Raw genomic sequence first — 72,089 nt, forward strand, 5'->3', positions numbered from 1 at the left:
AAAATTGCAAACTAAAATTGTGGCTTTATTCCCAAATAATAAATTACATAAGAGTAAATAATAGTAAATATTCCCATAATAGTAAATTACATAAGATATCACAAGGAAATAGCTTTACGACAATATTCAGTATATCAGATGTAGAAAAGGATGTATATTAGTTTCGAAACTATTCTTTTCGAACCTAAGGGGATAGGCACAAACTTTTCGGCTCCAATGCTATTTAAATGCATTCATTTTTTCGAATCCTGAGAAAACTAATAAGTATTTTTGAAAATTTAAACGCAGATTGAACGATTACATCATTACCGAGTGTAGAAAGTCCCTAAAAACTTCTATAATGTTTATTTTAATAAGTTACAGGGGTGAAAAGGAAGATAAAATTGAGTGTGATTTTTAATTTCAAATATCTCGTTCAAAAGAAACTTTTTGTTTATTCTAAGGGATTTGCTTCCCTCGGTAGTGATGTAATCTTTCATTCTGCGTTTAAATTTTTCAAAAATATTTATTAGATTTTTCAGGATTCGAAAAAAAAAAATAAACACCATGTCTGTGGTGATATTTTCCTAATCGAACATTCGCTATCTTTGTCATACAATACAACGCACTCTGTTGAACAGAATGAGGTTACAAGACAGCAGTGGCGTAACTAGTCTGACCTGCGCCCCAATGCAAGTATTCCTCGTGCGCCCCTATTCCCAGACTTTTTCTCCACCCCTCCAACGAAACTAACAACGACATTTCTCCAGAGAAAGATTATACATAGAAATATAACAGTAACTTTAAAGTTAATTATTAAAAAGTTATTATTCAAAAAATTAATTGAAAGTAAAATTAAGGGGCTATCCTAGTGTAAAAGTACGAAATTCACATACTTTTTTTTAATTTCTAAAATAAAAAGAACTGTGCCAATATGAATTACCAACTGAACCAAAATGAAGTATGTTATATGAATTTCGTACTTTTACACTAGGATAGCCCCTTAAGTTACTGAACATTTCCAAATACCAATAATATAACTGAAGTAAGGATCACATTATATACTTGCAATTAATTAATGTACTTTTTAGGACGATAAAATATACACTACTCACTTTACTCAACATTTTTTATTTATTCAGTGTCCTATACAGTATAGTATACATGATATCGCAAGCAACAATGTAATGTTTATGTTCCGTTTCTCAAACTTTGATTAATTTTACTAGATGATGCATTCTTAGGCAGGCCGCACATCAAAGAAACATGAAACGTAAATTACGTTTCATGGAAATAAACCAGTGCTAAACAAATAAACGTCCGCCCATTTATGAAACTCTCAGAAAATAAAAATGTGTCATTAGCATGAATCACACTCGTTTCATTGGTAGGCGGACTTTGGAGATTCGTTTAGCAGTGTTTTAGGTTCATGAAACATGTTTTTCGTTTCATGTTTCATGTTTTTCGTTTCATGTTTCTTTGGTGTGCGGCTTGGCTTACAGTCAAACCTACCTACAGCTCATAGGAACAACACTGTACATTAATTCCTATTCCCTGACAAAGCCCCTGCGGCTCTTTGTTTCTAGGAACAGTCTTGCTAACTTTTTTACATCTAGAGACCGAGCTCTTTCATGTTCAATACTAATTACACTAAGATCGCACAGTCTAGTATTGGACATAGAGTTCCTTAAGTAGTTATTTATTATTTTTAGTTTAGAAAAAGATCTTTCACTACTTGCAACAGTTACGGGTAATGTAAGAAACATTATTAATGCTGTACTTACGTTTGGGACACTTGATGCAATAAATTTATTCCTAATCAATATATAATGAGCCAAGATTTTGCTTATTTTATTACTTTTGATATCGTCTTTGACTACATTTCTAAAGCAAATTACATCATTGGTCAAAGCATGAGTCACATCAGATTCATATTTTTTACAAAACTCAGAGGCTGACTTAACAAGTTGTTCGTCAGAAAAATGTAATAAATTATCTGGGTTTAAAAAACTGAACGTGTCAGTTATACATACCATAGATTTAAACCTTTCGTTTAACTGTGAAATAAGAATATCAACAGCTCTCAAAAATACATTAAATTTAAAGCAATGCACAGGATCACTAAACTCATAGTCACTAGAAAGTTCGTCAAAAAAAGTCTTTACTTTTCTTTTGCGTTTGGAAGTCATTGAGGAATCAATATTCCACTTCGCAGCTAACTTTCTGGCTTGATCCAGGACATCGTCGAATTCTCCTCGCAGTTCGCTCACAGTCTTTAAACACTTCTGAAGGAGATTCTTTGCATCATCTAGATTAACATCGGATCTCTGTAGTTTTGCTTCAACATATTTTTTTGCTAAAATTTTTCCAGAATATCAGTTTTTTGCGCCCCCCTAAGGCCTGCGCCCCAATGCACCGCATTGGTTGCATTGGCGTTAGTTACGCCACTGCAAGACAGTGACAATCTAGGCCGGTGACACGGCTTCATGAATATTTTGAGTTGTTTATTAAATAATATTGATAGTGTATTTGATAAATAATTGATTTGACATGAAGTTAAAAAGTTTTTTTATTGTTTATTATTTATGGAAGATCCAAGCACATAATACATCAGGATATACAGGGTGTTTCATTAATAATTGTCCATATAGTAACTGGAGAAACCTTAGCACAAAATACGAAGATTTAACCTAAAACACCTAAATAAAATGTGGTTCCTTACTGAGTTACAGGGTGTTTTATCTAAAAATTTAAAAACTATTTTTGCTCAGCATTTTAAAACTATTCGATGTATCCTTTTCATACTTGGCAAAAAGTGCGACTACTAGACACCCTACTAAATTACGATAAACAAACGTTTCTAGCTACTACCAGAGGCGTACGACAGGGGAGAGTGAATGGTTGACCCTTCTCAAATTCTACGCCACTGGAGGAATTACTATTTTAGTGAGTGCCATTTTTAGATTCACCAATACTTTCTACGTAAATAATGTAGTCTTCATTGGTAACGATAAAGTCATTAGTTTTCGAGATATTTGAAGTTAAATATGAAACGGCACAGTTATTTTGATTAATTTATGATATGATTCATATAATTAAAATTTAAAAATTATTTGTACCCAGTACTTTAAACTATTTGGCGTATCCTTATCATACTTGGCAGAAAATGTAGGTACTGTAAACCCTACTAAATTAAGATAAATAAACTTTTCTAGCTACTACCAGAGGCGTACGACAGGGGATAGTGGCTGGTTGACCCTTCATAAATTCTACGCCACTGACAAAATTGCTATTTTAGTGTACATTTTTGATTTTGCAATACTTTTTATGTAAATAATATACTCTTCATTCGTAACGATAAAATGATTAGTTTTCGAGATATTTGAAATTAAAAATTAAGCGACACAATACATTAATCAAAATAACCGTGTCGTTTCATTTTTAACTTCAAAGATCTCGAAAATTAATGACTTTATCGTTACGAATGAAGAGTATATTATTTTCATAGAAAGTATTGGAGAATCCAAAAATTTAACTAAAATAGCAATTTCGCCAGTGGCGTGGAATTTGAGAAGGGTCAACCATTCACTTTCCCCCGTCGTACGCCTCTGGTAAAAGCCAGAAACGTTTGTTTAACATAATTTAGTAGTGTGTACAGTACCTATACTCCCTGCCAAGTATGAACAGGATACGTCGAATAGTTTTAAAATGCTGAGCAAAAATAGTTTTTAAATTTTTAGTTAAAACACCCTGTAACTCAGTAAGCAACCACATTTTATTTAGATGTTTTAGGTTAAATCTTCGTATTTTGTGCTAAGGTTTCTCCAGTTACTATATGGACAATTATTAATGAAACACCCTGTATTCTGTGATCCAAGTATTTTGTTGTTAAAGATGTTCAAAATGTAACTAAGCGTTCCATAGTAAAAATATATTATTAAAAAAAAATCACTCCACTTTTCTTCTTTTCTCGATTAAGTTGGTATTATTTTTTATTATAAATTTATAGCGGGTGATTCCATTTCAAATCACTCAATTTTGGAGCAGAAAAAAGTTTGGATCTCCGATTTGTCTGAAAATTGGTATATAGCTTCTGCGGGACGTAAAAATAAGATATTTAGGTCAAAAAATCTTCTTCTTTTTTTCTCAAAATGTTATTTTATGCGATTTTAAAGTGATTTGGTGTTTATTTAAACAAATTTGCATTTTCTATCGTGAAGTATCAATGGAAAACATCGTATTTTAATAGAAGGGACTCAAAAATGTCATTATAAACAAGCATTATAAACATAAATGGCATTATAACAAGTTACTTTGATTCAAAACAAGTTTTTGATCAAATTTTATAGTGTAGAAAACGTTAAAATACCGTTTTTTACATTTTTCTCCATTTCCAAAATTCATCATAATCGATTTGGCTGAAAATTTGCCCACAGATAGCCAAAACATGGGAATAAGTGGTGAGCAGGATTTGAATTATATTACAATACCAAAAAAGTTACATGCAATATCATAGTCAAAAATATAGGCGTCTACTGCAAGTACAATTAACTCGAAAATATCGACCTCACGACAAAAATTGTTAAAAAGAAATTGTAATAATTGTAAATACGATTTATTTAGAACAATTTCAGTTCCTACCATTTTTGTCGAAAAGTTAAAAATGGCGGAGATATTGAGAAAAACAGGTTCTCCTTTAAAATCAAGATGGCGACTAACATAACGGAGGAATTCATTCGTGATTTTAAATTTAGGCTACTATTGACTCCCCTAAAGATTAGAAAAATAGCTCGGCATGCAAGGTCAAATGCTATCCCGACTCGACTAATATACTTTTGAGTCTGATATTACTGTATGTAACTTTTTTGATATTGTAATATAATTCAAATCCTACTAACCACTTAAAGTCCTATGTTTTGGCTATCTGTGGGCAAATTTTCAGCCAAATCGATGATGATGTATTTTGGGGATGGAGGAAAATGTAAAAAACGGTGTTTTAACGTTTTCTACACTATAAAATTTGATCAAAAACTTGTTCTGAATCAAAATAACCTGTTATAATGCCATATAATGACATTTTAAGTCCTTTCTATTAAAATATTGGTTTTAATTGATACTTTACGATAGAAAATGCAAATTTGTTTAAATAAACACCAAATCACTGCAAAATCGCATAAAATAATTTTGAGAAAAAAAGAAGATTTTTTTATCTTAAATATCTTATTTTTACGTCCCGCAGAAGCTATATACCAATTTTCAGACAAATCGGGGATCAAAAATTTTTTGCCTAAGTGATTTGACATGGAATGTACCTAGCATATAAATTAACTATTCTAATTGTGGCTTCTTTCCCAATTAGAATAGTTAATTATAAAAATGCCACAAAGAAACAGCTTCAGAACAATAGCAAGTACATATACAGCGTGTCTACTTAAGTTGGAAACATATGGGAAACTTTTTTGTTATTCATTTTACGAAAAAAAGTTATTCTTTATAAAAAGTTCTGCATGCTCTAAAATCTAAGATTAAATCATCAGATATCAAATTTTGTCAATATTATACGAGGTATGTCAAAAAATATGAACTTCGTTCAAGAGTCAAGTACCTTTATTTCTCTCAATATCAAAAATTTTTATTATGAAAAGGTGTTTGAAAATAGAAACTAAGATCAAATATGCAATTACATGCTTCTAATTGGAAAAAATATTTTCCAAATTTTTCTCAAATTTATTGATACTAACTTCGTTTTTATTTATTACACATACGATAATTCTTTTATTATTACTTTTACGAAAAAAAGTTTTCTTTATAAAAAGCTCTCTATGTCCTAAGACCGAAGATGCAACCATCAGATATCACATTTTATTAATTTTATACGAGGTATGTCAAAAAATATGAATTTCACTCAAGAGTAAAGTACCTTTATTTTTCACAATATTGAAAACGGTTATTAAAAAAGTTGTTTAGAATTAAAAATTATGTTTCAATATGCAATTACATCCTTCTAATTGAAATATTGTGAAATATAAAGGTACTATAATCTTGAGCGAATTTCATATTTTTTGACACACCTCGTATAAAATTAATAAAAGTTGATATATCGTAGTTGTGCCTTAGATTTTAGACCATGCAAAGCTTTTTATAAAGAATAACTTTTTTTCGTAAAATAAATAATAAACGAGTTATCATATTTGTAATAATTAAAAACGATGATGGGTATCCATAAATTTCAGAAAAAAAATTTTTTTTTTCAATTAGAAGCATGTAATTGCATATTTGATCTTAGTTTTTAATTCCAAACAACTTTTTATCATAAGAATTTTCGATATTGAGAGAAATAAAGGTACTTTACCCTTGACCGAAATTCATATTTTTTGACATACCTCGTATAATATTGAGAAAACTTGATATCTGATTATTGAATCTTAGGTTTTGGGGCATGCAGAACTTTTTATAAAGAATAACTTTTTTTCGTAAAATTAATAATAAAAATAGTTTCCCATATGTTTCCAACTTAAGTAGACACGCTGTATAAATTATTGTAATCACTGAATACATAGTGAAAGAATAATCATATTAATTAACTGAATTAATAATTTAAGCAATTATACAAATACCGGTTATCCAAGAACATTCAAAAGCCATCTCTAAGTTAATGATGACAATGTCATTGTCAAATAATGTTGACATTTCCATACCAGTGAGAATTTTACTACACATAATTTGCCGTGTAAAGAAAGAAAAAGTAGGGATAGCCGTAAAATATTTGCGCCTACGCTCTTAAAAGGTTACTATGATAGAAGCAGAAGGGGACTAGAAGAATTAGAAGAGAACCTATAGGTTTGTTCCAACCAGAGACATGTAAAGAGAATAGACTTGGCTAGGGATATGCCACTCAATACATCGGGCTGTAACGTCGATATCAAGTACGGTGGTCTAGCTATCTTTGTTTGTCGTGCGAGTGTGAGCGTATCTACCAAGAGGTGGGAGTAACGGAACGACAGTGACACACAGGCGGCGGCCATCATATGCTAGAGAGAGAAAGTTAAGCGCCGGTAGAGAGAGATAGATAGACCACCGACCAGAACTGCTCCGCGTTACACTATTTTTCGGTGTTGTCCAAATCTATGTATATAAGATCTTTGGTTCCAACACGACGAAGAACCTTAATGTAACAATCACGTTACTACAGGGTGTTTCATTAATAATTGTCCATATAGTAACTGGAGAAACCTTAGCACAAAATACGAAGATTTAACCTAAAACACTTAAATAAAATGTGGTTCCTTACTGAGTTACAGGGTGTTTTATCTAAAAAATTAAAAACTATTTTTGCTCAGCATTTTAAAACTATTCGACATATCCTTTTCATACTTAGCAGGAAGTATAAGTACTGTACAAACTACTAAATTATGTTAAACAAACGTTTCTGTCTATTACCAGATGCGTACTACGGGGGAAAGTGAGTGGTTGACCCTTTACAAATTCTACGCCACTGGCGGAATTGCTATTTTAGTTCAATTTTTTGATTCTCCAATACTTTCTATGAAAATAATTTACTCTTGATTCGTAACGATAAAGTCATTAGTTTTCGAGATCTTTGAAGTTAAAAATGAAACGACACGGTTATTTTGATTAATGTATTGTGTCGCTTCATTTTTAATTTCAAATATCTCGAAAACTAATCATTTTATCGTTACGAATGAAGAGTATATTATTTACATAAAAAGTATTGAAAAATCAAAAATTACACTAAAATAGCAATTTCGTCAGTGGCGTAGAATTTGGGAAGGGTCAACCAGCCACTATACCCTGTCGTACGCCTCTGGTAGTAGCTAGAACCGTTTATTTATCTTAATTTAGTAGGGTGTACAGTACCTACACTTTCTGCCAAGTATGATAAGGATACGCCAAATAGTTTAAAAGTACTGGGTACAAATAATTTTTAAATTTTAATCATATGAATCACATCATAAATTAATCAAAATAACTGTGCCGTTTCATATTTAACTTCAAATATCTCGAAAAGTAATGACTTTATCGTTACCAATGAGGAGTATATTATTTACGTAGAAAGTATTGAAAAATCTAAAAATGGCAATAAAATAGTAATTCCACCAGTGCCGTAGAATTTGAGAAGGGTCAACCATTCACTACCCCCTGTCGTACGCCCCTGGTAGTAGCTAGATACGTTTGTTTATCATAATTTAGTAGGGTGTATAGTAGTCTCACTTTGTGCCAAGTATGAAAACGATACGTCGGATAGTTTTAAAATTCTGAGCAAAAATAGTTTTTAAATTTTTAGATAAAACACCCTGTAACTCAGTAAGAAACCACATTTTATTTAAGTATTTTAGGTTAAATCTTCGTATTTTGTGCTAAGGTTTCTCCAGTTACTATATGGACAATTATTAATGAAGCACCCTGTATAAAATGAAAAATGAACGTTCCATGGGAACGAATTAATACGTTCCATGGTAATGCGCAGGACGGTGATCTTTACATAAATGGTTTCTAGTTGTGTTGGAACAAACCTTATATTACATGTTTCAAATTAAAACACGAAGTTGTATAAATAATTTTATAGACATCTAAAACGAGGTACGAAGAAGAATTTTACATTTTCCAGGACGATAACATCCTTGTAGGATTCCACGTAAGGATCAAATAGCGATGGGCTCTTAGCCACTAACTCTATTTAGTCCAGAAAGCCACTGCGCATCCGCTAGGAAAAATATTCCGATTCGGATTTTTTGTACAATCTTACTCAAAAAAACCCCTTTTAACAAATTTGCATGTTGCCAGGACCAAAAGTGGGTCAAAAATTTTTTAAACGTTTTTTTTTTTGTTTTTTTCCTAAACTTATTTTTCTTGCATGGAACAAAGTTTTTTTAGGTTTTTTGGATCATTCCAAACAGAAAAGGTCTTTAGTGACTTTTCTAAAGTTGATAGTTTTTGACATGTAAACGATTAAAAATTGAAAAATTGCGAAATCGGCGTTTTAACCTTCAAAAACTATGTGAAAAACTGAAATTTTTAATTTTTGCCAAGGTAGGTAGATATTCTTTAACATCGATTGATGAAATCCCGAAGAGTTTTTTGCAATACAATATTCAAAATTCCTTTGTTTTTTAATTGCTAATCAAGCGTGCGCGACACTATTTTCCACCGTTACATTTGTTTTTCTCATGATCATGATGATCATCTTTCAGTGCGTCACAGTTTTTCGATTTATTTCTAACGTATTAAATTGTATATGACAGAAAAAATGCACGTCGGTGATTACTTTGGTAATTATTTTTAGTTCGGTGATTATTCTAGTTGTCGATAGATGGCGCCATAATAAAAAAATATTTTTTTTAATTAGATAATAATATTATTTACAAATATAATCTGTATAATTTATAAGACTATACAAATCAAAGAAAATACCATTTTATAAATGCAAGAAACACATTTGATTTGTTTTTATTCCAAATTGAAAATAAAATGTGACAACTGTCAGATTTAACTAAAATGTCATAAATGTGTAGGGGAGAGTAGGGTAAAGTGGAATAGCTAAACTTTGAAATTAAATAAATTTTACAATTTTCGAAATGAAATTTTGTAAAAAACACATCTTATTACAGTATAGTTTAAGATCATTATGTCGAAACAAATTAAATTAAGTTAATAAATTTTTTGTTATGCGTGAGTTTGTCAGACATTGTCTTTTTTTCACTTTGCCCCGTATGGTTGGGTAAAGTGAAATAGGCTAGAGTACAGTTTGAAATCGGCCTAGCTTCTTACTTGGCGCTTTTTCCTTATTTTTTCCGGATTTAGCCTTCCAATTTAACGTAGCAACAGAAATTCCTTGTTGCATAGCAGCTTGATTTTGGCAAAGTACCCCGTTCGCAAAGGTTTGATTCCAGATGTCATTGGCTCCACAGACTATTGTTGTTAAGTCGTTTTTCGTTTAACGTTTCGCATTTTACACCTGGAAATACACGTATTCTTTTTTAATGGTAGCAATCAAGTATAATTACAAGTGCGGCGAAGTGAAACGATATTTCACTTTGCCCCATCTATTAACATTTCACATTGCCCCAAATGGATTTAAAAGAAAACTTGCCCAGTAAAAATTTTTAACCCTAGCCTAACAATCTATATTTTATATAAAAGATAGTTAAGTATGATTGCTTTTGTGTGTTGCTTTCAAAAATATGTTTAGTTAAATAAAATAGAAGAACTAGCAATTACACTCACCTGTAGATTTTACAAATAGTCGTCCAAAAATGTATATACAGTGATATTTTAAATAACATCGACAGACGACCGTTACAAATTAATCGATAAGCACGTACTACTTCTAAACATTGATTGGATTGTAAACAGTAATGGCTCCGTTTGCGGAAGAATTTGAAAACGAGCTATTTCGCTTTACCCCACTATTTCACTTTGCCCTTCCCTCCCCTATTATCACGGACTTACCCTTTTTCCTATTATTTGTTACGCACTGAAAAATGATCATGAAAAGGACAATATACAGTATGGTGCAAATGAAAGGAATAAATTCGTTATTTCGTAAACCGGCGACTTTAAGGAAAAATCCCGAAACAGGTCGATTTTTATTTTTAAGTTATGATATTGTGGCATATATGGTATACTAGTGACGTCATCCATCTGGGCGTGATGACGTAATCGATGATTTTTTTTAAATGAGAATAGGGGTCGTGTGCTAGCTCATTTGAAAGATTCTTCAATTCTGTATTTAGTAATATAAACATTTAGGGTAACTGACCCAGTAATGGACACTCTTAAGCAAATTTTAAGTTTAATAATGTTTTACTGAGGCACAGCTTCATATAATATATTTGACACTAATGAATTTAAAAGCTTATTTTATGTACTTTCTGGATATTATGAGGATTTTTGAAAATAAGGACAACAAATTTTAGAAAATCTCTTATTTAAAAAAAGGTAGCACATGAGCTAGTAATGGTCACAAAACATGGGTAATGGACATATTATGGACTTAGTAATGGACACCATTATATTTTGCCATTTCAGGCACACTAAAATGACCCCTATTGTTCTTTACTTCAGGTTCTTTTATATTACAAACTATGTCTTCAATAAAGTAATATAATACGTCTTCTTTAACTGGCCATTTCCAGGAATTTATGCCAGCACTAACCATAGTTCGGATATCTGCCCCGAATTCATCATGTTTCAGAACTATTCCTACAAGCAAGAAATAAAAACAGGTAAGTTATAAGGTATTTTACAGTTATTTTTCATTTACCTGGATAATGTGTATCCATGTACTTGACAATAACATGTTGATTTGTCTTTAGTATGATGTTTTCATTTTCACTAAGATCAAGATCTTCGTCGAGATAAGTAACGTCCATATCTGAATTAGAGCTGCTTTCTTCGTTGACTGTATTTGTTTTTTGTTGTTTTCTTTTTGTTATTTTCGGACCATTCTTCTTCTTTACTTCATTCTCGTAAAATTCTCGATATTTCGCACTTGAAACTACTGCAGGAAATATTTTTCTTTTGTGTTTTGGTGTTTTTAAAGTTCCATCAGGCGTTTGAGGAAATACTAAACATTTTTTAAATGGAGTTGGAATTTTAAACCCTTCTGATTCTTTTTCTTCATAGTAGCGAATGTTTTTTTGGGGAGGTGTTTCCCATTGACGTCTCGATGGTCCAGCGACTGGTGATGTAATACCTATATTTTTGGGGTGTATTTCTTTCTGTTGAGGATTTTCATATTCCAATTTTTGGGGAGGTGTTTCCCATTGACGTCTCGATGGTCCAGCGACTGGTGACGTAATACTTATATTTTTGGGGTGTATTTCTTTCTGTTGAGGATTTTCATTTTCATAATCCATTTTAATTTCGGCCCAGACACTATAAAGCTTTGAATAAGATATGTCTCCAGACCAGGTTTCTCTTTTTGAATATGTTTGTATAAATTCTGTAAGGTATTTTTTTTCAATTTTATTTTCTAGTACATCTAAGGCATTTTTAGGTGTTTCTTTATCAGAAATCTGTGCAGCAACTATTCTGTTTGGTATGCATTTTGTGTAATCAACATTATTTTTATTAAAGGGATACAACCCACTTCTTCTAAATCCATTTTTAATTGTTTCCTCAGAAGCATATTTACTAAAAACAGATTCTAAAATAGTACCAAAAGTAGAACGTGTCACATCTTTTGGAAAGTTTTGAAATTTCCAGTTTCTCACTTCTGCTGACCAACCAGCTTTAAGAGGTTTAAAAACAGATACGTCAGCTGGTTGCATAATATGGGTAGTGTTGGGAAAAAGTGATACCAAAATAATTCCATTATCATCGCATAGCTGGCTAACATGTTTTGTTGAATGTGATCGATGCCCATCGACGAATAAAATTACTGGCCTTTGGATATTGTTGGATTTTAAATATGGCAGGAAATGGTTCGAAATGTATTCATAAAATACTTGGGATGTCATCCACCCTGAATCAGATCTACCAAGACCCCAATTTTCTGGCACTGATTTAGCTATAGCTTCTGGGATTCTCTTGTAAGGAAAGATCAACATTGGAGGAACATGCTTGCCATCTGCTGAAAAAGTGGCCATTACGGTTATCTGCTCTTTTTCCGATGATACCCTAATATAAAAATCTTCTTTGTAGCCTACAGGGCCTAGAACTTTTTCACTCTTCGGACATAGGCAAAATCCTGCCTCATCTGCATTGAATACCCGAGTTGGATCTAATAATATTTCATCATATCTATCTTCCTCTAAAAAAAGTTGAATTTCATCAAACCATGCTTCAATTCGGTCTTGTGTTACTGCTGCCCGAGCTTTGCTGACAGCTTCAGGATATCTCTCTTTAATTTTAGGGTGACGTTTTGAAAATCCTTGAAACCAAGAACGCCCAGGAGTTTTATTTAATAAATATTTAGTTTCTCGGCCAGTTTCCTCAAGAAATTTTTTCACTGATAACATAAGGTTTTGTCTATGAATAGGAAAACCCTTGCGAGCCATTGCTAGTACCCAGTTTTCAAAAACATTTTCTTCTGCTTCAGAAAGCTCTGTTGCTGGACCCATTTTCCGAGGAGTAGTAGCAGGCGAGTATAATTTACGGATCAGTGTGGTTCGAGGAACATTAAACTGACGTGCTGCAGCTTTTCTACTAATTCCATTTTGTGTTACAGCTTCAATAGCTTTTTTCAAGTCGTCTTCGCTATATGAAAAAAACTGGCGAGTGCCAATTTTTTTAGTTTTCAGCATTTGCTGAAAATTATTGCACAAATTATTAAACTGTGAAACATAGTAGCTGGTAAGTAGTAAATTTGAGGTGTGTCCATTACTAAAAACTGACTGTTTATAAATGGACACCCCCGGTGTCCAAAACTAGCCCTCTCGGTTTATTGTGTATTAGTAATGGTCACCCCCCTAAATTTCAAACTAGATAATTAAAAATATCTAATTTGACGAAAATTACAGTTAATATCATCAATAACAATTAAAACTAAGCCTGTTCCATTTGCAAAAAAATATTAAAACTTAAATTAATGAAGTAAATTGTAAAAAACGGTACCTTAAATAAACACTTTACATCAGCTGACTCACACAAACTTCATTTGATTTTTAATCTGACTTTTGACAGATGAGTGAAGTTAGCTATTTAATCATTGAAAATATGATGGCCAATACTGCAGAGAACATTTAGCTAGCCCGATGTGGGGGTTACATAAGACATTTTCCTTATTTTCTGGTAATTTATCAAATTAGTGTCCATTACTGGTACAGTGTCCATTACTGGGTCAGTTACCCTACATAATTATTTATACAGGGTGTCCAAAAAAACTTTATTAAATTAAATTATTTGTCAAAAAAAGAAGTAGAAGGACACCCTGTATAAATAATTATGTAAATGTTTATATTACTGAATAGAGAATTGAAGTAACTTTCAAATGAGCTAGCACACGACCTCTATTCTCATTTAAAAAAATCATCGATTACGTCATCACGCCCAGATGGATGACGTCATTAGTATACCATATATGCCACAATATCATAACTTAAAAATAAAAATTGACCTGTTTCGGGATTTTTCTTTAAAGTCGCCGGTTTACGAAATAACGAATTTATTCCTTTCATTTGCACCATACTGTCGGTATAAAATAGTGTCGCGCACGCTTGATTAGCAATTAAAAAACAAAGGAGTTTTGAATATTGTATTGCAAAATCTCTTCGGGATTTCATCAATCGATGTTTAAAGAAATCTACCTACCTTGGCAACATTCAAATTTTCAGTTTTTCACATAGTTTTTGAGGGTTAAAAATGGCCGATTTCGCAATTTTTAAATTTTTAATCGCTTATATGTCAAAAACTATCAACTTCAGAGAAATGGCACTAAAGACCTTTTCTGTTTGGAATAATCCAAAAAACCTAAAAAAACTTTGTTCCATGCAAAAAAAATAATTTTAGAAAAAAAAAACAAAAAAAAAACGTTTAAAAAATTTTTGACCCACTTTTGGTCCTGGCAGCATGCAAATTTGTTAAAAGGGGTCCTTTTTGAGTAAGATTGTGCAAAAAATCCGAATCGGAATATTTTTCCTAGCGGATGCGCAGTGGCTTTCTGGACTAATTAGCAATTGGTCTTTCTCAGCAGTAAATTTTATTTCGGACGTTATTAGCAAATTTAAAACATATTTAAAAGCGGAACGATTATTGGCAGTAGGTAACTCATATAAACGTTTAAAATGCGTAGCTTTTCATTTATCGTTACAGAAAAAAGGAAATACTTCAAATATGTATGTATTTTTTGTTTGGTGGTAACCCTAGAAAATAGTACCACCGAACAACCCGAAGGTGCACTTCAATAAATTTCATTGTTTAGCTGTCAGACAGATTCTGTGACCTTGCGCCATTTTATCGGTCCAAGTGGTCAGATCCGGCTTTGCTTAAATAGATGTTGCAGCACCGGTGTTGATTTTTCAAATAAGTGTATCAAATAAAATTTATTTACTTTAAACTTATTTAACATATAATTTTAATTAAAAAATATATCGTGACCTAATAGCGATCTAATAAGAGCTTCTCTGTATTCTATGTATTTTATCTCTATTTCTGTAATTTTTTTGTACAAAAAATAGGAGTTCCAAGCTCTACAATAACAAAGTATGTATAAGTACGTTTTCAACAATATTTTATATACAGGGTGTCCAAAAACTCTACCGACAAACGAAGACAGGAGATTCCTTAGATAAATTTAAGACATTTTAACCTAATTCTTCTAGTCCGAAAATGCTTCCTAAGAGGGCTAGAGCTCTTTAAATATGGCGTCTTGTATTAGTTTTTCTTAAATAACGCCAGAACGCTCTCATTTAGAAACATGAGAATTGGTACGCATATTTATCTTTCAGAGATAAATCGATTACATTTATTGTGAACTTTTAGTACCGGTCATAGGCGTCCGTTTTGGGTAGGGCAACGGTTATTTTATCGGATAACTTTTATGTCTTTAACTTTTAAGCATTTTTGACACTGGATTATTAAATTATGAGGTATCCTAGTACTAAAAGGTACTCTTCCTTTAAGTCGGTAGAACACACGGTTTTCTAAAAAAATCGATTTCAAAATTTTTCGTTTCTTGAATTTCCAAAAAAAATAAAAAAAAAAAACAGTTAGAAAAACGAAAATTGGTACGTTTATTTATATTCCAGAGATGAATCGATTTCATTCATTGCGAATTTGTAGTACCGGTCATATGCGTCCGTTTTGGGTAGGTCAAGAGTTATTTTATCGCATAACTTTTTTGCCTTTAATTTTTAAGAATTTGTGACTTTAGATTATTAAATTATGAGCTATTCTAGTACTAAAAGTTGCTCTTGGTATAAGTTAGTAAAATACACTGTTTTTTTTTGAAAACTTTTTTGCAGTTTTTTTTTCAAATTTAAAAGACGAAAAATTTTCAAATCGATTTTTCTAGAAAACGGCGTGTCCTACGGACTTAAATCAAGAGCACCTTTTAGTACTAGAATATCTCACAGTATAATAATCCAATATCAAAAATGCTTAAAAGTTAAAGATAAAAAAGTTATGCGATAAAATAACCGTTGCCCTACCCATAACGGACGCCTATGACCGGTACTAGAAATTCACGATGAATGAAATCGATGCATCTTTGGAAGATAAATGTGTGTACCAATTTTTGTTTTTCTAAATACAAGGGTTCTGGAGGTATCTAAGAAAAACTAATTACAAGACGCCATCTTCAAAGAGCTCTAGCTCCCTTAAGACCGCGTCCCACCATCAAATAAAATTTGATCAAACTGGTTTGAGCAAACTGAAAGTGACAGTTAGTGACGTCACATCCTGAGTGTTCATTATGGATAATAATGAAAAATTTTAATTTTAAATAAAGTAGGTACAAACAAGTTAGACAACTCAATACAAAAAATTTGATCAAACTAGACTGATAGTGAGAGCACAGATTGTTAGAATTTCAAAAAAACTGCAATTGTGACGTCACTTTGACGTACTTCCTCAAGTACGTCAAGTTTGCTCAAACTGTTTGATCAAATTATTTGATGGTGAGACGCGGCCTTTAGGAAGCATTTTCGGACTAGATGAATTGGGTTTAAATATCTTAAAATTATATGAGGACTCTCCTGTCTTCGTTTGTCGGTAGAGTTTCTGGACACCCTGTATACATAATATAGGTAAAGTTTTGTTCTGAAGCTATTTCCTTGTGGCATTTTTATAATCAACTATTTTCAATGATTGAATACAAGAATTATTTTGTATTTTGACAATAACACCTGACTTGGGCGTCGAAACGTTAATAAAATCATTTTTTTGGTAAAATTGTGGCTTATTTCCCATTGAAAATAATTGATTAGGTAAAGTTTCATAGTTAACACCAAATTTTCAAGTACCTACCCATTTAAGTACATACACATTTATAAAAACATTGTGAATTTAAAAATGCTTACCTTGATTCGTCTTTTGGAAAACGGAAAAAAACTATAGCTGAAATTTGATACCGTGTTTTTACAGTTGATCGCTGCACAGATTAAATTCGAACTGCCTTTCTTTTTGTCCATATCCATAATTATTATTGCACAATGCACAAAAACAAAATCACCGAACAGAACAACACAAAATCAAACTAACCCCGAAACAAGCGTGATCTGACAACAACAATCACAAATTGATCGTGTCAGCAGCGGACCTGTGGACCGAAAAAATGGCCGCCGGCCGTGCGCAAACCAGATGCGCGAACTTTTCCCGCCGAATCGACTGTGCCTTCGGGTTGTTCGGTGATAGTACACCAAAATAGACAATAGTAGCACACAGAAATGAAGAAAACACCTTAAATTGAAAAATGTACTGTACATGCACTTAACGTAATCAACTTAGTCACAGGACGAACCGAATTTTTATGATAACTTTGCAAGGAGTGAATATTTCTCATTCTAAATCACGCGACTGCTAAACAACCAATATTAGGAATATATGAAGCGGGATGCCGATCGATGGAGTTTTTCGCAATAATCTTTAGAATATTTTTATAGCTACAATCTATCAGACGGTACGTCTCCGGTTAGGGTTAACTCAGTTATTAACTTTAATAAATGTGTTGTATTGTTGGTTGCCTAATATGTGGATCATATAATTTTATAGAAAATATTAAAATTGACCAAATAAATAAACTGTGAAATTCACGACAGTGTGGATTATAGTTTTTCGTGGCTATTTTAAACTTTACCGAATTTTAAATACATCAAGAAATTCATAATTTTTATTCAATTTTCACTATCATGTCATTTGTCACATTTCCAAACTGTCAATTTTTGTGTCTTACGAGTACAAACGTGAATTTTGTTTGGTCTTAAATCAAAAACATTAATGTTTTTTTAGCAATAAAATTTTATTCTCCGTCACCTATGCGTTTTGAATATATCACCAAAAAACATGTCCGTGGAAGAGGAAATCGAATTGAAAGATTTAATCGCTCAAACATTGAACACAAATGGAACATTGGCCAAAATAAAGGTATATAAATACAACATTTCATTTGAATTCAATATTTATTACGTAGCCCATTTAGTAAGTAGTAGATTGCAATTTTTGTTCTAAATATTGGTTGTTATTTTGATTCATACTATATAAAATGAAGGGTTTTAATTCAGATGTTGTTATATGTAATAGAAATTATTTTTGGGGCTAAACTACACTAATGTAACTTGTAAAGTTGGAATAATACATTGAATTGTAGGCCTGAAATGCTAATTGGTCTAAGTGTCATTTTGTACAAATATCCCCTTATTACTGCTAAGTGATCTATGTCCCTATGCCAATACACTGATGTACCAAACACTCTCTAAATGATTACACAAAATTCTAACAGAATGCACTATGGGTAGCTCCACAAGTGGTGGAAATGCTATTGGATCTATGTGCCAAAATGTAATCGAACAATATTCTAGCATAGCATCTCTAAATCAGAAAAGAGTGTTTAAGCTCAGATTTAAATATGAGCAGACTCTTTACATTATTGTTATCGTAGATTTTAGAATAGCTTTATCTTAAAGTATTTCTTAAAGACTTTCCTAAATTGTCTTTCAGAAGACCTAGAGTAGATACATGCAAAAAATGTGATTACCTGCATATGCAAGTAAAAGTGAGAGGTAGTATTTCGGCAAACAAAGCCAAAAAACTATTACAGTTACACCTAGTCCCAGAGGGCACAGTTTCTCTGCTGCAGACAAGGATTTTGTCAGGAACTTCAAGGCCCTTTCAAGTTCTCAGCATGAACAGGTTTTTTTGGCTTTGAGGAAGCTCCTCAAAGTACATCAATACAAAAACTATACTCTCAGCGGCACAAAATTCCACCACTAAAAATTTTTTATTTAGTTTGACAATTTATAACTTTATTATTTGTACTCCGATTTTCAAGATTCTTGTATTGTTTGTAGGTACATGTATTGATATCGTTTGTTATTATTCCGGTAATAGAAATTTTTTGCTTAGATGGCATTATACGGGGGTGAATGCAAGCATTGTATTTTCTCCTAAATTTAAATAAAGAATGTGTGTGTACTTTGTATGCACGTAAGAAGTTATACTTCTATTATATGATTTAAACGAAATTAATATACTTTTTATTTATATTTTATTTAAATATTAAACTAATTTATACTTACTACTTCTCAAACATGTTTATTAAAACAGTGCCAAAAATTAAAATAATAAAAGAATAAAACACACACAAACACATTAAAAATGCCACAAATGATTTCTGAACATTAATTATCGGAAAAATTGTTAACTAAATACATATTTTCTGAAAATAAAATTATATAATAAATATACTTACAATCATAAAATGTATAAAAAAAATAAAAAAAAAGTTTCTATTGGGATTCGAACCAGCTTATCAGCGCGGTTGGTATTGGGGTTCATTCGCCTTAAACGCTTCTCCACGGAGACAATGTGTCATTATGTGCGAAGATCAACTAACTAAACGGATTAAACTTTTGACATTTTTGAATTAAATTAAATTATTTTGATTTTGAATTGAAATGATTTAGAATTGAAAAGATACAACAAAACATAGAGTAAGAAAACAATATATTAGGTGAATATTGATAGAAATTTTGATGGTAATCAAATTATGTAAATAAAAGTATTACATACTATGTATTTTGGTAGGTTCAAATAGGTAGGTACCTATGATACATTTACAATTATTATGTACCTGTTGCTTTTAAAAACTATTTAAAAGTCACTACAATTATAAACTTTTTTGTTTCTGTCCTCACAACAATAAAACTAATATATTATACATTTCTTTACCTTCATTTTGAACAATTATTTATAATTGACAGATCATTTCAACACCTAATCAGAGCCCATATATCGACTAATACCATACTGTCGGTGTGCGCATGCGCGCAGATTAATATAAATTCACCCTCAATCTCAAACGCGCCTAAAGAAGTATAACTTCAAAAATTCTGTGGAAAAATTGAAGACCTGAACTTGTTTCATACTCCTTTCGTATTATGTTGGAGGCATCCCTAAGATTTTGTTTTTTGTATTATCCGAATATCTCTTTTCTTATAAAAGCTGTAAATAAAAACACTGCTTTGAATGTTTATTTAATTAAAAATATCAAACGTACTAAAATTAACAACACGAAACAAAATTAATAACAAAACAAAACAATTCAATAGCGGGTGTCATTCTCTCATAGCAACGAATGCTTGCAATCTGTTTGGCATCAAATAAATAAGATGTGTTATCCTTGCCTGGAGAATAGTTCGATATTCCTCTACCAGGGCCATAACTGTATCAAATATTCTGGAGGCCTCGGATGATGGCAAATAGCTATTTTTAATTCATCCCATAAATGCTTGATAGGATTGAGATCTAGGCTGCATGGGAGCCATTCTAATCTTATCACTCCAACCTCTATTTAAGATATTAAATTTATGTTTAGGAGTCAATCAGAATTGCGCAGCTCTTACAAGAAAAGAGATATAAGGATAATTCCAAAAACAAAAACTTAATGATGCCTCCAGGATAATACTTACGAAAGGACTATGAAATAAAATCAGCTCTTCAATTTTTCCACAGAATTTTTTAAAGTTGGGAGAAAATACAACGCATCCTTTCAGCCGCTTATAATGCCATCTAACCAAAATTTTTGTTACTTATTTATTTATTTATTAACGGGATACCACCCAATTTTTTTTATTTTATTTATTAATTAATTAATTTATTTATTTATTTATATATACACAAAATATTATAATTATCTAGTGATGCAATAAATATAAAGATATAGTAAATATGTATGACAAAAATAGGAGATGCAGCTATATAGAAAAAACAAATATTAAATTAATACAAAGTAAATAACAAATATAAATCACATAAGATTACAAATTTTTTTTAAACACTGTCTACAAACATTTTCCGAAGCGCACAGCAACAAATCAAGGTCTATTCTGTTTCCATTTAGAATGATTCTACTCAGCAGAGAATGCCTACCAAAGTTGCAGCGATGAAATTTAATTGCAAAATTTTGGGATGTTCTAGTAACTCTAGAGGAAACATTAAAGTCAATTAGAGACAGTAGATCATTGCAATTAATTTTTGAATTCAGTAGTTTATGAAGAAACAAAACATCAGCATACATCCGTCTGGAAGATAGCCTAGGAAGGTTTAATTTATTTCTAATTTCTGAGTAGGAATGGTCACTTAAAGGTTTGTGTAATTTAAAACTTAAGTACCTAATGAATTTATTTTGGACTTTTTCAAGCTTGGCTATATGGACTTCATAAGTGGGTGACCAAACAACTGAGCAATACTCAAGAACAGATCTAACTAGGGAAAAATAAATCAGTCTGATGGAATTAATGTTATGCAAACATCTAGAAGTTCTAATAATGAAGCCTAACATTTTAAATGCCTGGTTTTTCACATAATCAAAATGAGCGCAAAAATTTAGTTTGGAATCTAATTGAACACCTAGATCTCTTACAGTTGATACAGCCTTCAGTGGTTCTTCAGCTAATTTGTAATTATAAAAGAGGTTGTTAATTCTTCTACAGAAACTAATAAAGTGACATTCCAACATTAATGCTCATTTGGTTCCAATTGCACCATGCCATAATTTTGTTAATATCATTTTGAAGTTTTTCACAATCTGAGACGGATTCGATAATTCTATAGATTTTTAAATCATTAGCAAATAGCAGAAATTTAGAGTTAATTTGAGATTTAATGTCATTAACAAATATATTAAAAAGGAAAGGCCCTAAGTGGCTTCCTTGTGGAACACCAGGTGTTACGGAAATTTCACTAGATTGAAAGTGTTTAATTTTAACAAGTTGTATTCTACTAGTTAGGTAACTACATAACCAGTTATACAGATTGCCCGTAAATCCAATAGCTTTAAGCTTGTTACACAACAATTTATGATTTACAGTATCAAATGCTTTGGAGAAATCTGTATAAATAGCATCCACCTGTAGTCTCCTTTCCAAAGCATCAGATATATATTGCGTGAAAAGTAAAAGATTTGTAGAAGTTGATCTACCTGAAAGAAAACCATGTTGATCCTCAATTAGTACATTGCATAAAGGTGTTTTAATAGAGTCGCATATTATACTCTCTAGAATTTTAGGAATAGAAGAAAGAATGCTTATTGGTCTGTAGTTAGCTATATTACTCCTGTCACCTGATTTATGAATAGGAACAATAAAACTAGATTTCCACAAACTTGGACAAATACCTGAATCAAGTGAATGAGAAAACAGAAAATATAAGGGACGGGTTAAAGTACATCTACATTTTTTTAATAGTATGGGTGGAATTCCATCTGGTCCAGAGTCTTTAAAAATGTCTAAATTGGCTAATTTTTCAAATATGATTTCAATAGATACATTACAAGAATTTAGACTCACTGTTTTTTCATATTCTAAGGTGGGCTGTATTAAATCATCATCATTTGCTCTGTAAATATTTTGAAAGCATTGCGCAAAATTATTAACGATATCCGCACCATTATTAAGCACTGTGTTTTCAAGAAACATAGTGTTTGGTAGACCATTATTTTACAATTACCAGAATACCTACAGCTGTTACCAGAATAATAACATACGATATCAATACCTGTACCTACAAACTGCAAGAATCTTGAAAATTGGAGTATAAAAAGTTATAAGCTGTCAAACTTATTCAAAATTTTTAGTGGCAGAAATTTGTGCCAGTGAGTGTATGAATTTCTTATCCTTATCCCTTATTTCGTTCCTTAAGATTGATATAAAAACAACCGTTAATTTGTGCTATGCAAGCAAAATTTTAATGAATTATGCAAGTGGGAGAAATTCTATGTTCTCAAAAAAAATTTCCATCACAGACATAGATAGCTCCCTTACAGCTTAACACCTTACGGAGAGGTTCCATTGGCAGAGAAAAAGAAAAAGGATCTCCAGAACATGCTAGAGTTTATTGATGAACCTAACAGGGAGTTCTATGGACAACTGTGTGGAGGCACTTAGATTAAAAGAGACTGTATTGGTGGACTTAGATCTGTTCATAAAATAGAAAGTAATAAATTTCATAATGTTATTAAGAATTATTGAAACATGACATAAGCATTTGTACTTAGTGTTATATTTTAAAACATTTTTTGTAATAGTATAATGAATTCTGTGTAAACTGTTGTTTTGCTCGTTTAGCAAAAATTTTGTGTTTTACACTTAGATCAATTAGCATTTCACCTACCTCATAATAAGTAAAAGAAGAGAGGATTTCATTCAATGTGTAGCATGACCTGGTGGAACTAATCTATATAACAGCTCCTTAAAATTATTTTGCAGAAATTCTTTTCAGTACAGTAAATGGATATATTCAATTGTATAATTTTAAACGAAATCTGTGTTTTATTCCATAGTATATGTATAACAGGCTAAATAAAACACTAATATAGAAGCAAAACAAAGATTTAGTTAAGGATTTATAGTGAGATTAAGAAAAATATTCTTTTTTTAGGCTCAACTACGTGCTAGCATATTTCTTGCCCTAGATGAAGACGAAAAAGTAAGTTCTATTTCAGATTTATGTATTTTATATATTACATGTCCTGTTCTAAACCCTAGCAACTATATTAATTGTATATTAAAATTTTACAATAGAGCGAAATCAAGATATTAGCTTTGATTATTTCCTAATATTTTTTTATTTTAGTTAGTAGACATTTAATTTTGGTATCAATATTTTACCTGTTACGACTGGGCTAGAAAAGATAGGCAAATATTTGTTAGAAGAAAATAACAACTAAAAACAACATTTTGATTTGAAATAATACAGTTTTCCTCAAAAATTTGATACACGAGATTTTTTCCCGAAATAAACTTTAAAACATGTTGGTGTTATATGGTAGCTTTTGATACTGTTTTTACCAGACCATGAGCTTTAATTTTTAATTGTGACATCAGTTCACTCCATCTACTGAAATATTTTTAAGGTTACGATATCATAGTTTTCTGAGAAGATAAACACAAAAATAAAATTTTTCGAGTTAATACACCTTTGAATGGGATGTGGGATAAAAGTAACACACAGTGATTAACATTAATTTTGTATTTCTCCCATAGAAGAATATAAAAAAAATTAAATATACAGAATAATGATATTCTCCAAGTTGATGCCAGAATCTCATTATTGTAAAACACGGGAGGGACAAAACAATATTGGAACTGGTATAGATAGTGCGAACAACTGCACACAAAGATAATATCACTTACAATGTAAATAATTCATGTTTGATGCATACAGTATGGTGCAAAAAATGTAAGGAGTAGATTCAATATAATGTCTTAAGTCAGTGAGCCTCCTTTTTTAACCTTTCCCAGTCGATGGTCTTAAACTTTCACTTTAGCCGAATGGGATACAAATGTATCCCAGTTCGAAGTTGTGTGTCACATGTGGATTTTAAGGGATTTCTATAGTTTGTTTTTTAACCAAGAGGAGTGATTCAAATTTACTGCGCTGTAATGCTTGTTTGTAATTGGTCCAATCTCAGGCAAGTTTACTCCACTGTTATAAAATTTTGACACTAATGACATTTATCAAGTTTTGACACTTTTGGCATTTCATAAGTTAATTCAGTTATATCGGCGATTTTTTGCGTTTTCTGTGTTATTTCTTTAATTTTTAGATTGCTAGTCGGATTTGATATAAAAAGCAGTTGTTTTTAGAACTCTTCAGCGATGTATTAATATAATATAATATTTATGGTTTACCGTTGAGAGCCGACATGATTAACCAAAAAAGAAGATGTATTTGGTTATTTTTCTAGTGACTTTCTTGGGTGTGAATCTGTCTTTTTAGTTTACTACTCTTGGTTAAAAAATCAACTATAGTGACCTTCTAAAAGTGATTGTTAAATGAATAAAAAATCATTGTTATCAAACTCTATTTAAGTATTAAAAAATAGTAAAAAAATATAATACAGTAGAGCGTCGATTATCCGAACGTCGATCAACCGAACGACCGGTTATCCGAACTCCCGACTCCCGCGCCCCGCACTCGAGTACTGAGCAGCGTTATGTAGTCATTAACGCTTAAAATATCTTCAATTTTCTTCAATTGTGTATCCAAAAATATGTTGTTGCAAAGACTGCACTTTTTTGTTTAATTGCTATTTGTCATTATCAAGGTATAAACAAATATACAGTTATATAAATATGGTTTTTCTTCACTTATGGATAAATATGTATGACAATCTCAATATAGTTCGATTATCCGAACAAATCGGTTTTCCGAACACCCATGTCCCCCAATTAGTTCGGATAATCGAAGCTCTACTGTAGTATTATCCTCCTTACAAAGAATGCATACAACAGTTGTACATGGTAGCTTTGTTATTTTTCAAATCTTACTGTTATTGTTTATGATATTGTATTATCAAAAATTACTGTTATTGTGGCAAAGCTATGATTTGAACAAACTGGTTTAGTACAATTTTGACACATTTTTCTTATCCTCTTCTTATTCTTTCTGGGACATAGGTACATCTAATACGAAACATATAATAGAAAAAATGTGCAATAGGAAATGTGAACCACATATCGACGGCGGAAAGGCAGGACCTCTTAACTGAGAAATTTGTATAAAATGAGTTACTTCGGTTTTCGCTTTAGAATAAGTGTATCGGCACCTATTAAGCAGCGGTTACAGCTGGGAAAATTTCCGGAAGGCTTCCAGAAGGCTTTCCCAGCTGTAACCGCTGTTTAATAGGTGCCGATACACTTATTCTAAAGCGAAAAACGAAGTAACTCATTTTATACAAATTATTCAGTTAGGAGGTGCTGACTTTCCGACGTCGATATTATATGGCGTAGGATACAAACGTATCCCACAAGAAGGTTTTTATTAAGAGGCAACAGAAGCGCACGGAAAACGCGGTCCAAGATTGCGGCTGTAATTTTGAATATTTTGTCGAGATATTTGGCACACATACTCTTCATAACTGCAAATTCCTGTGTCAACGTTATCTTCTCTGAGTTATATAATATTTCTAGGTCACACAATAAGGTTCCCCTTGTATATACAGTTTTTCCGGTAACGCCTCGCAAGCTAATACGTCGGGTTTTGTTTATGTCGGTGTAGTTATTATCTAAACATTCTTCAAATAAAACGCTGACTGTTGCGCCAGTGTCAATTAATAGTTTTTTGCGTTTTCCTCTGTAATAAACATTAATATAATTTAATCCACTTGCTGTGGAATTATCTGCCTCCATTCGATGGGCCACGAAAAAAAATCTACTTCTTGTATTGTGCTTGTGTGTGGCTGCTCTTGGCGGGGCTGCTCCTTTGTTGCTAAATATGCTCCTGGTGAATTTCTGTTGCTGGGGTTTCTACCTTGCGACCAATTATTATTTCTCCCTCGTCGACCATGTCCTGCTCCTCTGTTTCTTTGAGACCTACCTCTGTTATGATATTGTGTTACTTCGTTTCCATTTGTATTCCTATTATTATATGTCTTGTTACCTTCTTTTCTTCTATCAAAACTATTTTTGTATCCGTTTGTTGTATTTCTTCTTCCGCCTCTATATGTTTTATTCATGTGGTACATTCCTGCAGTTTCCGTTCGAGTTAGCGATTCTTCGTTCTTTGCGCTTGTGATCGCTTCCGCTAGGGTGCTAAAGTTCTTGGCTTTCAAAATTGTCTTTATCTCGTCATTTTTTAAACCGTTAGTAAACACGCTTATTGCAATTTTTTCGTTTACTTTGGCCAGCACTTCTTCTGCATCTCTGTTTCCCTCTGCTTGTGCTATTGTTAATTTCGCCATGAGCTCCTCTTAACTTCTTCCAAATTTTTTCCAAAATATCGGTTATTAGTGCCGCGTTTGAGTTGTAAGTAGTTTTCAGTCGTAATTTTGCTGCTTGCGTTAGTTTCACCTTCAACAGGTACTTTGTTAGTTGCGGTTTTCCCTCATTATCTAAAAATTCATCGTACAGTTCAATTGCGTCTATGAATGCTCTAATTGATTCTTCGGTGTTTCCTATGTGAGGGATCAGGTTCCCTGCTGTTTTCAGTTCGAATTTCTCTCCCATCTTGTCGTTGTTATGTTCAACTTGTCTTTTCCGTAGTTCTGTTTGGACTTTTTCGATTTTTTCTCCAATTTTTGCAATAATATCTGCAATGAATTTGTCTTCTGCTGCCTTACAGCTGTCAACTTTGTATATTTTATGCACCGTCCTAAACTGTTCCGTGATAGTCCTGAGTTTTTCCACCCATTTATCTGTGATTAGCTTATTTTTCCTTCGTTCTATAGTGTCTTTTGTGAGATTCCTATTTAATATAGTTATATCTTCCAGAATACGTTGAAATATTTCTTCCAGCATAAATTCGGCTTGGCCTGACTACGTTACTCAATAGTATATGGCCTAGTGTCTCTAAGTCTCAATTACTTCGTAAAGCTTATCATTGCCGTTAAGTTTATCAAATATAACAAAATATAACATAAAATATTATAATAAAACATAAATGTAAGTAAAATAAAAGGATCAATAATATTGGATAACCGTCAATATTTAAAGTGTCAGTAAATTAGTAAGCGAGTAATTATATAATAAAAAAAAATCAAAATTTCAATATGAAAATTAAAAAAAAATAGTCATCAAACTTACTTCATAAGCAGTTAAACTGTATTGTATTAAAAAGAAAAATTACTCACGAATATGGGTACATGTGTATATGCATTTGGTCCTGGATTCTGGGCGTCTAACCTCAGCATCTCCATTGATTTAGATATTTCCTGTCGGATGTGGCGTCGAAGCTGCTTCTTCCATCGTCGATACAGTATCCATCCCACGATGATTATGGCCAGGCTGAACGATACAATTCCCAAAACTCCAGGGATTGATAGCTTCTCGTTTTCGCCGGTTTCAGCTGTCACACCTCCGCTGCTGCCTGCTTGGTTTATGAAGATCTGTTCCTCTTTTTCTTTGTTCTGGTTGTTTCCCATCTTACGTGTAGAGCTGCATACCTCAATCTATATGCGAACCAGAAAACTTCATTCTTTAACTTAAGACCGGGTCGCCATGTGAAGTTGGGGGTTGCTGGACGAAGACACTACCCCGAACAAACAAACTTAAACTTTTTTCATAAACTTTATTCTTATAAGGTTAAAGGTACAATTACAATTACGTCGACCGACATTATCGTTATGATAGGTCAAGGTGACCCATATCTCGGTAACTATATCCCCTGACTATGCGCGACAGAGTGCAACGAACACAAAAGATGTCTCAGGTACTCGAACTTCCTATTTATATCTATTATATTAAAAACAATGCCCATATGTATCACCATATATGGTTATACTATACGTATTTCAATAATGACGTGTGCTTTGTTTGCAGTCTTTCGAATGAGTTGAATACTTTGAACTTTGCTACTGTCGTAATAAATTATACCAATTGCAACTATAATATTGACCTTATTTTTATAACAAATAAATTAGGAAAATTCCGTGAGGGTTGTCGTGTACCATCACAATATTCGTAATATAATAAAGAATGGCGGTACAGAGCCCAATTTGAGAAATATGTTAGTATGTGGAAATTACTCTATAACTAAATAAAATATTGCAAAATGGAGCCTGTACCGCCATTAAGAAGAACAAAAAAGTACACGTTGTTCAAATAAAGTTTTTTTATCTTATGCCTAGATTTTGTGTCACATTGGATCTACTAAAAATTGATTTTCTATAACAAGAAATCGAACGTGACTGACTCTGCAACATTTAGCGCGCCTATGAGTATAAACATTATTTGTTTTTTTGATAAGACAAAACAATTGGAGACAGAAATAGTAGAAATGGAAGACGTGGTATTTTTTAAAAGCGGCGGAGAAACCAGAAGGTTAGGAACAGGTTTTATAATACAGCGAAAATGGAAGGAAAGAGTAATGGCATTCCAACCAATATCAGATAGATTATGCACAATAAGATTAAAAGGGGACAAACGAAACATAAGTATAATAAATGTACACGCACCGATTGAAAATGCCACAGAAGAAGAAAAAGATGAATTCTACGAGCGATTGGAAAGAGAATATGATAAATTACCAGAGTTTGACATCAAAAGAATAATGGGAGACTGCAACGCCAAAGTCGGAAGAGAGAATATATACGAGCACATAATAGGGAAATATAGTAAGCATGAGGTGTCGAACGATAATGGCCAAATAATAATAGGCTTTGCAACAGAAAGGCAAATGGTGATAAGAAGCACACAATTACGCCGAAAAGATATATATTGTAACGAAAAAGCTGATGGACTACCCAGCTAATTGAAACAATATTCGAAAATATTACCTCAACTAACCAAGATAGCCATCGTTACACCCTTAGCTTAGCTCAGTCACTCAGGTGTGTGTTCGTCTTGTCCTAACCTCAGAATGAACTATGAAAATTGGAATGGAATCAAACAAAACATAGTTTTTAACTAATCATGTTTATTGTTCATAAAGATATAATAAATAAAATGACTTAGTAAATTGCATTAACAAATGTATTCAAATTCTTGCCAAAAACTAACAATTCTGGATTATACTTATGGCTTTTGGTAGCTGATGGTATCTTCTTGATGTCGTATGGTACTGCTGCTGGTTCTGCAACGGGCTCTGGGGTTGTAGGTGTTGTATTCCACCAGGCCTACGGATGTTGGTCGTTGCAGTCTTGGTTATGTGGTTGCAGCCCTGATGACATGGTCCTCGTTGTTGTATCGCCGGCGATTTGAGGGTTGCTGAAACTCCCGGAGGGAGAAAAGTGGTTTCTTTCCAAAAAACCCAGGAGATGATTTGTTGAAATAGAAATGATTTATTTTTCGAATTACATGCCTTTTTAAGGATTAATTTTTCCCTTCCAGTGTATGTCAGGGAGTAGGGGGTCAAGTCGATGAAGTGACACTGTCATTGAAAACGACATTTAAAATGACAACCAAGCACTATGAAGTAGCGGCATGTTCCGTATTGAAAATACAGATATTTACGGAGTGAGAATGTATACGAGGTACGTTCAGTATGTTCAGATGATGATTTAAATAAAAAGAGATATATTAAATAGAAGATAATAAAAGAAGGTAATAAAAGAGAGCGCCAACCGATTTTTAAAGGGGAAAATGGGTAAACCAATTAGAAGAAGATAATTATTAATGAAATATTAAAGAAAATAAGGTAAAATAATTATTTAAAAATAAAATATCAAAGATGTGACGTTTGTAACGTTACAATATAAAGGAACATGGATTTCCCCTGATAAAAAGACAGTAAATCAGATAGACCATATTTTAATAGAGAAGAAACATGCAAACAATGTAAAGAGCATGAGAGGAGCGGACTGTAACTCGGACCACTACTTGGTGAGAGCAGAATACAAAATCGAGCATAACATAAAGAAAAACAATAAAACAAAAGAAAAAATTGGAAAACAATTCAACATAGGACTATTAAAAGATAACAACACACAGAAGAAGTATGAACAGGGAATAACTAACAGACTACCTAATCAGGGAACAAGAAACGTCAAACCCAGACAAACAATGGGAAAATATAAAAGAAGCAATCTTGAACACAAGTAAAGCAATCCTAGCGAAAACCAAAAGAACACACAAAACAAAAGATTGGTATGATGAAAAATGTCAAGAAGTAGCAGAAGCAATAAGAAAGGTAAGACTCAAAAATCTCACAAATGACGAAGAAAGCACTAGAGAAGAATACAGAGAATTGAGAAAAATCATGAAAAGAAAATGTAGAAGCAAAAAGAGAAAATACAACGAGAACAAACTGAAAGAAATAGAAGAAAAATTTCAAAAAAAATAAGATCATTCTACCAGGAAACAAAAAAATATGGAAAGAGGATATCAAAAAAACAACCCATATATGAGAGATGATAAAGGGATGTTGCTAAATGAGCCGGAATAAATAATGGGAAACTGGCAAAACTATTTCACAGAACTGCTAAATAAGAGCGAAGTACAAAAGGCAACAAACCATGAAATTGAAGATGATCAGATAGCAATAGAAATATCCACAGAACAAGAAATAATGAACGAAATAAAGAGCTTGAAAAATAACAAAAGCCCACGAATAACAGAAATATCGGCCGAAATGATAAAATCAGGAGGGAAAAGACTACAGAAAGAGATATATGACCTGATAAAAAGAATATGGGAAGTAGAAAAAATGCCAGAAGAGTGGACCATAGCAAGGATATGCCCTATACATAAAAAATGTGATAGAATGCTATGCGAAAACTACAGAGGCATCGCACTATTAGAAATAGTTTACAAAATCTTGGCACAAAGTATAAGAAAAAGGCTAAGTCAATTTTCGGAAAAAATACTGTGAGAATACCAGGCAGGTTTTAGAAACAACAGATCAACGACTGACCAAATATTTGCCTTAAAAGAAATACAGACTACCTGTTACGAACATAAAACAGTACTATATGCTTTGTTCATAGACTTTAAGCAGGCTTAAGACACAGTAAGTAGACAGCAGATGTACGAACTGATAAAAGAATTGGGGATACCAAGTAAAATTGTCAGGATGATAAAGATGACGATGGACAACACAACAAACGAAATAGCTTGGAAAGGGTATAGTATACATCCAAAAAGTTTGAAACCAAGGAAGGATTACGACAAGGAGACCCACTATCAACAACGGCATTCAATCTAACATTGGAAGGAATAATCAGGAAAAGCAGAATAAACATGCAAGAAACGATATTTAAAAACGGCCACCAATGCATAGCATTTGCAGATGATCTGACGCTATTAGCAACAAGCAAAAAAGAACTACAAAAGTTAATGAAAAACATAATAACAGAAGCCGAAAAATTCGGACTTAAAATAAATGAAGAAAAGACAAAGTATATGATAATGGGAGAGATCCAAAAAGAAAAAGAGAATAACATCATAGTACAAATAGATGGAGAAAAAACATACTCGTTCAATACAGCCAAAGAAATTATGTACCTGGGAGCCAAAATAGATGAAAATGGTCATGAAGAAGGGGAGATAAAGCCAAGAATAGCTAAAGGAAATAAAAAATATGGAGCATTACGCACATTATTGAAATCCCAATACGTATCAAGAAAAACAAAAATAAGAATTTATAAGACTGTTATCAGACCTACAGTAACATACGCATGCGAAACATGGGTGCTCAAAAAGTCAGAAACAGACAACCTTTTAGAAAGATGGGAGAGAAAAATGGAAAGAGCAATATATGGAGGTGTGAAAATAGAAGGTCAGTGGAGAAGAAGAACCAATAAAGAATTGGAAGAACTATATCAAGCGTGTTTGATATGTTCGTTCATGGGTATTCTTTCATTTTTCCTACTGTACTTGGCTTGGTATTTGTCATTATGCCACTATGTCTGTGCAAATTTTGTAATTCATTTTAAACATTATTCTAGGCTACCTAGTCACCTGAAATTTTCAGAATAGCTCAGAACTAGTTAACAATGCAATATTTAACTGCTATTATATAGATAAATCGATTTTTTTAATTTCAAACTATTTTAAAGATGGTTGGTAGAGGCATTTAATGTTTAAATACAATTCAGAGATCGCTACCATCTCTCTATGGTATCTCTATTTCAACCTCTTGGTATCTTTAGGAGAGCCTGTAACGATGCTCTGAATCGAAACTAAACATTTTCGCCCCGTATGCCAATCATAATGAAATAATTAACATTTAGACGCACTAGCGACGTCTATTAAAGGAAAGGCGAAACCCAAGCGACTCCATCTTTAAACAAATAAATATTTAAAAATAAAATCTTTGGATTTCTTAAGTCAGAAACAAATTATCTCTTATACCTATTCCCTATCCTTCTAAAATTTGCAAGGAAAAAGGGTGATGAATACAGAGACATGGGGAGTCTATAATATGCACTCCACAACACATCAATTCATCGAGGTAAAGGTCAACAATGCCTTTACCTACCTGCGTTTGTAAGACTTACAAACATGTTTGTAAGACATGGCTTGTAAGACTTTCAAACCATTATCAGAGTTAACGTGGTTCAAAGCAGATGTAATAAAAAACTATGTAAAGGTAGAGCACTCACATGTTGCTGGAGGCAATCCATTGCCATCGACTATAAGTCACACTATTTTATTGTATTTATTATGTAGTTCGAACTTTTAACCCAACCAGTGTTTGGCATTGTGGCTATTTTGCAAGGACACGGAGTTCACTGATGATGGATTGATAAGTCCGAAAACGTTCTGAACAATGAATGTAATCCTTTTGGATTTTTTAGAATTTTAATTCTTCATTAAAAATTTTATACCAACTACACCAGGGAGTTTTTACTTCATGTTAAGTTATTCAAATATAATTAATTACAACAAAATTTCGCTTTGTGGGATACAAATGTATCCCGCATCGACCGGGAAAGGTTATAGTGCAGTCACTGAAGGTGGATATGAGCAATTACCTCCGATTTCGTTGAACCTCCATCGATTTCCATGAAAATTGGCGAGTGGTTAGAGGATATCTCAAGGAACAAAGGTGACATGGTGCCAACTTGCGCTTTTACCCTGGGGGTGGATGCTACCCCTCCTCGGGGGTGAAAATTATTATATTAAAAATAACCCCACACTTCGATAGAGGGACAAATTATAAGCAATATTTGTTATATAAAGTTATTAAAATAAATCAAACTTTTTGAGTTATTAAAGATCAAAGATTTTAATTTTTCGTAAGAAAAATGCATGTTTTTAACCGATTTTTCATAAATAACTCAAAAACTATAAGTTTTTACAAAAAAGTTATTATTATCAAAATTGAGGCTAATAAAAAATCAAATAAACTCATTACTAGAAAAACCTTTCAATGTTAACTAAAAGTGAGTTATAGGCAATTGAATGTATGTATATTTCTTTCGTCGAGTACCCAAATCTAAGTATTTAAGCTTAAATACCGGGAAAATGATGCATTTTATAACATAAACTTATTAAATATTTGTCAAAGTTCATAGAAATATCTATTAAATAAGCCCTCTAACAAGTTGATAGCATTAAAATTTATGCACCAAAAATGTTTCAAAATGTATCTTTTAAAAATGTTTCCAAAAAATGTTATTGTTTTTTTGTAAATAACTCCGTTAATTTTTAAGATATCAGGTTCACCTAAAATCTAGTTGAAATTTGATTCCAAGAGCTATTAAAATACGTCGAAATTAGTCTTTTAAACCTCTTACTTCTTTAAAAAATTAAAGGTTAAATGGCCCCGATTACATGATTCTCGCAGCAAAATTGAAATTTTAAACGCTTTTATCTCGGTTATTTTTTATTCTACGAAAATAGTAAAATGGGTAAAGTATTTGGAAGTGAAAAAACTAAAATTTACTTAAATATCATTTTTTACGTATATTGAGTATTTTTGGAGTTATTATCAAAAGAAATGAAAAGTACGATAATTTTAAAAATTCTGATTTTTTTAAATTATATCTTTTTTTTTCAAAAATATGCATCCTAACCCGTTCAAAATTGTTGAAATCATTAACTATGTTAACCTAAATAAATTCTTGTGAGGATTACTACAAATTTTAATTTTTGTAACTGGCGTATGTTTTATTCTTCACTTTTTCCTAAAAAAAAATCGAAAGAGTTCTTTTATTTTCATCATAACTTGCTTAGTTTTGATGCTATTAACTTCTACTGGAGCTCATTTGATAGGTATACCGAAGTACTTTGACAAGTGCTTAACAATCGTATATTCTATAAAATGCATCGTTTTTCCGTTATGTAAGCTTGAATACTTAGATTTGAGTACTCATCGAAAAAAATATACATTCAATTACCCATAACTCACTTTGAAATAACTTAGTTTAGTTCTTTAAGTGGGGAGTGTAGTATATTTTTTATTATCTTCAATTTTGGTAATAATAGCTTTTTTACAAAAGCTTATAGTTTTTGATTAATACGTGAAAAACAGCTTTAAAACATGCATTTTTTTAAGAAAAATAAAATCTTTGATATTTAATAACTCAAAAAGTATTGATTTATGTTAATAACTTTATATAACAAATTTTGCTTAGAAGTTGCCCCTCTATCGATTTCTGGTATTATTTTTAATAAAAAAATTTCACCCCCTAGAAGGGGTGGCATCCATCGCCAGGGTAAAAGCGCAAGTCGGCATCATGTCACCTTTGTTCCTTGAAGTATCTTCTACCTACTCACCAATTTTCATGAAAATCGATGAAGGTTCAACGAAATCGGAGGTGAAAACCTTCAATGACTCCACTATTAATGGTAGCAGATTAGTGAGATTCTACTGTATTTATTGTTTGTTTTTTAACCAAGAGGAGTGATTCAAATTTACCGCGCCGTAATGCTTGTTTCTAATTGGTCAAACCGTGGGCAAGTTTACTCCACTGTTATTAACTTTTGACACTAATGACATTTCTGAAATTTTGGAACTTCTGTCATTTTATAGGTTAATTAAGTATATCGGCGTTTTTTTGTGTTTTCTGCATTATTCGTTTAATTTTTAGATTTTTAGTCCGCTTTTATATAAAAACAGTTGTTTTTAGAACTCTTTAGCGATGTGTTAGTATAATATAATATGTATGGATTATCATCGAAAGCTGATATGATCAACGAAAAAAGAAGATGAATTTGGTGACGTTTCTAGTAACTTTCTTGGGTGTGAATCTTTAGTAATATCAAGTTTCATATATTTTTTAGTTTTATATGCATTAAATTGGAAATTTTGTGATTTTAGATAAGTAAATACCAGCCGTTATTAAACAACAAAATCAAAACATTTATGGAAACTAGTGATGGAAAATCTATGTTTTATCTCGTACACGAGTTTTTAGAATTCTTCAATTTGTGCTTCACTCTCGCTGTCTATGAGCCAGAGTCGTATATAGATTGTGATTGCCAAAGAGAAGAAAAACAAAGAATAGCTCAACAGTTTGGTTTGAAAACTAGCGAAGAAAACAGCGAACCACTTCTGTATCAAATCCTCAAAATTGCTCAAAAGTCGAGGAGGAATTTGGAAGTTAATCTTAACGTTAATGGAAATATCGAAGATGATAAGTCTGACAGTATTAGCAGTGAAATCAAAAGCATTTCAACCCCAGGAAATATTTGCTCAGGTTAGTTCTTACGATTACTACTTAATGTTATTTGGAAGCCTTGTTTTTAAGTATTATATGAAAGGTTAATAAATTGACATAATATGAGATTCAAATCTCAGAAATGAGAGTAGGTACCTTTAGATAATTTAGAAAATTTATTTGATACTTAATATTGCTGTAGGTATACATATACATTATAGTCCAGGAACCGAAGCTTTTCACCTCGCAATTTTTACAAAATGGATCGATTTGCTTGAAATTTTTTTTTTTTTTTATTTGAAAACTTGCAAATTTACAATCTACTCTGTATAAAAGAGTATTAAGTAAAACTGATAATTATGTAATGTTTTGTAGGTGTTGCCGGCCAGTGCCGGTTCACCTTATTCACCACTGTATTCACTAACACAAATGTCACTCACACAAGTCTTCTGGCCACTGTCTCTTGAGTCTCCTAACTGGTAATGGACGATTGGAAAGCGTGGAAATCAGCTCGTTGTTGTGATTGATACTTCTTTTTCTATGTTTGGTCGCATGCAGTCCTATTACATCCTTTATGAATGGTATTTTTAAGTCCTCATGTAATGTTTGGTTTGAAATATACCAGGGTGCATTTGCAATGATTCTTAAAGTTTTTGATTGGTATGTCTGCAGAATTTTGGTGTTTGATGGTTTCGTACATCCCCATAGTTCAATCCCGTAGGTCCATATAGGTTTTAGTATTATTTTGTATATTGCCAGTTTGTTTTCTATGGATAATTGTGATCTTCTACCAAGAAGCCAATTCATTTGTCTGGTTTTTATTTGGAGTTGTTGTTTTTTAGCTTTAATGTGCGCTTTCCATGTTAGTTTCTGATCAAGGTGAATACCTAAATATTTGACTTCAGCCTTCACTGGGATAACTTGGTGGTTTATTGTAACATGTGGACAATTTACATGTCTGTTCGTAAATGTTATGTGAGCCGATTTTTCGTGGTTGACTTTGATTTTCCATTTTTGGAGCCAGTTTTGTAATCGATCTAAATGTGTTTGTAGCTTGTTAGAGGCCACTACTGGATCATGGTCAAGCGCAATTATTGCTGTATCATCGGCAAACGTGGCGATAGTTGTTTCGTTGGTAGTTGGTATATCAGCGGTGTATAATAAGTACAAAAATGGTCCCAAAACACTGCCTTGGGGTACTCCTGCCTTTATGAGTTGGTATCTTCTGTTATCTTTTTCCATTTTGACATCGAAATGTCTGTCGGAAAGGTATGATTTTAGAAGTAAGTAAATCTGACTCGGCATGTTTGTTTTTAATTTGTATAACAGCCCTTGGTGCCAAACCTTATCAAAGGCTTGCTGAATATCTAGAAATGCTGCAGTGCAAATGTTCTTGTTTTCTAAACCGTCTCTGATTAAATTTACTATCCTATGGCATTGCTGAGTTGTGGTGTGTTTTTCCCTAAAGCCAAATTGATGATTTGGTATTAAATTATTTATGGAGGTTATACTATTTATTCTACTTTGCAGTAGTCGCTCAAATATTTTAGAAAGTATAGGCAGCAGGCTTATAGGTCTGTAAGAGGCAGCTTCTGTTGGTGGCTTTCCAGGTTTGGCGATCATGATAATTTCAGCAAATTTCCATTGCGTTGGATAGTAGGAAAGATGAAGAATTCGGTTGTATAAAGTAGTGAGAAACACGATAGCTCTTCTTGGTAAATGTTTGAGAATTTCTCCCACGATTAGATCATAACCTGGAGCTTTATGGGAGTTGATTTTCTTTATCTCTTCCATAATTTCTGATGGAGTAATTGATCTAGCAGGTGGTGATAGTTGACAGGGAGCATCTAAATAGCTATTTATTTCTTCATCTTCGAATAAATCTACTGGTGCAAACACTTTTTCAAGGTGTTCTCCAAAAACTCTTGCTTTTTCCTCATTTGATCTAGCCCATGCATTATCGTTCTGTTCTTAATGGAGAAGCTGTTACGACAGGTCTTTTTATTTTTTGGGTCGCTCTCCACAATGAGTGATCACTGGGAGTCAGGTTTTTGATGAAATATTCAAAAGATGTATTTCTGGATTCTTGAAGTGCTGAATGTAGTCTGTGAGTCAGTTTATTGAGATTGGTTTTGTCCGCTGGGTTCCTTGTGTGCTGCCAGATTCTGCGTGCCCTACGCTTCTCGGTTACCAACTCCTTAATATATCTTTCTCTTATGATGTACAGGTGTTGCTTTCCAGGCAGCGTTTTGCATCAGATTTTTGAAATCGTGAACTGCTGTCTCAATTTCTTCTTCTGTTTTTAGCCTTACGTTGAGACTTAGGTTGGTGTTTACGATTTCTTGAAATTCTAGCCAGTCAGTTCGTTTAGAACACAGTCTAGGAGGGAAAACTTTTTGCAGAATTTCGCTACTCACATTGATGATGATAGGACTATGATCGGAGCTAAGGTCAAAGTTTGATTTAATATCACATCGATCGATTGGTATACTTTTGATTATAGCAAAATCTAATAAGTCTGGAATTTTATTTCTATCAGTGGGCCAATAAGTTGGTTCGCCAGTTGATAAATAGTTAAGATTTTTTTGTTGAACTGTTTCCAGGAGATGTTTTCCTTTGGTTGTAATAAGTCTTGAACCCCAGGTAGTGTGTTTTGCATTCCAATCTCCAGCAATTATGTAATGGGAGCCTAGAGAATCAAAAAGTTCATTATATTCTTCAGTTGAGATCATATGTCGAGGGGGACTGTATAGTGAAGCTATGGTAATATGCCATGTTGTGATTTGTATCTTTACTCTTGAACTTTGTATTTTGTTTGTAATATATGGCTGCAGTTCATAATGTTTAATAGAGTTTTTAATAATTACAGCAGATCCTGCATGAGCTCCACCATCGGGATGATTGGCATAATATGTTACATAATTGGGTATTTTGACTACAGTTCTGTCAGTGCTGTGACTTTCAGAAATCAAAAGTATATCAATCTTGTGCATTTTCAGAAAAACAATAATCTCCTGTATATGATTTGCAAGTCCGTTTGAGTTCCAAGCTGCTATGATAAGTGTATGAGCCATTAGTGTGCAATCTTGTTAATAACAGTTGTGAGCATTGTTAATATCATGCTGTTCTGATTAAGTAGCTGGTTGAACATGTCTCTGAATTGGTTAAGGAAGCTGCTCAAGACGTCTGTTAAATTTTCGTTCTCATTGTGTGTTGACTGCCTGTTGGGATTATTTTGTAATATAGCAGAATAAGTCGGCTTTATGTTCGGATGATGATTTTGGAATGTAGTATTAATGGTTGGCGTTTGATGTACTGTTTCTTGGTTTTGTTGGTGGATTTGAGGTGGACCCCTATTGTTGGTTTTCTTGTTAATTAAATCTCGGTATACAGAACAGCCCTTAAAATTGGCTGGATGGCCTCCGTTACATAAAGCACATGTGGCGGGAGTGTTACGTGGCTTCTGGCAGGTTTTTGAGTCATGTCCACGCCCACATCTTACACAGTTGAATGGTTTTGTGCAGTATGTTTTTGAATGTCCGTACCTCTGGCATCTCATACATTGAACTATTCCATTCTTAGGTCTAGGAGGCTCAACCGTTATTCTTATGTGGTGTAAATATTGTATATCAAATATTTCCTTATTATTAGTTTGAGGTTCCAAGTCTACAAAGAATAAGGGTAGAGGTGCTTTACTTACTCTGTGTGTGACGTTGACTATATTTCTAACTTTATGTCCCTTGGATTGTAACTCATGTTTTATATCATTAACTTTTACAGAATGATGGAGTCCTCTAATAACTACTCGGTAGGCACGTTCCTCTTTTAGTTAATACGTGTAGTGAACTATTCCTTCTTCTCGCAAATATTTTACTAGTTTTCTGTAGATATCTACTGTTTTGGGATATATTTTGACAGTGTTTTCGGATAATGTTCGAGTGTGGAATTCTTCTTCCGCTAAAACGTTTGACAAATTGGTTAACATAGCAGCATAATCAGTAACACCGTAGATGTATATAGGAGGAGGTCTGGATTGTATTGCTGTATTATTATTTTCAGATGTACTTTTGCTTGTATCCTCATTTGTGTCATCAAGGCTATGTAAAGCATCAAATTTGTTTGAAGTAAGTGTGTTTTGTTTATCAGTATTTGTGCTAGCTTTTTTATACCTTTTTCGTTTTTGTTTAATAACATCTTGCCAGGGATGTTTGTCTGTTTCTGGGTTTGGATTTTGTGTTTCATCATCGCTGCTACTCATTGAATAATCGGAGTAATGACTGCAACCCAAATCATCCATGTGCTGTGTTGACGCTGAAGGTCCTGGTGGAACGTCAGGTGCTATCGGATTCGGCATGTTAGTGTTAGGTTGCAATGATTGGTTTTGAGGAGTATAAAAAATTTGCTGACCATGTGTGTTAAAGTTTGGTATCATATTATAATTAGGCATAGTATTAGTTATAAACATGCTTGGTTGACCCTGTATATTTGTATTGCATTGTGTATTAGGATAAAATTGTACATTACCAGATGTAGGTACGTTCTGATGACCCTGTATATTATTGGGATGACTATACATACTGCGAAGATGTTTTGCTACTCCTTGGATGTAATCTTAATCATCCATTTTTTGAAATTCACACACATTCACATTTAAAAATATTAAAATTATAATATTTACACTTCAACTGTTAATGAGTTTGGTTTTTGTATCGCCAGAATAATTACTCGCTGATAATAAACTCGAAATAGATGTTCACTGCTTGAACGCTAGAATGATAATGCTTGAAAATTTGAGAATAAGTAGTGGATAGTCCAAGGATCAAAATCTATATGATGCCGAAAGGCGCTTTTACCATGGGGGTGGTTGCCACCTCATCTCAGGGGTGGAAATTTTTATTATATTTTGACCGCGAAGGTTGATAAAAACATTCATTCTTAGCAAAAAACGTTCTATACATTTTTTTTGATAAAATTAATAGTTTTCGATTTATTCGCTATCGAAATTGTTAGTTTTATGGCAAGAACTGGCAAGTACCTAGCATTTTCGAGCAGGGAACCATGTTGCCCTTTGAACATGTGTTCTATTATATCTAATAAAATCGACTTAAAGTCACCATGTTTTGCTAAAATAAGATATTTAAACCATATATTATGGGGTTACCACTTTAAATAGTGTGCTAGTTTCAAACTACTCAGCAGAATGCACTGAAGATGTTCTGAATTAGAACGAAAACGTTTTGCAATTCATTTGGATGACTTTTTAGATAGTTTTTTAATAAACGATTTTATACCAGAATACAAGTTGAAGTTTTTACTTCTGTATGAGTTTGTTAGTTTTATATCGAAAAATAAATGTTTTACGATACACTCATTTACGATTCACTCAATTTTTGCCGTAGAAAAAATTTTTTCAAACCAGGTTCTTGGGGATTAAATAACCTACAATTTCATATTTAAACATTTTTTCGTATCTCTGCTGCTAATATTTCTATTCTGAAGAAAATGGCATTTTTTAGCTACCAAACTACAAAAATTCGTTATTCGCTTTTAACTCGTTTTTTTAAAACTAATCATTCTAAGCCAGTCAAACTTTTAGAATCTATTAATAATACATAAATAAAGAGGAATGAATAAGGCCAATGACTAAAAACACCGCTAACTTACATTATTATGCTTCCAATTGGATTTCTCCTTTTTTTTTTTCAAAAAAATGTATTGATTTTTTAACCGTAACTTTTTTATTTTTTATCTTAGAAATTTTGGTAAAAAAGAATTTTGTAGGTTTTTACATGATTTATAAGCCTATTAATATTAAATCTTTTTAAAATTCCCAGTCGCAAAACGACGTGACTTTGAAAGGGTTGGTAAAGGTGGTTTTTGCATGTTATTACAAGTTTTAATTGTCAATAGCTCAGTCAATTTTTGCCGTAGAAAAAATGTTTTGCAAACCAGGTTTTTCGGAATTAAATAAGCTACAATTTCATATTTAAACATTTTTTCGTATCTCTGATGCCAATCTTTCTATTCTGAAGAAAAGGCAATTTTTTCCAAACTAGAAAAATTCGTTATTCGCTTTGAACTCCATTTTTTTTAAACTGATCATTCTAAGCCGGTCAAACTTCTAGAACTTATTAATAGTACATAAATAAAGAACACCAAATAAGGTCAATGACTAATTTTAATTGGGGTGGTGATTAGGGGGTTGGTTCTCATCATTTTTTCGCTGAAAAAAATAGGAACTGACATCTTTTCATTATAAGTCACTTAATTTTTGAGCTAGAAACTTTTTTTATTTCTGGAGATAGATATTTTTAAATACTTTAAATTAGTTTGAACAAGTTACCATCGAAAAATTCATAGTTTTCCCGTCTTTTGACTTTGAAACTACAATATTTAGCATTTGACGAAGAAGAGCTAACATATAATAAAATATAGCTCGATTACTATTGGCCTTAAAGAAAATTAAAAAAACGGTTCTGTTTATTTTTTCAAAAGGTACATTTTTGTTAAGTAAAATTGTTTTGATAAAACGAAAACTTTTGGAGTTATTAGCAGAAAACTTATTAAAAACATTGATTTTTTCGATATAAAATTAAAACTTTCGATAGCGAATAACTCGAAAACTATTAATTTTATCAACTATTCTTTTTATTTGTTTCATAAATGACATTTTAGAAATCTTTGAAAATTGTGTTATTTTTTTTGTATGCTGATGATTTGAAAATTTTTAGAATTATTAAGGATGTTAAAGACTGTGTAAAAATGCAAAAAGATGTAAACAATTTCTCACAATGGTGTACAAAGAATGACCTTTCACTTAATATCGATAAATGTAAAATAATGCTGCTTTTTTAGAAACTCACAACCTATCTGTTTTAATTACTCTATAAATAATATATTTCTGGAACCAACAAACACTTTCAAAGATTTAGGTGTATTTTTTGATTCCACTTTATGTTTCAAAAATCACTAATTTTATTTGTAATAAAGCTTTTAAATTACTTGGATTTTTGAAAAGAACCTTGTCAGAATTCAATAATGTGGATTGTTTTAAAAGTGTGTATTGTTCTATGGTTAGATCAGTTCTGGAATATTCCAGCACTCTTTGGTCTCCTTTATATAAATGTCATATTGAAAGCATCGAGAAAGTTCAGAAAAAATTTCTACGCTTTGTAGGCTATAAATTAGGGATTTCTTCAGAAGATATAGTGTATTGTGACATTTTAAAATTGCTTAATATACCAACATTAGAAAATCGTCGTTTAATGCTAGATTTCGTTTTTATTTTCAAGATTGTAAACGGAATGATAGATTCGTCTCAAATTTTGCAGAGAATAGGTCTTAGGGTTCCTCAAAGGTGCACAAGATCTAAGGACGTTTTTCACTTAGAATTCCAACAAACAAACTATTGTCTAAATAGACCTATAAGACGAATGTGTCAATCTGGAAATGGTTTAGATGTAGACTTATTTTCTAGCTCTCTAAATAGTTTTCGAAAAAAGCTGAAAAAATCTTTTTAAAATACAATGTAGGCTGTCACTGTAAACTGTCATTTAGGTATTTATTCTATTCATTTGTCTTGTGTAAATTGTATGTAATTATTATTGAGTTCTAAAACTGTTAATATGATATGAATTATTTAATGATTGTAATTATTGTAATTGGTATAATCGTAAATAAACTATTTATTTATTTATTTATTTATCAAAAAAATGTATAGAACGTTTTTTGCTTAGAATGAATGTTTTTACCAACTTTTGCGGTCAAATATAACAAACAATTTCCACCCCCGAGATGGGGTGGCAACCACCCCCATGGTAAAAGCGCCTTTCGGCATCATATAGATTTTGATCCTTGGACTATCCACTACTTATTCTCAAATTTTCAAGCAAATCGATCCATTCTGTAAAAATTGCGAGGTTTTGTCCTATTTTAAGCTTCATTACTTAAACTAGTATTATAGACTAAGAGCCGCTATAGGTGAAATTTCTTAATCATTTTAGGCACGACGGGACCCTATGACTTAAATAGTAGAACCTAAAAGAAAACGTTTGAACACTGTGCCGTCACTTCTCAGTGGCACATGCGTCGACAGTGGCGCATCAAACTTTCCACTTATGGACGGGATAAATAAATTAAAAGTTACCCTCCCTTACTAACAGAATTAAATTTTTTTTATTTTTTTAAGTTCTATGTGATAAATACATAGGATTAAGCGTAATTTTAACCCACCACCCCCTTCCCCTGCCCCCACCATCAGAAACTTCATTTTTCGTTTTTATTTTTTTTTTGGTGGGATGCAATCAATTTTAAAATTTCAAAAAATTCACACGCATAGCTGAGGCTTTTATAAAACATGGCTATTTTTTATGGACCCATAGGTAGAGTGTACATAACCTCAAAAAATTAAAAGAAATTTTTTTTTCAAAAAAGCGTATAACTTTTTTTGAAGAATAGCTGCAGGTCTAATTTTTTCTCAATCTTGTGTGTTTTATCAAACACTATATTTTTAATTTTTTTTCAGATTTTTCCGTAAGGCCTTCCGTAAGAACACCTTCAAAAATCCAAAAAACTGTTTTTTGGGGGGTTTTGGGGGATTTTCCCTATTTTATAGACTTCATAATATATCAAATCAATTTTGTTTTTATAGGTTATATATAACTTAAAGTAACTGAGTCCTTTAGAATATTTAAAAATCAGAAAAACACGTTCAAACCCCCCAAAACCCCCTTAAAAACAGTTTTTTTGAAGGTGACCAGCGTTACAGAAAAATCTGAAAAAAATTAGAAATATAGTGCTTGATAAAATACTCAAGACTAAGAAAAAATTAGATCTGCAGCTATCCCCAAAAAAAGTTATATACTTTTTTCCAAAAAACAAATTTTAAAATTTTTTTGAGGTTATGTACACTCAACCTACAGGTCTATAAAAAATAGACGTGTTTTATAAAAGCCTTAACTATGCGTGTGAATTTTTTTAAATTTCAAAATTGATTGCATCCCACCAAAAAAAAATAAAATCGAAAAATAAAGTTTTTGATGGTGGGGGCAGGGAGAAGGGGGTATTGGGTTAAAATTACGATGAATCTTATGTCTTAATCACATATAACTTAAAAAATGAAAAAAATTAAATTCTGGTAATGAGGGAGGGTATTTTTTAATTTATGTATCCCGTCCATAAGTGGAAAGTTTGATGCGCCACTGTAGACGCATGTGCCACTGAAAAGTGACGGCACAGTGCTCAAACGTTTTCTTTTAGGTTTTACTATTTAAGTTATAGGGTCCCGTCGTGCCTAAAATGATTAAGAAATTTCACCTATAGCGGCTCTTAGTCTATTAGGGTGTGTCCAAAGATTTTGTCTCGAACTGTTTTGTAATCATTATTCAATGTTCGTTATTCTAACCAATAATCATTGGGTAAAAAGATCAGAAAAAATTTTAATCGCTTGACTAAATTGATTGTTAATAAATTCTTCAGGTTTAAAACTTATATTGGCTGTTCAATTCTGCACTGTATTTCATAAGTGTTTGTTTCTAGTCTAGCTTATCATATCATATTTTAGTTGATCGTCCAAAATATTTTCCTTAGAATAATTGTTCTTTTGTATTCCGACCATTAGTCCTCTCGCCAGTAGGGGTACAACGGCCTCCTTAATTCAGATGGACTTACCCAAGTTTTCTTTATGTATTTTGACCCGTAGAACACGAATTTTTTGGGTAACAGTCGATCCGGATGTCGATAAGATTGTTATAAACAAAGAACTTGAGGAATCACATAACAGCGATTTTTCGCAAAACAAAACATGTTTTTGTATTCTTTCGGTCATTCTAAGCAAACAATTATTTTACAAGTTTTTTGGTAGGATGCATAGTTTTCGGCATAAACGGGGTTGAACTTTCAAAAAATCGAAAAATTGCAATTTTTGAACCCGAATAACTTTTGATTGAAAAATAAAATAGCAATTATGCTTACCGCATTTGAAAGTTCAAGTAAAATTCTATCGGTTTTGATTATTTTCATTGCTAGAAATTAATTTTTTTATTGTTAAACAAAGCTATCAACACATAGTGATTGAATGATGTTTTCAATGCATTTCTAATTTGAAATCGAACGAGTAGGCGCGCATACAGAATTTCTACGTACATTACGTCCATTAAAACGCATGCATTGGGCCCGGGAAACACTATGTGTTTATACCTTTATTTAACAAATAAAAACTTATTTTTTAGCAATGCAAACAATTAAAACCGATGGAACTTGACTTGATCTTTCAAATGCAGTAATCAGAATTGCTATTTTATTTTTTAATCAAAAGTTATTCCGGTTCAAAAATTGCACTTTTTCGATTTTTTGAAAGTTTAACCGCGTTTATCTCGAAAACTACGCGTCCTACGAAAAAACTTGTAAGATCATTTTTTGCTGAGAATCACCCAAAAAATACAAAAAAATATTTTGTTTTACGAAAAATCGCTGCTATGTAATTGCTCAAGTTCTTTGTTTATAACAATCTTATCGACATCCGGATCAACTGTTACCCAAAAAATTCGTGTTCTACGGGTCAAAATACATAAAAAAAACTTGGGTAAGTCCATCTGAATTAAGGAGGCCGTTGTACCCCCCCTGGCGACAGGACTACATCATTTGGAATGCTTACACCGAAATATTTATAGCTATCAGTATTTTCGATTTGTGTGTCTCCTAGTTCTAAGTGCCTTCCTTCACCTCCCACTACTTCTTCTTAAGGTTCCATCTTCTATCAAAGGTTGGATATCAACATGGCAATTCTTAGTTTACTTACAGCAGCTCTAAATAGTTGGTTAGAGCTCAGACTAAACCATTCCCTTAGATTTTGTAACCAGGAGGTTCATCTTCTTCCTACATCTCTTTTATCTTTTATTTTGCCTTTTATAATCAAACGCAGCATATAACGAGGACCTGTATGACCAAAATATTGAAGCTTCCGCCTCAATAATTATCTGTATAATTTCTTCCCTCTTATTAACCCTATCAAGGACTTCAATATTGCTAATTTTGTCTACCCATGATATTCGTAGCGTTCTTCGATAACACCAACGCTCAAAAGCTTCCAGTTTCTTAATCTCTAATTGCTTCAGTGTCCAGGTCTCAGATCCGTAGAGCAAAGTTGTAAAAACGTAGCAGCGCAGCAACCTTATCCTTAGATCCATTCGTAGGCCTCTACTACATAATTGATGTTTCATTTTCCACTACTACATACTCTGTTTTTTATGGATTAATTGAAAACTCCCATTTAGTGTATTCTTCATCTATTTTTCACAACATGTAGTGGATATCATTTTGATCTTTTGCAAGTATTAAGTACTTGCTGTGCATGGATCCGTTCTTACTTCTTAATTTCCTATACATGTTAATATTTTGTGTGTTACATTTGACAGATATTTATTTACGTTAAGATTTTTTTACTATAACATTTTTTTTTATTTAGGAAAAAATAGTGAAGAACATTCAAAGTTTTCTTTGGAAATCCCAAACGGACTTAGACAAACAAACTTAAACAGCACTTTTGACGTCCTCAGTCCAATACTACACCCCAGTCATAGTAGCCACAGTCATAACGAAAATGACTTACCATCTGCTCATAAGGACACTAGTAAGAAATTAGATAGTACCTATAATAAAAAAGAAAGCGACGATACCTATGATGATACGAGTTCCTTGCCAGAAGACTTGGTTCAAACTGATCAAGAAATAGTTCCTGAAATCAAACAAAATGGTTTATTTGAGACTGAAAAAGAAAATATCAGCGATAAGCTGAAATTATCTTCTCTAAAGTCTGATAAATTAAAAACTAAAAGTAATTTAAGTTCTCTATCAGATCTCCCTCCTCTTAACAAATCTCGGGTAAATGACATATTACCTTCATTGTATAACAAAGGTTTTAAAGATAAATCAAACCTTCGTGAACTTGATAAACTATTCGATACGGATGCAGACTACGAAGAAGATTTTATGTACAGTGGAGATGATTTATCTTTAAAATCTGATCATAATAAAGTTAGTCTCTTAGAAGAACTGCAACAATCAAACAAAACGAATAACAATAACGAAAAGACTGGAAAAAAAGAGACAAAACTAAAAAGTCACAATAGAATAATATCTGACTGTAACAAGAGCGCGTTCAAATCCCAGGGGAATCCCCAAAAAAGTAAAAATGTCAGTGAAAGTAGTACGGACAATAGTATTATTAGCGAAAATTTAGGTAGTACATCCCAGTAGTCCATGTATTTCCGGGCAAGACTTTTCTTTTGAAGACAAAGTGTATTAACTTTGTCTTCTAATAAAAGTAGGTCCCACTGCCAGTGTTTACCAGCCCGAGTCTTTAATGGTAGCGAATGTTCAACGACAGTTCAATTTGTATGTACCGTCCAGTTAAGTTTTGTAATGATTGGTAATTTTAGGAAATTATGTAAATATATAATCTAGTGAATATAAGGGTGTTTAAAAGGAGTCATTTTTGATATATTTTATGTTTGTAAGACAAAATGCAATCTATGAGCTGACTTGTAGGCACTAGGAACAATACAGTTTCCCAGTCAAAATATTTTACGTTTTTTTTATTTCAAGTCTGTATTTTAGTTACACCGTATAACAATGGTATAACGAAAATGGCAGCACTGCTGTCTAACTATTTATTTAAAATGGGGATTGTAGGACAATTACTACTACGCGGTATTTGACACGTATTTAGAAAATTCTTGCCTCATATCATTTCGCGTGTATAAAGATGACATGAAACTCGACACAGTAAACTTGTTCTTGTAGTTGACCAAGTACTTGTCAAATGTCGCGTAATTAGTATATAGCTGCCTTCATAAGAGAATAACTTCAAAAGTTATTTTATAAAATCATAGTCATGTCATAAAATATTTGCTTTCAAATTAGGTTCTCAAAATTACACGCTTGAACCAAAAACACAATAAAGTAATAAGTTTGAATACTGCTTAAAATGCGTGCTAAATGATACATATCGTGACAGTGGTGGACATTGAGGCACTAGGGTAATTTATTAGTGTTTTTTAAGTAAACGTGTTCCTATGAAAATATGCAGAGAGATAGAGGAACATGGCTGTCGAAATGAACCGACGGATTTATTCCAGAAGATCAAACTCCTTACCAGAGAATTTAAACCTCAAACGTGGTCTGTAATAGATAAGGAAGGTAATTTCAAGACCGATACTGACTAAATATTGGAAACATGGCGAAACTACTGTGTCGAGCTATATAAAAATAACGAGGTATTAGCAGAAAATCAGTGGCCTTTTGACTACCCTAGAGAACCTACTGTCTCACTCGCTGAAGTCAAAGATGCAATTGAATCACTAAAGAGAAATAAATCCCCAGGCATTGATTCAATACCATGTGAAATACTACAGTTACTAGGTGACAAAGGATTACATATCATCCATTCTATCTGTGTCGCTGTTTGGAATTCAGGAAAATGGCCATCTGATTGGTGCACCTCAATTTATATCCCGCTACACAAAAAAGGAACTACTACCAGATGTGAAAACTACCGCACACTGTCACTAATAACACATGCTAGTAAAATCTTGTTGAATATCATCAAAAACAGATTAAAAACCTATCTACATTACCAAATACCTCAGGAACAAGCGGGGTTTGTAAAGGGTAAAGGTACAAGGGAACAAATCCTGAACCTGAGACAACTCATTGAAAAGTCTAGAGAATTTCAAGTACCTATGATTATATACTTCATTGACTACTAAAAGGCATTTGATTGTGTAAGCTGGATAAATCTGTGGTCAATTTTAATAGAAATGGGCGCACCAATGCACCTGGTGACACTTATTAAAAATCTGTAACAGTCCAATCTAGCGACAGTACGACTAGATCAGAAGTTCTCAAACCAATTCAAGACCGAGAGTGTTAGACAAGGATGTGTGTTGTCACATGTCATGAGGATGGTTTTAGATGGATGGGCCGGTGAAGTAACAGTAGCTGTTAGGAAAATCTCCAATTTAAGATTTGCTGATGACATTACACTTATAGCAGCAAATGAGCAAGAAATGTTTGATCTTCTGCGAAGAGTTGAGTAAGAAAGCAATAAAGTTGGTCTGAAAATCAATAAAGCTAAGACAAAAATAATGGTGGTCGACAGATTCGACACTATTCAACTGACTAACATGTTACAGGAATACCAGATAGTAAACACCTTTGTCTATCTCAGGTCTAGTATAACTAACGATGGTAACTGTGAAGCAGAAGTTCGGAGACGTATTGGTATGGCAAAAAATGCGATGAGTCGCCTAACTAAAGTTTGGAAAGACATCTCTCAAAATGTCAAGATAAGACTGGTGAATGCCCTTGTATTCTCAATATTTTTATACGGAACAGAGACTTAGACTCTTCGCGCATGCGAGCGCCAAAAAATTTATGCATTTGAGATGTGGTGCTGGAGAAGAATGCTGCGCATACCTTGGACAGCTCATAGGCCAAACGTTTGCATTCTAAACCAACTCAATATTAAAAAAAGGCTGTCCACAATATGTCTGCAATGAATTCTGCAATTCTTTGGTCACGTGGTTCGCAGAGGTGACGACAGTTTGGAGAGATTAATTGTTTCTGAAAACGTTCCGGGGAAAAGATCAGAGGACGATCACCAAGTAGATGGTCTGACCAAATAAAGCATTCTGCTGGAAACTCATTCTGCGAAGCTCTTAGAGCAGCTGAAGATAGAGACCAATGGAGAAACCTTGTTAGGAATATTGGAAGAAATCACGATCCTCAGTAATGGTGAAACGACAAGAGAGAAAGTTTCTAGGAAATAAGAAATTCAGCTTGTAATGTTAGTCTTTTTACTCACCACCAGTGTTTTCTCTTGGTTTTTCAATTTTTATGATTCCTGCTCTGTCTAAAAATTTTTTTGATCCCAGCACCTCCATTCTGCAGTTATTTTGGATAGCAGGTCTCCGGTATGGCAAAATTAAATGATGCTGATAAATACAAGGAATATTGTTTAATGTAAATGATAACAGTTTGACAGAAACAAAAAAATACGGAATGCTCCAAAAACGGAAAAGCTAAATGGGCGCCAATAAATCTTTGATTAATAAATGAGATTTATAAAGGTTTTAAATTACTTTATAAACTATATCAAATTGTTACATAAACTAGATTATTGAAATTAACTATACAGTGCTAGTCAAAAGTCCGTACCCCCTCGTATCTTTTGAACGGTTATACCTATAATAGTGAAATTTGGAAATAAACGAACGTAAGCTTCTTAACTAGTCATGACAGGTGACGTAATAGTGACAGATAACGTTACAGAGCCACTGTGACCGATAATTTTAAATGGGACCTTATGGCAAGTGATACCTCGTTTGAAAGGTATTCAAAATACCTATTCAGTCATACTAATTTTTTTGGGTTTTAGTTTATTTTGATTTTGGTGAATAAATGAAATAAATATAATATTGTAGTTTCGTATTTAATTAATAACAATTCAAATGTCCGCCTATGGTTTTTTTGTCAAAAAAGTTGACGTTTTTCAATTCTCTAGTAGTTTTTACGTCAACGTCAACCTTTTTGACAAGTAATCATATGCGGAATTTGGAATTTTTATTAAGTAAATGCGAAACTACAGTTTTATATTTATTTAATTTATTCATCAAAATTAGCTTAAACTCAAACAAAATTAGTATGACTGAATAGGTATTTTCAATACCTTTCAAACGAGGTTTCACTTGCCATAAGGTCCCATTTAAAATTATCTGCCACAGTCGCGCTGTAAAGTCATCTGTCATAATTACGTCACCTGTCATGACTAGTTAAGAAGCTTACGTCCGTTTATTTCCTCCCTCCGCATTTCACTATTTTAGGTATAACCGTTCAAAAGATACGAGGGGGTACGGACTTTTGACTAGCACTGTATAATACAAAAAAATTAGTCAACAAAATAAAATCATAAAAAAATAATGAACTTAAAAAACTGTATTTATTAATTACGGCTAAAAATGGGTACAGACAACAAGCTAGTATTTAAATAAATTGTGGTCACGAGATCAGATAAATATAGGCGATACTTCAAGAAAAGTAAATTAATTATTTAAAAATTCAAAAATGACGAATGAATTGTATACGGACCATAATTTTTCGACCAAAACATGCTTTTTGGTCGAAAAATCGTAATTTTATTATTTAACGCATAGTATACAATAAACAAATGGACTAAACCTTTAGTCGTAAAATAAATTTTGTACATATATTTCTAATATAACTATGTACATATAAAATGCTATCGTGAAATGTCTTTTTAATTTTTTATTTCGAAATTCAGAGTTCAACTATCCAACTATCCTCCAAGCCGTTTGCAGTGAAACGTGCTTTTTAAAAAAATGCATACACAAAGCTCCGCTTTTATATTTCCAACCTTAGCTTTGTGCCGGCAGAAATGATTTCGTTTGAATACTTACGTGCCATGGACGCGCTTACGCGTCCATGGCACTAATCTATAGTTAACTTTAGACGCGTGTACTCATCACCGGAGCTGAAAGGGTTAAAAGCAAGTCGAAAAGCTAATCTATAGTATTCTATAGACTTGTCAATCAAGACTTTTATGCACTGTAGGTTGTCATTTGTACTGTAGTGGAGCGAATACCAGCCTTTTTTCTTGACTGATACAGTTCAAATTCAGTTTCCAATCGATTGGTTATTATTCTACTATTATTTTGGTGTACAGTTTGTGTAGATAATTTTGTACAAAAATTGGCCTATCATTGGGTGGAATGCATAAAACGTAGTACCTGCTAATGCTTCAAGTATGTACTACATTTTTGAAGATATTACTACACTTACCAAGCATTAAATGCTTTGTAAGTGTAGTAAAATCTTCAACATTGTAGTACATACTTGAAGCATTAGCAGGTACTACGTTTTATGCATTCCACCCATTGTCTAAGATTATGTTGTCACCCTTTTTATGTAGAAGAATTGTAATGGAGTTATTTTATGTATTTTATTTCCTTTGCCCGTTTCTCAGCTCATAGATTTAACATTTTTTTCTTTTATTTGGTATCGTTGTTGTGGGATACTCTAAAAACTCTTTATTGGCGAATCGGGAACTAACAATATATAAATACTTATTGTTTATTAAAATAGATGACACTGAAAACTTACAAATTGGGTTTATACAAACATGGTTCTGAAAATACTTTCTTGTCGCATTTTTTCAAGTTAAAACAATTTTAACTACAATAATTATGGTTTATTCACAAAAAATATAGTAGATAATACATAAATAGGTGAGAGAGGAATTGACGAAACTTTAGGAAAATCTTATTTTAAATCATGAATCAGTCGTAGTAAAGAGTAAGCCATGAGAACCATGATAAAAATTAAACTTTTTAAAACGATGGAATATAATAGCTCGGCATCTTAGCAATTTTCAATTATATTCTGGGACAATTCTCCAATATAAGCATCTAAATATTACAGAGTAGCAACCAAAGGAAACTCTTGCCAAAAAAAACGCAGACACTGCGTTTCAGTTCAGTCTTCACAAGTCTCCCTGATGAGAGGTAGACCTCGAAATACGTATAGGAGAATGGTGTTTCTGAATGGAATTTATTTGGGAAATGTTTGAACAAAGTTTCTCTCCTGTTGCGATTGTTAAAACGATATTTTAAAATGTTTTTAAAAACTCGAAAGGTTAAATTTCAAAACACTCAATTATTTTTTTCGATTGGTAGCTTGACCAACGTTTTTACAAACGAGACCACTACTTTATAAGCCATCGATGCTGAATGTTTGTTTATGATCTCCACTTGTTATTAATTACCATTCATTTGAGTAAATATCACATGAATCTTCTATGTTCTTGTAGAATTTAATTAAACATCCTAAATTCGGTATATTTAAGGATGCATCTCTAGCGAATACAGAGTTTTTGTTGTATTTAAACGAGAAGAAAACCCAAAATGAAATCTTTCGTTTTATTGCTTGATTTGTAATTATATTTAATTGTAATTTAGACTAAGCTACATGGACTAAATTATATGTTAATTAGTGATGGGAACTATCGAATGTTATTTAACAAGTTTTAATACATACTGACTTATTTTCTTAATTTCAAGTCCTTATCCAGTCACCAGTGTAACGAATTATTAACTACAGTGGCCTGTGTTCACTGGAATGTCTCCATTAAGACTTCTTTAAATATTTCTCCTGAATACAAGTTGAAGATTAGGTGTAAGAATATAATATAGCCTTCTCCCATTCCTTTGTTTTATATTGTTCAACTCTTATTCTTGCTACTTGTCTGTAATTATTCGCAATTCTTTATCCACTGTATGTAATCAATCTGTACTGGAATCAGAGAACAACTGTTATGATTGAATACATCATCATCATTCTCTTTGCCTTTATCCATATGCGGTGTCGGCTTCCCTAATTACATTTCTCCATGTTTCTATCTTGGACCATAATGATATCAATCCCTTCTCCTGCCTAAGTTTCTCCCCACAGGTCTTCCTTTCCTACTCATTCCAGGAACCTGCAGATCAGCAATTGTTGGGTGATTAACGTTATTCATTTGATTTAACAATAAAACACTGAAAACGTTTGTTTTCTATACTGCCACAAAATTTATTACAGCTATGTGACTACACCTGTTTCGGCAGAGTGCCCAAGTGATTTAGTTTACAATGGTTTGCCTATTTCAAGTCTTTAACTGAAGAGGTTGAGGAGTGGGGAGCTGTTTTTCTCGAGTTGGTCATTCAGAATTATATCTGTATTCTTCAATTTATTAATTTCCATAGATTCTAATAAAGATAGTTTAAGGCCTTTATTTTGAATATATATACAGAATTTGAAACTGTTCATTAAAAGAATGATTATGATCTAGAAGGTGAAGTGCGTATGTAGAAGTGTTTGTTTTTCTATTGTTGAAAGCCCTTTTGTGTTCTGCTACCCGTTTGTCAAATGTTCTGCCAGTTTGACCGATGTAAGTTTTCGGACAGTCTCCACAAGTTGGTTTGTAAACACCACTCTGTAGTTGTTTTCTCTTTCGGCTCTTATTGTTCTTAATATATTTGCTTAAGTTGTTGTTAGTTCTGAAAGCTGGTGTTATTCCTTTCTTTTTTATGTATCTGGCTATTTTTGTTGTTATCTTGCCAGTATATGTGATAGAGCAGAAGGTATTGGGTTCTTTCTGTGGTGGATAGACTAATTTCAGGGCTTTCTTATGGAGTTTTTGGTTTAAAATTTTGTTAATTGTTTGTTCGTTATAGCCATTGTTTACTGCTATTTGTTTAATGATGTTCAGTTCTATCTCGAAGTTACTTTTTGACATGGAAATTTCTGTCAGTCTATGTATCATGCTATGGTAGGCTGCTAGTTTGTGTTGTGTAGGATGGGATGATGAATTGTGTATAGTTGTGTCAGTATGGGTAGGTTTATGATATACGGAGAACTCATATTTGTTGTGTAGTCTGGTAATTGTTACGTCTAGAAAGTTTATGGACTTATTCTGTTCTGTTTCTATTGTGAACTCAATGTTACTATGAAGTGAATTAATGTATGATAGAAATTGGTCAAGTTGCCTGTTAGTTCCTGTAAAGCATACTAGTATATCATCCATGTATCTCCACCAATATAAGAACTGTTTAAATACGGGATGTTTAGAAATTGTTGTTTCAAGCTGGTTCATAAATATATCTGATAGCAATGGGCTTAGAGGATTACCCATAATAAGTCCTGCACTGTTGTTTGTGTATATTTGATTATTGAATTCAAAATAGTCCTGATTTATGCAAATTTCAAGTAGGTGTTGATACACACATTTAATACACAATTCATCATCCCATCCTACACAACACAAACTAGCAGCCTACCATAGCATGATACATAGACTGGCAGAAATTCCCATGTCAAAAAGTAACTTCGAGATAGAACTGAACATCATTAAACAAATAGCAGTAAACAATGGCTATAACGAACAAACAATTAACAAAATTTTAAACCAAAAACTCCATAAGAAAGCCCCGCAATTAGTCTATCCACCACCACAGAAAGAACCCAATACCTTCTGCTCTATCACATATACTGGCAAGATAACAACAAAAATAGACAGATACATAAAAAAGAAAGGAATAACAACAGAATTAGCTTAACAGAATAACAGAACAGATTAACAGAAAAAGCTTTCAGAACTAACAACAACTTAAGCAAATATATTAAGAACAATAAGACCCGAAATAGAAAACAACTACAGAGTGGTGTTTACAAACTAACTTGTGGTGACTGTCCGAAAACTTACATCAGTCAAACTGGCAGAACTTTTGACAAACGGGTAGCAGAACACAAAAGGGCTTTTAACAATAGAAAAACAGACACTTCTACATACGCACTTCACCTTCTAGATCATAATCATTCTTTTAACGAACAGTTACAAATTCTGCATATTCAAAATAAAGGCCTTAAGCTATCTTTATTAGAATCTATGGAAATTAATAAATTGAAAAATACAGATATAATTCTGAATGACCAACTCGAGACAAACAGCTCCCCACTCCTTAACCTCTTCAGTTAAAGACTTGAAATAGGCAAACCATTGTAAACTAAATCACTTGAGAAAGGCACTCTGTTGAAACAGCTGTAGTCACATAGTTGTAATAAATTTTGTGGAAGTATAGAAAACAAACGTTTTTAGTGTTTTATTGTTAGATAAAATGAACTTCCATCAAGTAACGGTCGAATCCATCAGTTATTCATTTGGCATCAGTTATTGATGCCACCCCTATACTTTTTTGTCATTTCACTCATCCATCCAAGCATTCTCATTTCCATTCGTCGTTTCCCCTTTCGTTTTGACTACCCAACATTCAGTTCCGGCCACAACACAAAGACTACTGGAAACGGCAGAGATGAGAGTACTGAGAAGAATTACAGGAAATACGCTGAGAGATCGAGGAGTGAAGACATTAGAAGACAATGTAACGTACAGTGTATAAACGAATGGACACTAAATAGAAAAAAGAATGGAGATAGAAAGAATAGCAAGAGATAAATCACCGATCGGTAGAAGAAGTATCGGTCGACTGTGGAAAAGATGGAGTGACAACCTTCTATAGAGGTATCTATCTGCCAATCAACAAGCAGAATTCTTTATAAAGAGGAAGAAGAAGAAGAACATTCTGTTCCGTACATCATAGGCTGTTTTATAGAATTTTCCTTTCAGCTTCATTGGAATTTTTCTGCTACACAATACACCACTCCTTGCATTTCATCCATCCAACTCTAATTCTACTGGATGCATCTAAATATATTTCCCCATTACTCTGTAATACCGATCCTAGATACTTAAAACTATTACTTTTCACAACCTTTCCGTCAACCAAAGTTACCACCTTATTTGCAGTAACTTTATCTTTAAATGAACATTCCAAATACTCGGTTTTTGCCCTACAAAGATGTAAACTTTTTCTTCAAGAACTTGTCTCCACTGTTGTAGTTTTTTAAGTCGCTTTAAGTGGGTGACACGCGAGATATCTTACAGTACTCGGCAGCCATTGGCCGACCCGATCTACTATATCATCTAATTTATAGCACATATTTGGAATTTGAACTACTACGTTAAATTTTTTATTTTTCTGGTCTGCACCGTATTTGAAGCATTAAACCTTTAGAATAACTCACCCGATAGAGGTACGGCCCGTGATGCCTTGTACGGCTATCGGGTCAACCGTATTTAGGTATGGCTACTAAATTATTTAATGTCATTGATTTATTACTCTACATACTTAATATTTTACATTAGTACAATTTAATACAAATTATAGTAAATTCCAATAAGCGATGCAGTGCATGTAAACAACGATTTATGTTTTTTAAAGATTTTCAAAATTTATCTACTCGTTCCATAATAAACAGTATATTATTAAAAACACGTTTTCTCTTTTCTCGGTTATTAGTTTTTATTGTATAGTACAGTGGTCGGCAAACTTTTTAGCCAAAGAGCCAAATATGAACATTACAAGAATTTAAAAAAAAATTGGGAGCCAAATCTGCCTGTTCAGCAAACTTTTATTATAGCCTAATAAAATAAAAAAAAAAGTCAAAATGTAAATTCGTACAGGTTAAAACAAATTTTATATCAAAGTTTAGGTGGGTACAAAAGATATTTTCAAGAAAGTATCCAAATCATACAAGGGGATCATTGTTTAAATAATTAAAAAGGGGTCATTTTTGCAAAAAAAAAATACTTTTTTAACTGCTGAGGTAATTCACTTATCAATGAAGGTATATGGGATTTTTTTCTACAAAGCTGAAGGGTAAATATTTCACATAAGACTTACTAAATTAAATTTGACCCCCTATTTATTTAAATAATTGTATATAAAACTTAAAAAACAAATTCGCAAATAATTATTTTTAGCGTTTTAAATAAGCACTATAAAATATCTTATTTTACAGACTAAGTTGCGCTATGTTACCAGTATTACGCAAAAAAAATTGGTCAAAAAATATTTAATATTTTTTGAGATATTGAAGTTGTTTATTAAATGTTACTATATTTTCAATCGCAAAAACGCGGTTGTTGCCAAAGAAATATTCACCTGCTTAAGATCTCATTATTTTTATTTTTATGTATATTGTCGATAATTGTATGGATACATTCAAATTTCAATTAAACTCCCCCCTAAAATGGCATTTGAATATCATACAAATTTGTTTATAATTTGTTTTTTTAATAACGTCGCGGGGATTAAGTATTTTAAAATGCCGTTTCGATAATTGGGTTCCTGGGAATTTTTTACTAATTAACACATTTTTTTTGTTGTTTTTTCTTCTTCTTTTTTTCCTTGGAGTTATATTACTACGGGCCCTTTTAGGGTTAAATTTTATTAAGAATGTCGAGTTTATGATATCTAGATTGTAGACCTAAAAATATTAAGATTTAACTAAAATGTGGCTACTTACTGAGTTACGGGGTGTTTTATTTAAAAATTTAAAAATTATTGTTACCAAGTACTTTAAAACTATTTAACGTATCCTTATCATACTTGGCAGAAAGTGTGGCTATTATACACCCTACTAAATTGTGATTAATAAACGTTTCTAGCTAGTGCCAGAGGCGTACGACAGGGGATAGTGAATGATTGACCCTTCCCAAATACTACGCCACTGAGTAAATTACTATTTTAACGAAATTTTTCGATTCTCCAATACTTTGTATGTAAATAACTTTATTGGTATCGATAAAGTCATCAGTTTGAGAGATATTGGAAGTTTAAAATGAATGAATGAATGAATCAAAATAACTATGCCGTTTCATTTTTAACGTCCAATATCTCGAAAACTAATGACTTAATCGTTACCAGTAAAGAGTATATTATTTACATATAAAGTATTGGAGAATCGAAAAATTTCGCTAAAATAGTATTTCGCTCAGTGGCGTAGAATTTGGAAAGGATCAACCATTAACTATCCCCTGTCGTACGTCTCTGGTAGTAGCTAGAAACTTTTATTTGTCACAATTTAGTAGACTGTATAGTACCCACACTTTCTGACAAGTATGATAAGGATGCGTCAAATAGTTTGAAAGTACTTGGTAAAAATAATTTTTAATTTTTAAATTAAACACCCTGTAACTCAGTAACCAGCCACATTTTATTTAAGTGATTTTAGACCAATCTTAATATTTTTAGGTCTAGAATCTATAACTTAGAGATTCGACATTCTTAATGAAACTTAACCCTAAAAGGGCCCGTAGTAATATAACTTCAAGAAAAAAAAAGAAGAGGAAAAAAGACAAAAAATTTGTTAATTAGTGAAAAATTCCCAGAAACCCAATTATAGAAACGGCATTTCAAAATATTTAATCCCCGCGACGTTATTAAAAAAACAAATTATAAACAAATTTGAATAATTTTCAAATGTCATTTTAGGGGGGAGTTTAATTGAAATTTGAATTTATCAATACATTTATCGAAAATATACATAAAAATAAAACTAATAAGATTTAATACAGGTGAATATTTCTTTGGCAACAACCGCGTTTTTGCAATTGAAAATAGAGTAACATTTAATAAACAAATTCAATATCTCAAAAAATATTAAATATTTTTGGACTAATTTTTTTTTGATTAATACTGATAACATAGTGCAACTTCTCCTGTAAAATAAGATATTTTATAGTGCTTATTTAAAACGCTAAAAATAATTTTTTGCAAATTTGTTTTTAAAGTTTCATGTATAATTATTTAAATAAATAGGGGGTCAAATTTAATTTAGTAAGTTATATGTGAAAGATTAACCCTTCAACTTTGCAGAAAATAATCATATAGACCTTTATTAGTAATTGAATGACCTCAGCAGTTAAAAAAGTAATTTTTTTGCAAAAATGACCCCTTTTTAATTATTTAAAGAATGATCCCCTTGTGTGATTTGGATACTTTCTTGAAAATATCTTTTGTACCCACCTAAACTTTGATATAAAATTTATTTCAACCTATACGAATTTACATTTTGTTTTACATGTGGTGAAATTTTATTTTACTAGACTATTACACTAACTAAAACTAAAGGGTCTAGTCGGTTAAGATAGTGAAAAATGCTCCCAGCGATATTCCAACAATAAAAAAAACCACATGTTATACATCAAAAAGTATTCGACCAAAAAAAATTTTAAGCACCTAGCAATATTACCCAAAAAATTAAAACGTGTTTTTTTTTCGTTTTTTGGTGATACTTTCGTTTCCAATCGTCGTAGAAACTTCTATTTTCTTTCGTTTTGTCTGGTTGTATTTCCTAAAACACTATTTTTACATTTTTGACGCAAAATCCATTTTTTTAATGTTGATATGTAGAACCGAAAAGGGAAAGAACAGCAAACGTGAGCTTTCTCAGCTGATCATAAGAATCAGGAATACTATTCCAAGCATTGAAAATTAACATGTCTTACTTCTCCAGGTCATTCAATGGTGAACATTTTTTTCTGGAAATGTTAGGGTATAGAAAGTAGTTTAACATTTTTTTCTTCTCCAATATTTCCAATTCAACACAAAGGCGTTCGAATTAAGAGCGCCATACCTCCGTGTTTTTTTAAATCCATAAATTGTATTTCAAAGCTATTTCGTAGTACGAAGAGGATTTTTGACAAATATTAAAGTTTGTTAGTTTGATAAAAGCTAATTTATCAGAATAAGATGTAATGTTTTTCCTACCTACAAGTTTTTTTAAGACAATATGATTGGGCTTTCCTTGAATAGGTCTGGATCCCGCGTATGAAAAAAAAGTTGATTAATAGCAAGCTGAAAATTTGTTAATAGCTTAAGGGTGTCTAGTCGAATAAACTTTGATATGTGTGAACACTGGAACAGGGGTAGTTTTAATTGTGGAACAGGTTAAAAATTTGGAACGGTCACAGCACGAAAACGGCACATTTATTTTGTCCGACAGAACAGACTTAAACTCTTCGAACAGAGATTAAACTCTCATGCAAAAATCAGACTGCTATTTATCACCAAATGGGCGTTTTAATGAGTGGAACATGTAGAATATGTCAAATGACAGGAATTATGACAGGTAATAAATAGCAGTCTGATTTTTTCATGAGAGTTTAATCTCTGTTCGGAGAGTTTAAGTCTGTTCTGTCGGACAAAATAAATGTGCCGTTTTCGTGCTGTGACCGTTCCAAATTTTTAACCTGTTCCACAATTAAAACTACCCCTGTTTCAGTGTTCCCATATATCAAAGTTTATTCGACTAGACACCCTTAAGCTATTAACAAATTTTCAGCTTGCTATTAATCAACTTTTTTTTTCATACGCGGGATCCAGACCTAGAATATTTGTGCCAGAGCCGCAATTAAGGAGCCAAAGAGCCACATGCGGCTCCGGAGCCGCACTTTGCCGACCACTGGTATAGTATATAAATAATTATTTTAATTACTGAATACATACAGGGTGGGGCATTAGTGTGACAAAGTCCAATTACTCGTTTGTCGTAAGAGATGCGAAAAAAAGATATTTAGGTAAAAGTTGGAGCACACATACTACCATAATTTAAAAATATTTTCAAATATACAGGGTCGTCCGTATTGACAGGGTGACACAAACTTATGTTTTTTTAAATGGAACACCCTGTATATTTTTACATTTTTGGATTCTACTCGATATTTCCTTACTTAAAATATATGGTTTTGTAATATTATACGAGGTAGTTTAAAAGTTAATTACGTTTTTTTGTTAATTTCGTAGCAAAATCTACACCCTGTAGAATTTTAGTGATTTGACATTAAATTTTTATTTTATGTTCAAACAATTTTTAATATAGTCTACTACTGTTAAACATTAACAGTATAGCGAAATGTTTAATTTTAGTATACAGGGTGGGTCGAAACTCAGAATGAGTATTTTCTGAGTTTTCTTAAATGGAACACCCTGTATTTAAGTATTGTAATCAAATTATATTTTATGGTACTTTTTTATTTATTAAGCATTCCCTATACCTAAGTGCTTTAATTTGTAAGTTAATCGTGATTCTTTAAGCCAAACATTAATTGTAAGAAAAATTACGTGAAATTTTATTAGGTGGCTGTGAAAATATTTAATCAAAAATAATTTTTGGAAGAGAAAATAGATCATAATCTAGTCTGATCCTTAATTTATTACTATTGGATGAAATATCCAAATAAATTCGTAGTTAAGGTTGTTGGTGCGCAAAATATTAATAAAAACATACAATATTCTACCTAGTCGGCTATGACACTAAATTTCCTTAAAAATTTGACATTATACTATTTTTATAGATCCAGTTGCTTTGTTATCATTACTAATATGTATTTTTCTTTTGAGAAACTGATTAATAAGATTTTGGTGCTAGTGGAATATAACAAAAATGTGCTACTAGCAATAAGAATTTTTCATCAGAAATTCCCTGATAGACGACAACTAAGAAGAGAAACGTTTAAAAATACACTAGAACGGTTTCAATGGACTGATCAATTAGACTATGATAAATATGCTCGAATAAAAACTATTGTAAGTGAAGAAAACAGCAATTAAATGTAATCCTTAGTGTCACTGAGGACCTGCATATTAGTACAATCGTTCTTACAATCTAAGTATCTAGTATGTTGAAACCGTTTTAGTATACTTTCAAAAGTTTATCTTTTTGGTTGTCGTCTATCAGGGAATTGCTGATGATAAATTTTTATTGCAAGTAGCTCATTTTTGTTATACTCTCCTAGCACAAAGCCATTTTAATGCGCTCTTCATTAGAAAATTTAATATTAGTAATGGTATCAAATCAACTGGAACTATATAAATAGTATAATGTCAAATGTTTAAGCAAATTTTATGTCATAGCCAACTAGGCAGAATTTTGTATGTTTGATTCATATTTTAAGCACCAACAACCTTAACTACGAATGTATTTGGATATCTCATCCAATATTAATAAATTAACGATCATGCTAGATTATACGTATTTTTTTTTTTCGAAAAATTACTTTTGATTGGATATTTTCACGGCTACCTAATGAAATTTTACGTAATTTTTGTTGCAATTAATGTTTTCTTAAAGAATGACGAATAACTTACAAATTAAAGCACTTAGGTATAGGAAATGCTTAGGAAATAAAAAAAGTACCATAAAATATAATTTCATTACAATACTAAAATACAGGGTGTTCCATTTAAGAAAACTCAGAAAATACTCATTCCGAGTTTCAACCCACCCTGTATACTAAAATTAAACATTTCTCTATATTATTAATGATTAACAGTAGTAGACTATACTAAAAATCTTTTGAATGTAAATAGAAAATTTGATGTCAAATAACTACAATTCTACAGGGTGTAGATCTTGCTACGAAATTAACAAAAAAACGTAATTAACTTTTAAACTACCTCATATAATATTACAAAACCATATATTTTAAGAAAGGAAACATCGAGGAGAATCCAAAAATGTAAAAATATACAGGGTGTTCCATTTAAAAAAACATAAGTTTGTGTCACCCTGTCAATGCGGACGCCCCTGTATATTTGAAAATATTTTTAAATTATGGTACTATATGTGCCCCAACTTTTACCTAATAACTTTTTTTCGTATCTCTTACGACAAACGAGTAATTGGACTTTGTCACACTAATGCCCCACCCTGTAGATAATGAAAAAATAATCCTATTAATTAAATTAATGAATAATTTACGCGATTATGCAAGTAACTATTATCCAAAAACATTCACAAACTGAAATAAAAAGCCATTTAGTTCGTTGCTGTCAACCTATGTTAACATCTACTGCATATCTTATGTATTATGTTGTCCCTATAAACACATTAGATGTTTTTTCTTACGATCGGTTCAATGATTAATTAGTAATTTTATTCTAGTTTAATTTATTGTTCAGCATTTTTACTAGAAAGATCGACACTTTTTGAAAGACACCCCACACATCTTACGGAAAATTTAATGTCACTCAAATACAAAGTTTGTGGAAATCGCATTATTCAAGTCCATTAAACTCTCCTATTCATAAATAATACTATTAGTCTAATAGTTATTTATGATATAAGTGTTAAAAGTACAATTTTAAGGCACGCACATGAAAGTTTGCAGAATGAGCGAAGCGAATTCTGCAATTCACATGAGTGCCTTAAAAATGTACTTTTTAACACGTATATCATACAATATTTTTTCTACAAACGTCTTATATATCAACACTTATAATTTATTCATTCTCAATTACAGGGCAATATCTACAAAAACTTTTACTTTAACTTGACTGACATTCCATTTTTATATTTTTCTTGACATTACATCAAAACTGCCTATACTGTCAATACGTAAATCATAACAACTATAGAATAACATCTTACTTTTACTGTTGTATATTCTAACAAATTTTAATAGTTTTTTTTCTACAAACGTCTTAAAAATGCAATAATACAGTTTAAATTAAATTTTAAAAAACCTTTTAAACCACCTTTTTCAAATTGCGTAAGTTGTACTATTAATATTAATGTTAATAAATGAAATATAAATATTTTGACGTTTCACAATTTGACAATTCACTTTTAACTGCAGTGCCTTTAAAATTTTGTAGCATTTTTATCGCTAGTATGGAGACCTAAAAATTGCTTTTTTGACACGGTTGTAGAAAAAATATATTAAAGCTGCTGAAAACAGCTTCACCAGCGTGAGGCTGAGCGTTATTTTGCGGTGTGTACTGGACGTGCATTGTCGTTTATTTAATACCTGCACAATGATTTATGAAATGCCTGTTCTCTCTTTATCTTATCGTCGGCCTAATGTGAAAAATACATTAGTCCAAAATACCTGATTTTACAGGAGAGGCAAAAAACTGACAACTGTGCATAACTCCACTTCTTGTATCCAAATAAAAAATATAATGTGAACAGTTTTTAGTAAACAATTTGTTTAATAGTGCTTTTCATCGATTGGCATTTGTTTCGAGCTTCTGTCCTATGTTGTATAAGCTGTGCATAATATTAATATACACGGATTATATGACATATGACAGAAGCTCGAAACAAATTACTGTGAATGAAAAGCCCTATTATCAAACAATGTTAGGTCATTTGAACCTATACCCTGTAGGTACTCACCCGTTTACAATAAAAAAAAACTTTATTGTATAAATATCAGAAAATCACCGATACGTTTGGGGGCCGTTCAAGTATTACGTAACGCAGGTTGGGGGGAGGGGGGGGCGGGGGTCAAAAATCTTCAAAAATCGCGTTACGTAATACTTTAACGCCCCTGAACGGTTTAACCACTAACAAAAGCGGACTTGTGTAGATTTCATAATATGGTTTTTAACATTAAAATGGACTTACGCAGATTTCATTTTCACAATTTTAGCAAAATCTAGTAAATTATATTAGAAGAAAATATAGCTGTACATATCTTTTGGATAATTCTAACATATGCCATCGAAAGTCTCAAATTGAATATTTTGGACTTAGCATTTTTTATATTAGGTCGACGTTGTGTACATATCCATTTGCTTTTAGATTTATTTATATCAATTTACGCCGTTCTTCAGAGTTAGCGCAATGATATGAAATTATTGTAATTTCGAGACGAATTTATTCATGTAAATTTTATTGTAGTTGAGTGACATTACATTTTCCATAAGATATGTGTGGTGTCCTTTGTCAATAGACAAAACATAATCTTCTCAATAGATAATCAACTAAACATATCGGATGATAATAAATTACTTAATGTTGTTCTGAAGCTATTTCCTTGTGGCATTTTTATGATTAACTATTTAGATGGGAAATAAGCCACAATTAAATTGAAAAAAATACTTTTATTAGCGTTTCGACGCCCAAATCGGGTGTCGTTGTCAAAATACAAAATACTGTATAATATAGTATACACTGAGTAGTAGTATACACTGAGTAGTAGTATACTATAGTAGTGTATACTATATTATACAGTAGTATTTTGTATTTTGACAACGACACCCGATTTGGGCGTCAAAACGTTAATAAATTTTTTTTTCAATTTAATTGTGGCTTATTTCCCATCTAAATAGTTAATAATAAATTACTTAGCTAAAATCATTAATTAGTTCCCATCATTAAGTTTAATGTATAATTAAACTGTTAATATTTGCCATACTTTTGTTATTTCATCTAGTCCACTGATGATAAATATGTGACTTGAGATACGCCACATTAATATTAAGTCACTCGTAAGGTTAGCATTGTAGATTTCTTTAGAACTCTTTGGAAACATATCAGATTAATCATTATACTCTGTTTTTAAACTAGAGGAGTAAACTCAAAAGACAGATTTACACCCAATAATGTCACTAGAAAAATCACCAGATTCCTCTTCGTTTTTGGTAGATCATGTCGGCCTTCGACGGTAATCCGTAAATATTATATTATACTAATCCGTCGCTAAAGAGTTCTAAAAACAAACTGTTTTTTATATAAATGCAGACTAAAAATTAAAGGAATAACGCAGAAAATCCCAAAAATCGCAGATATAACTTAATTAACCTATCCATTTTAAATGTCATTAGTGTAAAAATTTGATAAATGTCAATAGTGTCAAAATTTCAAAATTTAGTGGAGTAAACTTGACTAATTATAAACAAGCATTACGGCGCGGTAAATTTGAATTACTCCTTCTAGTTTAAAAACGAGGTATAGTAAATTCCTAATAGTTCTGGGCCGCAACTAGTTTTAATTAAATTAATAGTAATTCATTTTTGAAAAAAAATTCGTTCATGACGTAGAGTCATGTTTTTTGTATCCAATTAAACTATTTTTATTAATACGTTGATATAAGATTGCCGTAAAAAAATAATAGCGAATTAGGGCTGCCAGTTGTTAAAAACGCGAAGTATCAGATAAAGTGTAAGAAAGCTAGCGCGCCACGCCACTGGTTTGAGAAGATGACTACTTTAACAACTCACATTCGCCATCAAACATTGTCAACCTTGTTAAACCAGTGGCGTTGCGCGCTAGCTTTTTTCACTTTATCTCTGTTCGCGTTTTTTAACAGCTGGCAACGCTAATTTTCGGTCATTTTCACAGGCAACCTTATATCTTAGATGTTAGATCTTAGGTGTTAGAAATAAAAAATGCATCTACGTCATGACCGAAATTTTGACGTCATTTGAGTGGCAACATCTTATCAATGTATTCTCCTATTCTTAAATTTATATAAAAATGTGATTTTAATTAACTAACTTGTACTGTAATGTAAGATTGCTTAAATCTGCATATGCATGTAAAACATGTAACATGTATTTTGTGTCTGTGTTATTAGGATTCAAACCTCTACAAAATATGCTAAAGTGACATTACTATTAATGTGGAGTGTTACAAGGGATAGGAGTAAAATATTATTAAGACATTATTTAAAAAGTTTCTGTTTTTAACTGGTTTTTTTTTAGAATAACCATTTTACATTCCTCATACTGAGAATAAGTAACATTAATTTATTGTATACTTAGTTAAGTTTTTGTACTTACTTTGTTTTAGATTAAAATTTGTGCCTTAAAAAGTTGTGATTTTCTTAGGACTAATATTAAATAAATCTGTCTTAAATGTAGTTTTATTCGAATCACGGACATATACAAATTACTGTACAGAATAGATCGAAAAATCTATAGAATTATTATGAGCCCTTAAAAAATCAATTTCTGTAGCGGCAAAAAAGCTTTTTGGAGAAAATATTTCCATGCAAAGAGGTACTTAATAGTTTTTTATACTTAATACTATACTAAAAGTATGGGAATTGTGGAAAAAGACACTATAACTATACTAAAATCACAATAAAGATGCACTAGAAATAAACAAACCAAGACACGTTGAACGTTGGAGCACCTCCGATTTACAATGTATAAACTTTGTAAGTCATGATTTGGGATTTACAGTGTATATACTGTTATGCTCTACTTTATCTCCTTTATTAGATTGATTAGCAAATTCTTAATTTAATTAATTACTCAATTATTTTAATTTCTGCCTATGTAAAAACAAAACCAAATTCAAAATATTCTAATCAACTTTATTCTCAGGGCTAATTTTGTATTCGATGCAATACCTTTGATTTGCGGCTTCTAGTATCTCTAGTTGCTTACTCCTTCAAGGATAAAACAGGGAAATTAAAAACATTCAAAATCATATAAATGTAATCTATTATTTATTTATCCAATATGCCGTATAAATAAGATTTGAAAAAAAAATACTAAAATCAAAATTTTTTGCAACAATTTCTTACTTAATAAATCAAGCTTTAATTCTGATGTCTCCTTGTTTTACCAAAAAAAATTATTTAAATAAATTATTGTTTATTCATACTAAATTTAATAAAATTTACTTTTCTCCTTTTGAATTGATTACTTAAAGTTGGAATGACTAACTGAGTTATAGAACTGTTCAATACAAAAAAAATGAGCATATATGGTGTGGATATAAACAAGCTCTCTCCGTTTCGACAAATGATTTGACTAACCTTTTTGTTTCTTCACTCCTTCTTTTCCCAGATTGCCTCGTCCTTGATTCTCCCATACGTACTCTTTGGATGTTGCGAAAAGGTCCCCCTCGTCCAAACTGCTTTAAAAACAAACAAAACCAGGACTCGCTCGAATTCTCCTCAGTTTCTCCTTGCTCGATATCTTGTGCAAATAGATACCAATCAGCTACTCTAATAATCTTCCTCGGACACAGGAAAATTTTACTTCTCAACCGGTCAACAATTTCGTTTCAACTTGATTCTGCTCGCAAAGGCCGATTTCACCGCTTTACACTGACTTCTCACTTTTTCCAAAAACTGGACTGCTCTCTCCCGATATTTATCACACAGTGTCTCTCTTTTCTCTCTCAAATTCCGACTCCCCATTCTCATCCCTTTCATCGATCTTTTTCTACCAATCAAAAAGAACCTCTCTATCCAAAACATCCATACTTTCCTTTCCTAAGAAAACCAACTTAATTTGTATCCAACTTTCCATTTTGTTAAAATTCTAAGAGACAACAAACTACTATTAGTGGAGTCAATGAAGGTTTTCACCTCCAATTTCGTTGAACCTCCATCGATTTTCATGAAAATTGGTAAGTATGTAGAGGATACCTCAAGAAACAAAGGTGACATGGTGCCAACTTGCGCTTTTACCCTGGGGGGGGGGGATGCCACCCCTTCTCGGGGGTGGAAATTATTTTATTAAAAATAATACCACTAATCGATAGAGGGACAAATTATAAGTAAAATTTGTTATATAAAGTTATTTCAATAAATCAATAGTTTTTGAGTTATTAAAGATCAAAAGTTTTGATTTTTCATGAAAAAAATCCATGTTTTAAGGCAGTTTTTCATAAATAACTCAAAAACCATAACTTTCTTCAAAAAAGTTGTTATTACCAAAATCGAAGATAATATAAAAATAAATAAGCTCCTTATTCGAAAAATCCTTTATTACATATACAAAGTGAGTTATATGCAATTGAATGTATATTTTTTTTCCGCGAATACTCAAATCTTAGTATTCAAGCTTAAATAACAGGAAAACGATGCACTTTGTTAAATATAGATATTAAACATTTTAATAAAGTACTTAAAGGTAACTATCAAAAAGCTATATAAGAAGTCGATAGCATCAAAATTAAGCAAGTTATGATGGAAATAAGAGGACCCTTTCAGATTTTTTAGGGAAGAATGAAAAATGAAACATACGTCATTTCCACAAAAATTAAAATTTATAGTAACCCATTTAAAACTTTATTTATTTTAACATGAGTAATAACTTCAACAATTTTGACCGGTTTAGAATGCATATTTTTGAAAAAAAATACGATTAAAAAAAATTAGAATTTTTCAAATTTTCGTGAATTTCATTTTCTTTTGATAATAACTCCAAAAATACTCGAAATACTTAAAAAATGGTAGAGAACAAAATTTTAGTTTTAACTTCATTTTAGCTTTTTCTTTTTTTAATATTTTTTTACGACAAAAAATAACCGAGATAGAAACATTTAAAACCTAAATTTTACTGCGAGAACCATGTAACCGGGGCACTTTCACCTTGTATAAAAAAAAATAAGGGATTTAGAAAATTATGTTTAATACAGTTTTATAGAACGTTTACTTAGCTTTGTAATGATTTTTGGATAAATCTCATATTTCAAAATTTAACGGAGTTATTTTAAAAAAACCAATAACATTTTCTTTGAAAAAATTTTATAGCGGAGATTTTGTATGTATACAGGTTGTGGGAAGTCCAATTAGTCGTTTGTTGTAGGAGATACGAAAAAAGTTTATTTAGGTGAGATTGGGGCATAGATAATATCAGAATTTAAATACATTTCCAAATATACAGGGCCACCCATATTGACAGGGTGAAACAAAATTATCTTTTGTTTAATGGAACACCCTGTATATTTTTACATTTTTGGATTCTCCTCTATGTTTTATTTCTTAAAATATCAGGTTTTGTGATGTTATACGAAGTAGTTTAAAAGATAATTACGTTTTTATTTTCAAATTTCATAGCAATATTCACCCCCTGTATAATTGTAGTGATTTGACATCAGAAAATCAAAAGTGATTTTTAATATAATCTATTATTGTTACAAATTATTAATCTAGCAAAACGTTAATTTTAGCTAATACAGGGTTGGTCGAAACTGAATGAGTGTTTTCTCAAAGTTTGAGAGTATGAGTTTTCTCAAACGGAGCAGCCTGTAATGAGCATTGTAATGAAATGCTATTATATGGCACTTTATTATTTCCCACCCTGCCAGTGAGAACTGAATTTATTTTTGAAATCCCTAACTTTATGTCTTTAATTATTTTAAATATTGTAAACGATTAAAAAACAATCAAATTAAATTGAAATGAATAACCAGTGTATATCTTCCACATTTACTTCATATTTAACGTAGCCTGTACCATAACATTGCACAGATTATTATCCCTGTATAGCAACGATATACCATGAATGTGAATTCATACTTGAGAAATGTCCTATATCCAGTCTCACAAAAAAAAGGGATTCCTCAAACATAATATATATGCAGACAAAATCAGCCAAAGTGATTTGCGATATCTAATTAAAGGCCCTACCAAGTTGGTTTTGTTGAATATAGCATGGAAGCACGACGATACTTTAGTGATAAGCGTATTTTTCGTAGTAGCTATAGTATGTTGTTTTATATTATGTATTACCTATATTAAATTAGTTTTAGTATGTTTCGTTTATCTAAAAAAATGTAAAACAAACAAAAATTCTGTTTTTCTTGTAGTTGTTTTTTCGTATAGATATTGTTTTATATTGTAGTAAACTGAATTTAGTTTTAGTATGTTCCGTTTGTTTGTAGAATTATATTTAATTAGATTTGCTTTAATTACTAAAATAAATAAATTTTCAATTATATTTTATGTATTTGTGGAAAA

The 72,089-nt window shown here is 31.9% G+C and overlaps 2 protein-coding genes across 2 annotated transcripts; one reads left to right on the forward strand and one right to left on the reverse strand.

The window, feature by feature from the left end:
* Window positions 1-10,910: 10,910 nt before the first annotated feature.
* On the reverse strand, window positions 10,911-13,761 carry LOC114328001 (uncharacterized). Its single transcript, XM_050642004.1, has 3 exons — window positions 13,558-13,761; window positions 11,264-13,250; window positions 10,911-11,202 (listed from the first exon to the last, which is right to left on the reverse strand). Exons 2-3 carry the CDS (start codon window positions 13,245-13,247, stop codon window positions 10,994-10,996), a joined length of 2,193 nt encoding a protein of 730 aa, XP_050497961.1. The 5' UTR covers window positions 13,248-13,250; window positions 13,558-13,761; the 3' UTR covers window positions 10,911-10,993.
* Window positions 13,762-17,853: 4,092 nt separating this feature from the next.
* LOC114327999 (centrosomal protein 43) lies at window positions 17,854-48,625 on the forward strand. Its single transcript, XM_028276735.2, has 4 exons — window positions 17,854-18,024; window positions 23,536-23,583; window positions 35,800-36,178; window positions 47,604-48,625. Exons 1-4 carry the CDS (start codon window positions 17,944-17,946, stop codon window positions 48,392-48,394), a joined length of 1,299 nt encoding a protein of 432 aa, XP_028132536.1. The 5' UTR covers window positions 17,854-17,943; the 3' UTR covers window positions 48,395-48,625.
* The last annotated feature ends 23,464 nt before the right edge of the window (window positions 48,626-72,089 follow it).

Source organism: Diabrotica virgifera, chromosome 1 (assembly GCF_917563875.1).
Source record: "Diabrotica virgifera virgifera chromosome 1, PGI_DIABVI_V3a".
NCBI classification, from domain to species: domain Eukaryota; kingdom Metazoa; phylum Arthropoda; class Insecta; order Coleoptera; family Chrysomelidae; genus Diabrotica; species Diabrotica virgifera.

Coding starts and splice junctions, on each gene's coding strand:
- LOC114327999 (XM_028276735.2), top strand. CDS start 17,944: ATGTCCGTGGAAGAGGAAATCGAATTGAAAGATTTAATCGCTCAAACA. Junction 18,025..23,535: donor GAACATTGGCCAAAATAAAG/GTATATAAATAC, acceptor TTCTTTTTTTAG/GCTCAACTACGTGCTAGCAT. Junction 23,584..35,799: donor CCCTAGATGAAGACGAAAAA/GTAAGTTCTATT, acceptor TTGTGATTTTAG/ATAAGTAAATACCAGCCGTT.
- LOC114328001 (XM_050642004.1), bottom strand. CDS start 13,247: ATGCTGAAAACTAAAAAAATTGGCACTCGCCAGTTTTTTTCATATAGC. Junction 11,203..11,263: donor CATGGATACACATTATCCAG/GTAAATGAAAAA, acceptor TCTTGCTTGTAG/GAATAGTTCTGAAACATGAT.